The sequence below is a fragment of the Schistocerca nitens genome, chromosome 7, assembly GCF_023898315.1.
Source record: "Schistocerca nitens isolate TAMUIC-IGC-003100 chromosome 7, iqSchNite1.1, whole genome shotgun sequence".
Classification (NCBI taxonomy): Eukaryota; Metazoa; Arthropoda; class Insecta; order Orthoptera; family Acrididae; genus Schistocerca; species Schistocerca nitens.
Window position 1 is genome coordinate 353,885,216 of NC_064620.1, and position 72,089 is coordinate 353,957,304.

The following is a 72,089-nucleotide window of genomic DNA, read 5'->3' on the forward strand; positions in this document are numbered from 1 at the left end:
GGCGAAGATTTTTTCAGGCCGCACTTTACAGGACACTGTTTAGCAGCGCCGCCATTGGCTTGTGGAGAACGGGCCACGCCCATGCGACACGTAACATACCGTGCGTGACAGAAGCCGATACGCGCGTCGCCTCGCGTGCGTTAATTAGCCAGAAACGCAGGGCGCCTAGCCAGACACGCCCGATACACCAGAGGCGGTGGCTATTACGTAAGTGGCGGCGGTGACGTCACGTCCGGCGTCTCGCGCCCGTCTGGGCCGGGGAAGCCTGGTCACGTGACCGCACTGCTGTCCCGTCTCCCGTGTCACTGACCCGGCGAGCCTGGGCGACCGGCCATCGCGGAATCCCCTGCGTGCGGCACTGCGGAGTTCCAAGCGTACCGACATCGACACTGCCGTAGACTGCTCAAATCTCACTCTCACTGGCGCCTGAAACGTAACGTTCAGGATCCGCGCATATCTTGATTTGGTAAAGTATCGATTTTTGTGGAATGCCACCGCTATACATGTGTTTGCTATGGTCCCCCCACTTTACTAAACATCCTGAAATGTCTGAGAATAATTAGTGAGCCTGTACAAGATGGCGTAAGAGGTATACTGTTTGACCAGCCGTGCTTTTCCATCCGAGATTAAGACAACCCGTCCCTGGATCATCTTAGTGAGTCATCGCGTAGGATTTCATCCTACATGCTTCGCAGCAAAGCTCCCTTAGTTAATATCTCTCGCAGAAGCAGAATCAGCGTCATTGGATTCTCTGGAAAGTGCAATGCTGTATCCTGCCATTCTAATCATGATGGAGAAGCTATATCAGTTGAAATAATGTTTGTGCATGCCGTTATGATGACTTTATTTACAAAGACAAGTTACCTGATAATAATAAAATACTGTGTCACATATTACTTCGAAACTACACTACTGGCCATTAAAATTGCTACACCACGAAGATGACGTGCTACAGACGCGAAATTTAACCGACAGGAACAAGATGCTGTCATATGCAAATGATTAGCTTTTCAGAGCATTCACACAACGTGCTGACATGAGGAAAGTGTCCAACCGATTTCTTATACACAAACAAAAGTAGACCGGCGTTGCCTGGTGAAACGTTGTTGTGATGCCTCGTGTAAGGAGGGGAAATGCGTACCATCAAGTTTCCGACTTTGATAAAGGTCGGATTGTAGCCTATCGCGACTGAGGTTTATCGTATCGCGACATTGCTGCTCGCGTTGGTCGAGATCCAATGACTGTTAGCAGAATATGGAATCGGTGGGTTCAGGAGGCTAATACGGAACGGCGTGCTGGATCCCAACGGCCTCGTATCACTAGCAGTCGAGATGACAGGCATCTTATCCGCATGGCTGTAACGGATCGTGCAGCCACGTCTCGATCCCTGAGTAAAACAACAACCATCTGCACGAACAGTTCGACGACGTTCGCAGCAGCATGAACTATCAGCTCAGAGACCATGGCTGCGGTTACCCCTGACGCTGCATTACAGACAGGAGCGCCGGCGATGGTGTACTCAAGGACGAACCTGGGTGCACGAATGGTAAAACATCATTTTTTCGGATGAATCCAGGTTCTGTTTACAGCATCATGATGGTCGCATCCGTGTTTGGCGACATCGCGGTGAAGCGTGTATTCGTCATCGCCATACTGGCGTATCACCCGGTGTGATGGTATGGGGTGCCATTGGTTACACGTCTCGGTCACCTCTTGTTCGCATTGACGGAACTTTGAACAGTGGACGTTACATTTCAGATGTGTTACGACCCGTGGCTCTACCCTTCATTCGATCCCTGCGAAACCCTACATTTCAGCAGGATAACGCACGACCGCATTTTGCAGGTCCTGTACGGGCCTTTCTGGATACAGAAAATGTTCGACTGCTGCTCTGGCCAGCACATTCTCCAGATCTCTCATTAATTGAAAACGTCTAGTCAATGGTGGGCGAGCAACTGGTTTGTCACAATACGCCAGTCGCTACTCTTGATGAATTGCGGTATCATGTTGAAGCTGCATGGGCAGCTGTACCTGTACACGCCATCCAAAAAAAAAAAAATGGTTCAAATGGCTCTGAGCACTATGGGACTCAACATCTTAGGTCATAAGTCCCATAGAACTTAGAACTACTTAAACCTAACTAACCTAAGGACATCACACACACCCATGCCCGAGGCAGGATTCGAACCTGCGACCGTAGCAGCCTCGCGGTTCCGGACTGCAGCGCCAGAACCGCACGGCCACTGTGGCCGGCACGCCATCCAAGCTCTGTTTGACTCAATGCCCAGGCATATCAAGGCCGTTATTACGGCCAGAGGTGGTTGTTCTGGGTACTGATTTCTCAGGATCTATACACACAAATTGCGTGAAAATGTAATGACATGTCAGTTCTAGTATAATATATTTGTCCAATGAATACCCGTTTATCATCTGCATTTCCTCTTGGTGTAGCAATTTTAATGGCCAGTAGTGTAGAAAGATTTTGAGGGTGCGCGGTCTAGATCTTGTACTACAATCTAAATCTACATCTACATCTACATCTACATGGATACTCTGCAAATCACATTCAAGTGCCCGGCAGAGGGTTCATCGAACCACCTTCACAAATCTCTATTATTCCAATTTCGTATAGCGCGCGTGAAGAGTATCAGCTATATCTTTCCGCACGAGCTCTGATTTCCCTTATTTTATCGTGGTGATCATTCCTCCCTATGTAGGTCGGTGTCAACAAAATATTTTCGCATTCGGAGGAGAAAGTTGGTGATTGGAATTTCGTGAGATGATTCCGTCGCAACGAATAACGCCTTTCTTTTAATGATTTCCAGCCCAAATCCTGTATCATTTCTGTGACACTCTCTCCCATATTTCGCGATAGTACAAAACATTATGCCTTTCTTTGAACTTTTTCGATGTACTTCGTCTGTCCTATCTGGTAAGGATCCCACGTCGCGCAGCAATATTCTAACAGAGACGGACAAGCATAGTGTATGGAGTCTCCTTAGTAGGTCTGTCACATTTTCTAAGTGTCCTGTCAATAAAACGCAGTCTTTGGTTAGCCTTCCCCACAACATTTCCAATTTAATTTGTTCGTAATTTAATTCCTAGGTATTCAGTTGAATTTACGGCTTTTACATTGGGCTGATTTATCACGTGACTGAAGTTTAACGAGTCCCTTTTAGCACTCATGTGGATGACCTCACACTTTTAGTTATTTAGGGTCAACTGCCATTTTTCACACCTTTCAGATATCTTTTCTAAATCGTTTTGCAGTTTGTTTTGATCTTCTGGTCACTTTATTAGTCGATAAACGACAGCGTCATCCGCAAACAACCGAAGACGGCTGCTCAGATTGTCTCCAAAATCGTTTATATAAATAAGGAACAGCAAAGGGCCTATAAGACTACCTTGGGGAACGTCAGAAATCACTTCTGTTTTACTCGATGACTTTTCGTCTATTACTAGGAACTGTGACCTCTCTGACAGGAAATTACAAACCCAGTGATAAAAGCACGCAATTTCACTACGAGCCGCTTGTGTGGTACAGTTTCAAAAGCCTTCCGAAAATCTAGAAATACGGAATCGATCTGAAATACCTTGTCAATAGCACTCAACACTTCATATGAATAAAGAGCTAATTGTGTTTCACATGAACGATGTTTTCTAAACCCATGTTGACTGTGTGTCAATAGACCGTTTTCTTTAATTCATAATGTTCGATCACAATATATGTTCTAAAATCCTGCTGCTTATCGACGATAACGATATGGGCCTGTAATTTAGTAGATTACTCCTACTACCTTTCTTGAATATTGGTGTGACATGTGCAACTTTCCAGTCTTTGGGTACGGATCTTTCGTCGAGCTAACGGTTGTATATGATTGTTGAGTATGGATCTAATGCATCAGCATACTCCGAAATAAACCTAATTCGTATGCAGTCTGGACCAGAAGACTTGCTTTTATTAAGTCATTTAAGTTGCTTCATTACTCCGAGGATATTTACTTCTACGTTACTCATGTTGGCAGCTGTTCTCGATTCGAGTTCTGGAATATTTACTTCGCCTTCTTTTGTGAAATATCGTAGCTGTTCATACAAATTAGTTACCTCAAAAATTGTTCATTTGTTTATTGCTGCGACTGCTTTCTAGCGTCGTAATATTGTTGTAAGTAATTGCTTATGACAACTATATTTGTAGTGGGAAAATGGCTTTTCTTTGTAAATGCTTATTAAAATCACTTGATCCGTGCCAGAATAGCTGTGGCTTCCTACATATGGTGCGCCGATATAACTGTCTTTCTCGCAGCTAGCCACAGTGCCTCACCCCACTGGCTACTGGCAACGCTAGACGATCCAGCGGCTCCTTTATCCAGCACGGGAAATCCTTTTATGCGTTCCGCAATACTGCCTGAGATTACTGAATGCTACAGATATCTGAAGACGGAATATGAAATAATGTAAATCTGGAAAATAAGGAAATAAAATCAGGTTTGAAAGTAATACAAGTATTGCGTAGGTAGGCACATGGAGCCTGGTGCTGACCAGGTGTGAATGGAGATGTTTTCTGGATGGGGGTGTGGGGGCGGCTGCAAAGGCTTGATGGAAGCGTAGTCAAATTTCTTACGAAATAAAACTCAAACTATTGTACAGTTGTGTTTATAAATCACCAAAAATGAAATGAAGTGTGGCGAGGGTCTTCGAGTAGACCGATGCCCTGGTGCAAGTCTTTGTAGTTGAATCCACTGCGGCGACCTGCGCATCGATGAGGATGATATAGTGATGAAGACAGCACAACACCCAGTCGCCGAGCAGGGAAAATCTCCGAGTCCACCGGGAATCGAACCCGGGCTCTTCATACGGCGTTCTACCACACTGACCACTTTTTTTGTGAAATCTCGTTTTGTTCGTTATTGGTCGTTGTATCTGCCAATGGAAGACGTCCCAAGATGCTTCAAGTTCATCGTTAAACCATTCATACAGTTTTTTTTAATTATTATTATTACAGAGGGGTCCACTCATCTGTGGAGACGAACACCACACGTCATCCACTGAGGTGAAGCAGACATGGGTTACCGATATGCACATGTACAGTATCACATACAAAAAGTATAAAAGGGCAGTGCATTGGCGGAGCTGTCATTTGCGTTCAGGTGATTCACGTCAAAATGTTTGCGACATGATTAAGGCCACTAGAGGGGAATTAACAGACTTTGGACGCGGAATGGTAGTTGGAGCTAGGCGGATAGGACATTCCGTTTCGGTAATCTTAGGGAATTCAGTATTCCGAGTTCAACAGTGTCTAGAGCGTGCCGAGAATACCAAATTTCAGGCATTACCTCTCACCACGGACAACGTAGTGGCTGACGGCCTTCGCGTAACGACCGATAGCAGCGGCGTTTGCAGAGAGTTGTCAGTGACAACAGACAAGGAACACTGCGTTAAATAACCTCAGACATCAATTGGGACGCACGACTAATGTAACCGTTAGGATAGTATGGCAAATTTTGGTATTCACGAGCTATGGCGCCAGGCAACCGACGCGAGTGCCTCCGCTCGTGACATATCTGTTGGACCACAGACGATTAAAAAACCGTGGTATGGTCAGAAGAATCCCGATTTCAGTTGCTGAGAGGTGTTAGAAAGAGTCGAGTGTGGCTCAGACTTCCCGAAGCCATGGACCTAAGTTTCCAACAAGGCCCTGTGGAAGCTGGTGGTGGCTTCATAATGGTGTGGGCTGTGTTTGCATTGAATGATTGGGGCCTCTGGTCCAACTAAACCGATCATTGACTGAAAATGGTTATGTTCGGCTACTTGAAGACCATTTTTTCCCCGCATTCGGGAGGACGACGGTTCAATCCCGCGTCCGGCCATCCTGATTTAGGTTTTCCGTGATTTCCCTAAATCGCTCCAGGCAAATGCCGGGATAGTTCCTTTCAAAGGGCACGGCCGACTTCCTTCCCCGTCCTTCCCTAATCCGATGAGACCGATGACCTCGCTGTCTGGTCTCCTTCCCCAAAACCAACCAACCATTTTTTCCCAAATAACGATGGAATTTTTGTGGATGACAATGCGCCATGTCACCGGGCCACAATTGTTCGCGATCACTTGGAGAACATTCTGGACAGTTCGTGCGAATGATTTGGCCACCCAGATCGCCCGACACGAATCCCATCGAACATTTATGGGACATTATCGAGAGGATAGTTGTACACAACATCCTGTACTGGCAACATTTTCGCAGTTAATGACGTCTGTGGAAACTTCATGGTTCAGTATTCCTACAAGGGACTTCCAAAGACTTGTTGAGTCCATGCCACGTCGAGCTGCTGCATTGCGCCGAGCAAAAGGATGTTCGACACTATATTAGGAGGTACCCCATGAATTTCGTCACCTCAGTGTATGCTGCTGCCACTTCATACACTCCTGGAAATTGAAATAAGAACACCGTGAATTCATTGTCCCAGGAAGGGGAAACTTTATTGACACATTCCTGGGGTCAGATACATCACATGATCACACTGACAGAACCACAGGCACATAGACACAGGCAACAGAGCATGCACAATGTCGGCACTAGTACAGTGTATATCCACCTTTCGCAGCAATGCAGGCTGCTATTCTCCCATGGAGACGATCGTAGAGATGCTGGATGTAGTCCTGTGGAACAGCTTGCCATGCCATTTCCAGCTGGCGCCTCAGTTGGACCAGCGTTCGTGCTGGACGTGCAGACCGCGTGAGACGACGCTTCATCCAGTCCCAAACATGCTCAATGGGGGACAGATCCGGAGATCTTGCTGGCCAGGGTAGTTGACTTACACCTTCTAGAGCACGTTAGGTGGCACGGGATACATGCGGACGTGCATTGTCCTGTTGGAACAGCAAGTTCCCTTGCCGGTCTAGGAATGGTAGAACGATGGGTTCGATGACGGTTTGGATGTACCGTGCATTATTCAGTGTCCCCTCGACGATCACCAGTGGTGTACGGCCAGTGTAGGAGATCGCTCCCCACACCATGATGCCGGGTGTTGGCCCTGTGTGCCTCGGTCGTATGCAGTCCTGATTGTGGCGCTTACCTGCACGGCGCCAAACACGCATACGACCATCATTGGCACCAAGGCAGAAGCGACTCTCATCGCTGAAGACGACACGTCTCCATTCGTCCCTCCATTCACGCCTGTCGTGACACCACTGGAGGCGGGCTGCACGATGTTGGGGCGTGAGCGGAAGACGGCCTAACGGTGTGCGGGACCGTAGCCCAGCTTCATGGAGACGGTTGCGAATGGTCCTCGCCGATACCCCAGGAGCAACAGTGTCCCTAATTTGCTGGGAAGTGGCGGTGCGGTCCCCTACGGCACTGCGTAGGATCCTATGGTCTTGGCGTGCATCCGTGCGTCGCTGCGGTCCGGTCCCAGGTCGACGGGCACGTGCACCTTCCGCCGACCACTGGCGACACCATCGATGTACTGTGGAGACCTCACGCCCCACGTGTTGAGCAATTCGGCAGTACGTCCACCCGGCCTCCCGCATGCCCACTATATGTCCTCGCTCAAAGTCCGTCAACTGCACATACGGTTCACGTCCACGCTGTCGCGGCATGCTACCAGTGTTAAAGACTGCGATGGAGCTCCGTATGCCACGGCAAACTGGCTGACACTGACGGCGGCGGTGCACAAATGCTGCGCAGCTAGCGCCATTCGACGGCCAACACCGCGATTCCTGGTGTGTCCGCTGTGCCGTGCGTGTGATCATTGCTTGTACAGCCCTCTCGCAGTGTCCGGAGCAAGTATGGTGGGTCTGACACACCGGTGTCAATGTGTTCTTTTTTCCATTTCCAGGAGTGTATTTCGTACAGTACCTGCTACGTACTAAGTAGTTAATTGAGGGAGTATAGCTTGTGTCAGTGTTGTGCAAATTATTTCTGTCACTCAGATAACGTTCAGAGATACAACTATTTCAGTAATTTCTATATTCACATCCTACGAAGATTTTGGCATTGGTTGGAAACACAACAAAAAATATTGTTATACGAGGGTTAAGCGCTACGGGAAACTTCGAAAGCCGAGAGCCAATTGGAATTGTCATTTTCAAGGACTGACCGAAATGGTAGGTCACGGTAATGTTCATTGCGTTTAACTGTCGAGGGAATTCTGCAGATAAAGTTTTTACAACTTGGTACGCCGATGTCAGTAGCAGCCAGCGTGATGCTATCCACGTATACCTTAGACAGAATTGTTAAGTCAACCATTCGTAGAAAAAAACTTTTAAGTTCTACTCCATCAGTCATGGAGTAGAACACTATGTAATGGCTAATTAGGAAGTAACTCTAGCTTTGAATGTACGAGTATATCAGCTGACAATGAGTGAACTGGAGTCGTGATAGGATATCAATAAAGCCTGCTGCTTCTACAAACCGTTCAATTTTAATTCACTTCTAGTTGTCAGAAGCGTTTGTCTGAAGTCTTTTCCCACTGAGCAGACATTATTGTTACGACAGGGTCCTAACTCGGGATTCTCATACACGTCTCGGGATCGATTTTAGCAGGTCTCGGTTTTCCAGTCGTGTAGGGCCCAACGGATGTGGTCACGAATTCAGAAGACGCGCTGCAGGCGATGTCGTCTGCTGCCATAGACCATTAACGCCAAATTTCGCCACCCTGCTCTGATGGATACGTTCGTTGTACGTCCCCCATTGATTTCTGCAGTATTGCTTGTCTGTTAGCACTGACAACTGTAGGCAAACGCCGCTGCTATCAGTTTGTTAGGTAAGGCCACAGGTAAGGCGCTTCAGTCTGGAACCGCGTTGCTGCTACGGTCGCAGGTTCGAATCCTGCCCCGGGCATGGATGTGTGTGATGTCCTTAGGTTAGTAAGGTTTAAGTAGTTCTAAGTCTAGGGGACTGATGACCTCAGATGTTAAGCCCCATAGTGCTCAGAACCATTTGAATCATTTCTTAGGGAGGAACTGATATCGTATAAATAATTAAAATTTTAATTAGTTTGTTTATATGGGAGCTACTCGCTTTTTATTAGCAGAGTACGAGAAACGCACAGTTATATGTTCAAATGTGTGTGAATTTCTAATGGACCAAACTGCTGAGGTCATCGGTCCCTAGACTTACACACTACTTAAACTAACCTATGATAAGAACAACACACACACGAATGCCCGAGGGAGGACTCAAACCTCCGGCGGGAGGGGCCGCGCAGTCCGTGACATGCCGCTGTAAACCGCACGGCCATTCCGCGCAGCGCACAGTTATATTCCAATTTATGAATCACAAATAATTTCGCTTCTTCACACTTCCACATGAAATAAACAGAATAATGAACTGCTTATTTGCGTGATTATAATTACTGTTAAATTGTTCTCGATGGCTCGTCCACATAACCACGAGATTGATAAGTAAGTCCTTAATCTATACCGACCAAGGCAGACCATATGTCTGTCCTCCGACACTGCTGAACCACCTCTGCTCTTACAACCCAATCACTTCGCCCGCCATCCAAGTTAGGCACGATTCGTTTATCAGTTGTTTACTATTCTGTCGGTTATTAATACTTTCGAAATAACGGAATTATAGCACACTAACGAGAGATGCTTTTCTATGAAAGGCATGTAAATTGATTGTTTAGTTTTTCTAACATTAATAACAAGTCTATCATTTTGGCGCGCTACTTCCGAACACAGGAGCCAATCGCAGAGGAGGACCACAATTTAGGCCGTTTTTCTCACGACACCTGTACCGAACATACCATCTGTCATCGGTACCTCACACCAAATTACGTCATATTCTCACTGCTGCCTCCTCAACTGCTCTAAAAAGAACTTTTGTAGTTGAATATGATGGCTGCAAAGCCGGAAATATTGCACGATGTAATGCCTGAAATTTGGTATTCTCGGCATGCTCTTGACAATGAGGATCGCAGAATATTGATTTTCCCTTATATTTCCGAATTGGAACGTCCCAGCCGGCCGCGGTGGTCTCGCGGTTCTAGGCGCTACAGTCTGGAACCGCGCGACTGCTACGGTCGCAGGTTCGAATCCTGCCCCGGGCATGGATGTGTGTGATGTCCTTAGGTTAGTTAGGTTTAAGTAGTTCTAGGGGTCTGATGACCACAGCTGTTAAGTCCCATAGTGCTCAGAGCCATTTGATCGATTTTGGAACGTCCCATGTGTCTAGCTCCAACTATAATTACACATTTAAAGTCTGTTTATTCCCGTCGTGCTCCGTAATCGTGTCGGACACCCTTTCATATGAATCACCTGAGTATAAATGCAGCTCCACCAATGACTGCCATTTTATATCTTGTGTACACGATACTACCATCATCTGTATACGTGCATATCGTTATCCCATGACTTTTGCCGCCTCAATGTGCATCCATTTCCTCCTACACAATATTGTATACGACTGTTCGTAAACAATTAACAATTGTGTATTGCTGCAGGAACTACACCACAGGCCGCAGATAATTGAGTTATTTTTGAAAGCCAATTTGGGACTTTATAAGCTGCGTGCAGAATTTCCATTTCAGCGTCGAACTAGTTAGAATATCGCGTCAGCGTAAGCGCAAAGGTCATCTCGCAGTCCCGCCCCCCACTCAATAACGATACGGCAGATAATGGGAACGGGTTCTGAGAAATTTAATACCGGCACAGGTTCCGCGAAACCTGTAGCAGTGGAACAGACGTCCGATGGCCATAAAAAGATCTCACGTTTTCTGACAAAAGGTCTCCACTTGAATAGCTCGGCATAAAAAGACTCTCATATTTTCACGACGGCAGGCCCGTGTCGAGGTTCTTTCGGTGCAACGGTACACCTCGGCGACTGAGCGAGCTTTTCCTTCGGGCCCTGCAGGGAAGAATACCCTACGGAAGATCGTCTGATACGGCGATCCAGACGTGAAACGGTATGTAGCTGCCGTGTCATCCGGAATCAGGACGGCGACTGTATACAGCCCCCGTGGATAATTGGAACCAACACATATACGTTTCCAATACCTCTCATGAAGTTGCGTAATTGAGTAAGTGTTAAATGGCGATAAATTTGTTTTTAGAAAAAGTAAAAACAACAGAGAGGCAGTTATAAGTTGCACTTGACAATGAAAGCCTAAGAACAATCAGAATGCTTTCATAGCACATGTCGATCTAACAAAAAAGCGTTAGATAATGAAAATTAGTGCAGTCCTAAGAATAATAATGTAAGCTATAGTCTCATATATTCTACACACTAAGGTGAATAGTCGTTTTGTCGTCACATCCTCCAATGATTTTAGAAATTCTGATGGAATGTTGTCTATCCTATCAAATGAGGCAGAAGGGATAGATAACGCCGGTCGTTGTGGCCGAGCGGTTCTAGGCGCTTCAGTCTGGAACCACGCGACCGCTACGGTCGCAGGTTCGAATCCTGCCTCTGGCATGGATGTGTGTGATGTCCTTAGGTTAGTTAGGTTTAAGTAGTTCTACGTTCTAGGGGACTGATGACCTCAGATGTTAAGTACAATAGTGCTCAGAGCCATTTGAACCATTTGGATAGATAACATTCCATCGGAATTTCTAAAATCGTCGGGGGAAGTGCAACAAAACTACTAATCACGTTGGTGTGTTCAATGTATGAGAGTGGCAATAGACTATCAGACTGTCGGAAAAACATTGTCCACACAATTCCGAAGATTACAAGAGCTGACGAGTGCGAGAATTGTTGCTCGATCAGCTTAATAGCTCATGCATCCAAGTTGCCGACAAGAATAGTATACAGATGAATGGAAAAGAAAACTGAGGATCTGGTTTGGCTTTACAAAAAGTAAAAGCACCAGAGAGGCAGTTTTGACGTTGCGGTTGATAATGGAAGCAAGACCAAAGAAAAATCAAGACACCTCCATAGATTTTGTCGTTCTGGAGAATCCGTTCACAAACTGTGCAAGTTGTTTGAAATTCTGAGCCAAATAGGGGTAAGCTGTAAGGAAAGAAGGGCAATATAAAATATGTACAAGTAGATAGACGGAACTATATACCGAGCGAGGCGGCGCAGTGGTTAGCACCCTGGTCTCGCATTCGGGAGGACGACAGTTCAATCCCGCGTCCGGCCATCCTGATTTAGGTTGTCCGTGATTTCCCTAAATCGCTCCAGTCAAATGCCGGGATGGTTCCTTTGAAAGGGCAAGGCCGACTTCCTTCACCGTCCTTCCCTAATCCGAGGAGACCGATGACCTCTCTGCCTGGTGTCCTCCCCCACAACAATCCAACCCATCCGAACGGAACTATAAGAACTGGAGGTCAAGAACGTAGCGCTCGAACTAGTGAGTTGCGATTCAGGGATGCAGCCCAACTCCCTCACTGTTCAGTTTACATATCGGAACAGCCTTGAAAGAAATAAAAGAAAGGTTCAAGAGAGGGATTAAAATTCAGGGTGTAAGGCTATCAATTATAAAATTTCCTGATGACATTGCTATCCTCAGTCTAATGAGCACAGAATATGGATTTAGAATAAACTAAAGAAAGAGGATAGTAATGATTAACTCGACAGGGAAATTGGGGACAATGTAATGGCCGAAGTGAAGCAGTTCTCCTACATTCGAAGCGAAATAGCTCGTGATGGACGAAGCAGGAAGGCGTAAGAAACAGGCTAGCACAGGTAAAGAAGGAATTTCGCGCTGTAAGAAGTCTGCTGAATCAGATATAGGCTTTAACTTGAGCAAGAAATTTATAAGCTGTACGTTTGGAGCACAGCGTGACTCGTATATGAATGCGAATCGTAGACTGTGGGTAAACCGAATAGAGAACCGAAGGGTCTGTGGTGTTGGGTTACCCCCTCGAAGGGTGTTAAAATTAAGTAGTCCGATAGTAGAAAAAGAGAGGTTCTTCACTTTGCATTTCTACTTCTCTTATGTTTTTGATTTTCAACATATTTTGCTTAATTTTTTTGTTTCCTTTCTGTTACATGTTTTTAATTTTCATTGTCTACCAAACTGGTATATGAATGAAAATATCTATTTTAATACATTCCGGTTTTATATTCCCGTCAGACCACCGAAGTTAAGCGCTGTCGGGCGTGGCCAGCACTTGGATGGGTGACCATCTGGGTCGCCAGGAGCTGTTGCGATTTTTCAGGGTGCACTCAGCCTGGTGATGCCAATTGAGGAGGTACTGGACCGAACAGTAGTGGCTCCGGTCAAAGAAAACCATCATCACGGCCGGAAGAGCGGTGTGCTGACCACACGCCCCCTCCTACCCGCGTCTTCAGCTGAGGATAACACGGCGGTCGGATGGTCCCCATGAGCCACTTGTGGCCTGTAGACGGAGTGCAGTTTTATATCCTCACCCTTTGGAAGAAAAGAATGAAGGATTGGCAAGGCACAGAGCTCCTACAAAAATAGCTCACTCTGGATTGTAAGCTTCCTTTTGCAATAAAATAAGAAGGGGTGAAGATTAGGATTTAAAGTTCCATAAATGACGGTGTCATGAGAGACAGAGGAAAAGCTTAGCCTAGGGAAGAATGGAGAAGGAAATTAACTATGCTGTTTAAAGTATCCTGATAAAGGATCCGGTGCCTTGGCACTAAGTCAACTTGCCCGGAGAGCTCATCGGATACACTAGTTTAATCATAGGACGTATTTCAAATCTGCAAACCAATAATATTACATTCATATGCAAAGTAACAGCCTAATACAGAACAGTATACTTTGCGTACATCTTTTATGTGTCAAAAATAATCTACCTTAAAAAAATATTCACTGTATAACTACCAAACCTGTCACTCCTCTCTCCATCTCCTCCCCCTCTCCCAGTAGGTCACTTGGGCTGTTATTCTGCATTCATTTACTATCCAATTTATGACCCTCTTGTATTATCATATTGGTTGGAGGGCAGATGTTGGCATTTATCAAGTGTTTAATATATTACTCAATTAATAATCCTTATCACTATAATACATTGCCCAAGACAGCCACCTCTATATACGTGTCACCCTTATCTCTATTACTATAATTCATGACCCAATATGGTTGCAGATGTTTTCCCAAGATAGTCTCACCTTAATTAGTATAATTTATGACTCAGTATACAGGGTGGCCATAATTAAAGTTCCGGTTTCTAAAAGCTCCGAACGACATCAAATTTGAAAAGTATATCACTGACGCAGGGGAAACGCCCTGGAACAAAAAAAAAATTAACAGAAATTTTACCATATAAGCGTCTTAACGTAAATGGAAAGGGGGGGGGGGGGGGTACAAATGACGGACGAACCGGTTTGAGTTGGACATTACACCATCTGTCCAATGTGCATGACTGTACAAGTTCGGCAGTCAACAGTTGTGACACTGTTATTTAGGTAAGCCCATCCACCACGGTAAGGTCGTGCCACATCAGACGGGAAAAATCAGGTTTTAATCGTCCTGGGGCCAACAATGGCATAAACAGCAAAATGTCATCGGTTTCTGACTGTCGCATGAGTGACACAAGACATATCCAATATGCTGTCTACTGTTTTCTGCCGCTAACAGTCTAGATGGTCACATATTAAATGTGTTGCGCTGTGCATGCCTTCAATTGTACTACGGTCGTAACTGGAACACTGAACACAACATTTTTCAGATAACCCCGCAGCCAGAAATGACGCGGATTAACATCAGGTGACCTGGACGCCCAGGCTGTAGGGAAATGGCTGATAATCTAGCATTTTCGAAATGCCTCTACAGAAACAGTTTCACTGGCTGTGCAATGTACGGAGGAGCGCCATTTCGTATAAAAATGACCCTAATCACGTATCCACGCTGTTGGAAGGTTGGAATGACGTTGACGCGCAAAAAACTCTCAAAGCGTTTATCAGTGAAGGTACAGGTAACAGAACCAGCAGGAACCATCTCCACGAAAAAAAAAAAAAAAAAACGGCCCTTCGATAAACGATGGCGGCAAACCGCACCACACAGTAGCCGGTGCAGAATGAAGTGATTCCGGTTGACGTAGCTGCGGATTTTGCGTTTCCCGTATTCTGCAGTTCTACGTATTGACATCTGCTTGAAGATGGAAATAGGCTTGGTCTGTCCACGGTCATCCGTTGGTCACTTCCAAGCGAGCAAGAAATTTCAGGGTGAACATTTGTCTTTCTGGCAGGTCAGCAGGAAGCTACTCCTGAACAAGTGTTATTTCGTATGGGTAGCAATGTAGAATATTTCGTAGGATATTACGCTCCGAACTCACAGGAATGTCCAACGTTCGGGAAATTCTCCGTGCACAGTATGTCTGCACACCACCGCTCGTACCCATCCTGAAATGCTGTGGCCACATCTTCGACAGACGTCGAATCAACTACTTTCCTCCCTCTGCCACATTGCACTCCAAAAGAACCTGTCTTTTCGAATTTTGTAATCACTTTCTTCAGACCATTATCGGACCAATACCTTTTTTCATATGCTCGAGTGTCCGGAACTTCTGCAGGGTTACTGGCGCACAGTCGCTGTTCCTGTAAAAGAGCTTTATCAGCAGAGTGCGATCGTTAATGGGGACAGTCATGTTTGGGAGTCTGGGGCGCAGTCCCGGAGGAATAGCCGCGTGCGGCACATCTTTTGGTGAGAAAATTCTGTCTGATTACAACGCCACATATTCGTCAAATTTTCCTTACTATTTTTTTCCATGGCGTTCACCCCTGCGTTAATAATATACTGTTGACATTTAACGTCACTCTGAGCAGTTGTTCCCTTTCTACAAGGTTTTGAAACTGGAACTTGAATTACGGACACCCTGTATTAATTATTCTTATCGCAACCAGAATGGGTGCCTCTATATATTTATCTCATCCTTACCTTTTCTGGTGTAGTTTATGACCCATATGGATACCGAATGTTTTACCTGGGTTCGTTAATTAGTATTAGTATACGACCCCTACAATAAAATTCGGTTGCCCAAGACGTTAAAAAAATGGTTTAAATGGCTCTGAGCACTATGGGACTTAACATCGGAGGTCATCAGTCCCCTAGACTTAGAACTACTTAAACCTAACTAACCTAAGGATATCACACACAGCCATGCCCGAGGCAGGATTCGAACCTGCGACCGTTTTAAGTTCCGGACTGAAGTGCCTAGAACCGCTGGGCCACAGCGGCCGGCAACATGTTAAAAACATACTACAAGCATCGCCAGCACTGTGCTAAGTACAAAATTGAATGAAATAGAAGACAGTTTGGTTGCTAAAAACAATTATTAACGTGTTTTAAGTTTTAGTATTGTTAAACATGAATCATGGCATTTAAAAAATGTACCTATTGTAAGGAGGTTACGCTTACACCGGACGACATTATCAAGGATAGACGTGTGCTTTATCCAACGTTTCGAACAATTCGCACACTTCTAAATACAGTGACGCAACGCGCGGAGGCTGTCAGAGGACTACTTGGGTCAATAGAGCACTGCGTCATGGAAGCCGCGTCTCCACCCGTAGCAGCAGTAGCACATCACACAGCACCCCGTCCCTGTTTACATGGGGCGGGAGGCGGGTGCTCATCTATCAGCACCGTGCCAGGCATATAGACAGCTGCTCCTCTGTACCGCAGCTTGTTACATCTCACTAAGCACGGCTCCTTGCCAGCTGACCACAGAGGCGAATGCGCCAGGCAGCCTGAAGCCACGTTACGCAGCAGAGGCACGGTAAGCACAGTACATCAGACTGCTGCATAACCTCACTCATCAGACAGGCTATTACACAGAGGGGGCCCCTCTTATCTTAAACAGTCTGCCCAAGGCTTTCCTTCGATATGCCTAGAGAGTATAAACTCCTGACACAGCACTGCAGCCTGAATAAAACATGCCAGATTCCACCTGGTCGTGAACTAACACATCTCCAGCTTCCTGCTTAAACACACGAAGAGAATTCTTACAAGTGGGATGCACCCCAATAAACAGACGATAAAATGCCACTTCCTGTCCTCCAAATAGTAGTTTATTCTACACACCAACAGGTCCTCAGATATGTCATGGTAGACATGCTTAATAATAAATTTTTAGTGCGTGTAGGCATATACTGCAAGGCATGTGCAACCTATAGTGCCTCCAGACAGTGGATGCAGTTAATATGTTAAGGGTCCGTCGCACAAATCCCTGACTGATAGACGTTTAATGATTCATACCAGAAGTCGATAAATTTATCATGTCTGTTAAATATCCTGCCTCCAAACAGTAGGTGCATTCAATACACAAATAAACAGACGATAAAATGTGTCCGTCTAACCTCTAGAGCAGGGATTGGCTTGGCTCTGAGCACTATGGGACTTAACATCTATGGTCATCAGTCCCCTAGAACTTAGAACTACTTAAACCTAACTAACCTAAGGACAGCACACAACACCCAGCCATCACGAGGCAGAGAAAAAGCAGGGATTCGGAGACGGTGCAAGGCAAGTACATTTAAGCTGGTAGACGTACAGGTAAAGAAAACACATGCTAATATATAAAATTATTGTCTTACATTACTTTATTTTTAAAGCAAAATGATAAAAGTAGCATTTGTATAGTGTTAAAGAAAATGGATTTATTGCAACCTGTTGTTACTGACTGTACACACGACTTAGGAAGTTCGGATTGCAGCCTCCCCATCTCTCCCTTCACTAATCGTCGCTACCTTGGCCGTACCAATTTATCTTGCTTTTAAGTTGGCAGTATTTTGAACGGGTCTTGTCCGTGATAATTAGAAAGTTTTTGTGTCGCTTTACAACTGCTGTCAACTTATGTGGTGTACCAATGTGTGACGGAGCAGGAATCGTTACGCAGTGGACCGTTTATTGTTGTTAAAGTCGATTTGTTGGGCGTTTCGTTAGATGGCATCGTGATACAAAGAAAGACTGCGTCTGGAACAGTAGTGTGATTATTATAACGACCCGATTCTTGATTACTATTAACTAAGATATGAAGTTTAACTTGATTGTGTGACTTTACGTGATTGTGTTTTAAGTTAACCACGAAGCGATTTTGAAGCCAGCAAACTCCTCCTACTTACAATAATGCAGCTAGAAAGCCTAAAAAACACCTAAAAGCAAGTATAATGAACGCTATATAGTAGAATCCGGTACAGAAACCAGTGATAACCCAATTTCCGAATGTCATGTATGCTTAGAAACGCTTTCGGATCGAATCATGAAGCCTTCTTATTAAAACGTCATCAAGCTCTAAGCACTCTGAGTTAGTTGGTAAACCTATTGATCTAACGACTTCTAAAAAGTGCTGCCACGAAACCTCATTACTTGTGTGTCTCATATTGCTGCACCGTATGTGTGTTGTCAGCACTGAGCAAAACGTCGAAAATTATTCGTCCCTCCCCCACATGCCGTTACTTACCCCTGCGGCAATCGTCGCTCAACCTTCGGAACTCTCCCCCCACCCCCACCCCCACCCCCACCCCAATCACACGGTACGCTAAAAGGAGAACAAGCCGTAGTGATATGCCTAAATTTCTAAAATGAAAAGTGGTACGCACTGACTAAAGTCTGGGAATCCCTGCTCTAGAGTACCACTCTTTACACAGATGTATTGAAAAAAATAATCTTAAAATGGTTGTTGCGCTCTTTTCCCAGTGCTTTTGAACGATGTCGGTTATACGGAAAGTATTATACCAATTATGACCAAGCCCAGCCGTCTAGCTGCAGACGATGGTATGCATAAGTAACGTGACTATGTCTCTCTCTATCTCTCTATCTGTCATATATATACGGTATATATATGTCTGCCTGTATGTTTACGATTGATACTTCCACGCATGCCGTTATATCGAGCTATCTAGGTCCCTAAAGAGTACCTAGCTGTACAATGTCCGACACCACTTTCTGTCCTAAGTTCTCAGGGCGAACTCCAATTGTGTAGGGATGAAAACATACGGTAAGTAGTAATTCATAAGTATACAGTAAATTACACGTGCATATAATGCTTATCAGATGTTTTGTTTCTAGGATGCTTGGATAGCAGTATAATCCAACCAAAAGCTCATAGTGGTGAGGATATAATCTAAGCTCATAGTGGTGAGGATATAATCTCCTTACTGAGAAACATGGCACATTGAGAGATGAGGTTGGAATGAACCAATTTAATGACACTGATGAAATCCTACATAATTACAACAAAAAATTATTTACACTTGCATATGGTATTTATCTATCGAGCATTTTCCCTTGAAATCGTCACACACATAATATTTATTTGTTTCTTTTATTTTCCACAGGAATGTTGGAACTGTCAAGGCGGTGGCTTGCTTCAACAACTCAGCTGACATTATCACGCTGTCCTGAGCATTTTGCAAGAGATACTGATGTAATTTCTCACACCAACATTCCTTTGACGGAACCACATGAAGATGATGCATTAGACGAGAAAGCAGTTGAAACTTCCTGGCAGATTAAAACTGTGTGCCGGACCGAGACTCGAACTCGGGACCTTTGCCTTTCGCGGGCAAGTGCTCTACCAACTGAGCTACCGAAGCACGACTCACGCCCCGTCCTCACAGCCTTAATTCCGCCAGTACCTCTTCTCCTACCTTCCAAACTCTACAGAAGCTCTCCTGCGAAACCTTGCAGAACTAGCACTCCTGAAAGAAAGGAGAGCTTCTGTAGAGTTTGGAAGGTGGGAGACGTGGTACTGACAGAAGTAAAGCTGTGAGGACGGGGCGTGAGTCGTGCTTGGGTAGTTCAGTTGGTAGAGCACTTGCCCGCGTAAGTCAAAGGTCCCGAGTTCGAGTCTCGGTCCGGCACACAGTTTTAATCTGCCAAGAAGTTTCATATCAGCGCACATACCGCTGCAGAGTGAAACTCTCATTCTGGAGAAAGCAGTTAACTGCTGTATTTGTGGACTGCCATTTATTAAAAAAGTTGAAACTCCATGTAGGGTTCATTGTCATCTAATTCGCAAGTTCCGCAGTGCGGCACACAGCACATTCATGCTAGCTGAACCACTAGCACGGTACATACCATAATTGGCGATGTATGATGCTTCATTATTGAGTGTTTGGCTGATTTTGGTTAATGCAATGAACCAGTTAGTGTCCCAAGTGAGAGCACATAAACACAAGGACATGCAGCTCACTCGAGCTGCGGTCCCCAATGATGCTAAGTCTCAGCTTGTGGCGAAGAAAGGGGTCTTCCCATACGAACATATACACTCCTGGAAACTGAAATAAGAACACCGTGAATTCATTGTCCCAGGAAGGGGAAACTTTATTGACACATTCCTGGGGTCAGATACATCACATGATCACACTGACAGAACCACAGGCACATAGACACAGGCAACAGAGCATGCACAATGTCGGCACTAGTACAGTGTATATCCACCTTTCGCAGCAATGCAGGCTGCTATTCTCCCATGGAGACGATCGTAGAGATGCTGGATGTAGTCCTGTGGAACGGCTTGCCATGCCATTTCCACCTGGCGCCTCAGTTGGACCAGCGTTCGTGCTGGACGTGCAGACCGCGTGAGACGACGCTTCATCCAGTCCCAAACATGCTCAATGGGGGACAGATCCGGAGATCTTGCTGGCCAGGGTAGTTGACTTACACCTTCTAGAGCACGTTGGGTGGCACAGGATACATGCGGACGTGCATTGTCCTGTTGGAACAGCAAGTTCCCTTGCCGGTCTAGGAATGGTAGAACGATGGGTTCGATGACGGTTTGGATGTACCGTGCACTATTCAGTGTCCCCTCGACGATCACCAGTGGTGTACGGCCAGTGTAGGAGATCGCTCCCCACACCATGATGCCGGGTGTTGGCCCTGTGTGCCTCGGTCGTATGCAGTCCTGATTGTGGCGCTCACCTGCACGGCGCCAAACACGCATACGACCATCATTGGCACCAAGGCAGAAGCGACTCTCATCGCTGAAGACGACACGTCTCCATTCGTCCCTCCATTCACGCCTGTCGCGACACCACTGGAGGCGGGCTGCACGATGTTGGGGCGTGAGCGGAAGACGGCCTAACGGTGTGCGGGACCGTAGCCCAGCTTCATGGAGACGGTTGCGAATGGTCCTCGCCGATACCCCAGGAGCAACAGTGTCCCTAATTTGCTGGGAAGTGGCGGTGCGGTCCCCTACGGCACTGCGTACGATCCTACGGTCTTGGCGTGCATCCGTGCGTCGCTGCGGTCCGGTCCCAGGTCGACGGGCACGTGCACCTTCCGCCGACCACTGGCGACAACATCGATGTACTGTGGAGACCTCACGCCCCACGTGTTGAGCAATTCGGCGGTACGTCCACCCGGCCTCCCGCATGCCCACTATACGCCCTCGCTCAAAGTCCGTCAACTGCACATACGGTTCACGTCCACGCTGTCGCGGCATGCTACCAGTGTTAAAGACTGCGATGGAGATCCGTATGCCACGGCAAACTGGCTGACACTGACGGCGGCGGTGCACAAATGCTGCGCAGCTAGCGCCATTCGACGGCCAACACCGCGGTTCCTGGTGTGTCTGCTGTGCCGTGCGTGTGATCATTGCTTGTACAGCCCTCTCGCAGTGTCCGGAGCAAGTATGGTGGGTCTGACACACCGGTGTCAATGTGTTCTTTTTTCCATTTCCAGGAGTGTAGATTCAGTGGAGAGAGGCAACAAAACTACACTGCCTCAGATAACTGCATTTTCCAGTAATCTTACGGGGAAGGATGTGGAATATGGGTATTCTGTGAATGTTTGGCAGGACCTCACCATCCCTGATTTAGGAAAGTACGGAAAACTTCAAGTGTACACAGATGCACATAAACTTGCAGATATTTTTGAGAAATTGTGGCGTGTGTTGTTGGAAACACACATGCTGCATCCTTCTTTCCGCTACATCGTGTTAGGGCTTTCATAGGACTCAGTGCTCAAAAGCACGAGTGCAAACATTTAACTCTTAATTGACGTCAAAATGCTGTTGTTTTTCGAGTGCGAGATTCGCTGTTATCTTTGCCTATGTGTCTATTTGCATGCCAAGGCAAATAACTCACGAATGGGTCCAAAAGTTCAACAAAACATCGGGCGAAGTGAATTACATCTTATACTTAGATGTAAGCAACTTACGAGGACATTCCATGAAACAATCTTTAACAACTGGAGGGTTTCGATGGCTGTATCATGATGAAATCGCCAGAGTAAATGATTTCAGAAATATCAGATTCTGACGTTGGATACATCGTTCAAAATGGTTCAAATGGCTCTAAGCACTATGGGACTTAACGTAGATTATCAGTCCCCTAGACTTAGAACCACTTAAACCTAACTAACCTAAGGACATCACACACATCCATGCCCGAGGTAGGATTCGAACCTGCGACCGTAGCAGCAGCGCTGTTTCGGACTGAAGCGCCTAGAACCGCTCCGCCACAGCAGCTGGCGGATACATCATGGAAATGGACACGATATATCTTAATAGCTTGTATGATACATTTTCCAGTATGTCCTGAACACCGCGCTCCATGTATCAGTTTCCTCTGCAGCTGACTACAATATAGAGGGACAACAAGAGGTATGAAATGCAATATAGAAACCTTAGCAATACCATAGTCTCCGAATGGAATCGATTAGAGTCACACAAGTTATTAAAATAAAGCGCTCAAGTTGGTTGAATGATCACATTGATATTAACAACGCTAAGATGGCTTCCAGTGTGATTTTGGAAATTGGAAATTTGGGGTAAGGACTATGGGACCAAACTGCAGAGGTCATCGATCTCTAGGCTTACGCACTGCTTAATCCAACTTAAACTAACGTACGCTAAGGACAACACAAACACCCATGCACCAAGGAAGGACCTTGACGGGGGCACCCGCGCGAACCGTGACAAGACGCCCTAGACCGCACGCCTACCCCGCGCGGCTGTGATTCTGAAAAAGATTTTTATAAACATATTAATAACGCAGTTTTCGGCAAAACAACTCAGAATGCTAGAAAACACCTCTATATTAACTTAATAATGGAAATGGATGGGCGAGGTGGGGAAGAAAATTGTATTTCTACTTCAAATTTTAAATGGGCCACAGTTTTCAACAAGGAATTCGTCGCTCTGGAGATAGTTAAGGTTTCAGTAGAATTTACGAAACCTCTTTATGTCGCCATGTGTATAATGGACCTATAAAAACTCCATATGTACCAATTTCATTATGAGTTTGTAAAAACTCATTTTGCTGACCCAATACTTTATATGGATTACTTTATATGGGTAATGCCAGCTTCACCAATAAGGTGAAGGGTTGCAACCAAGTAATAAGGTGCCACCTCGACTCACTGGACATATCTGAATATGCAGCCGATAATCCTATGGCATAATGCCTGCAAGCAATAAGGGTATCACTCTAATGAAAGACAAGGTAAGTGGGTCACAGACTGAGGAGTTTGTAGAGCTTAGATCTAAAGTAGAAAGAGGAGATTGGTTTTTAACATCATATCGACAACGAGCTCATCAGAGACGATAGATCTAAAATGTACACATATTGTACAGTGACATGTGCCACTCAAAGACGAGTTAAGGGTGCGCATTGTGCGGCCCCAATGGCTCTCACAGTTGACGATTACTTGGATGCACGTGCTGTGGTGTTGGTCGGGCATCAGGTTGATATTAAATCGTGGACTAGCTGTATCGAAGCTGAAAATTTGCCTGTCAGATCTTGTTGGTAAGTGGGTCATTTGTGAGGACGGAACCGAAACCCTGCCGTAATCGCACTAGTCACTCGTGCGAGAGAGAGAGAGAACATATTTCAAATAGTGTTAATGTGTGATTGTACGTCGATTAATATGACCTATCTATCATACTGTAAATGGGTGTGTATACATTTGTGTGAAAGGCGTTCCAAAAAGTTTTGCGCAGTCGTCTCTAATCCTTTTATTTTTTGCAGAAGGAGAATGAAATTTAGCTATACATTGAGCCTACTCGATGTAGCCTCCATCAACTGTGACACATCTGGCCCAACGTTCTTCCCATGATGTAACTGAACTTTAGTAAAAATCTGGGGATTGGCATTTGCGTCCTCGCTTGACACAGGAAATAAGGTCTTTCTTACTATCAAATGTTTTACCGCGCAGGTGGGCCTTCAGACGACCAAAGAGGTAAAAATCAGATGGAGCCAAGTCCCGACTGTAGGGAGGATGAGTAACAATTTTCCAACCCATTTTCCTGAATTTCTTTTGCGTCATAATCGCTGTATGGGGTTTGGCATTGCCACGGTGTAGTCTGATGAGCTGGCCCTGAAGCTGTGGTCTGTGAGTCCTGATGGTACGTCGCAGCTTGTCCATTGACAAACAGTAACGGTCCCGGTTAATTGTGGAGCCAGGTTCCAAAGAGTCAATGAAAATGGCACCACAGTAATCCCAGAAGAAGGAGGCCGTCACCTTTCGGCCTGCTGTTCGTGAAAGTCTTGGTTTCATCTTCCGAGGACTGGGTTTTGCTCTCAGGTTCAGAAAAAAAGAACCATTTTTCATCCTGGGTAATGAAGAGGAACTACATCAACGACCATTGTCGCAACCTGACATCTACTTCACGGTCCATTACAGCTCACCTTCTAACATTCTGCGTGGTGTCTGTTGTTCTATGTCGTGTCTCCCTACCACTTTCGCGCAACGACGCTCTGAGCGTGTTTTTTAGGGAATTGACTAGTTTGAACCTGGGACCTGTTGCTGGTAAGGAGACGCCAGACCACACATGACATGTAGAATTCAGAAGAGTTCAGTGAGACTAGCGATGATATAACCAAATACTTAATGATTTCAGCGTCAGCTCCACTGCACTCCCTGTAAAAGAATCTTAATATTAACTAAATTTAGTGGAAGGGGTTCAAGGCTTTCCTATTTTTAATTAGCTGGTAAAATAACGTCGAAAAAGCAGTTAGGTTTACCATTGGAAATTTTATTCTACTCACAAAACATTGTTTATAAATTGCACTATTGATAAAAGGAAATGTTTTAATACAGGATGATAAAAACCAACTGCGTTCAACAAAAATGTGAACGAATATTCCCTGAGTGGGTTTCCAAGTTCTACAATGGATCGAAGGATGACCTGTGCCATATCACATCTATAATCTAGGTTTAAATTAAGTTTCACAAAAGAGAAAACTATCAAAATGGTCTACAGTGACCCTCAATTATCTTTAATTACTTATCTAACTTGTCGTAAATTACAGTGGCTGATGTGGCTTCTCCATAATTATATAACAGAAAAATCATCGCATTTCCGATTTTAACTTACGTAGCAAATGTGAATACCATGAGCTTCAATTGACGATCGACACTAGTATTACGTAAAAAGGGGATGTAACAGATGAGACTTCTGCAGTTCTGAGTGAAGCCTTATGCGCTCAAGAATGCGGCATCGCTTGCGTTCATTACCTTGTCGGTGTTCGTCAGGGGGCGGCGGCTGGCGCAGCTCCATCCAGCTCGCCGTCTCGGAAGCAACTCTCTCCTAACTTCTCCTTACTACAATTCACCGAAGTTGGTTAAAAAAAAAAACTATCTGGCTGTGTTTTCATCTGACCAATCAGGGTCTCAATGTTAACCTTCAGCTCCGCCTACAAAAATTCTGTCTATCCAATGAGAAACGTTATACTTTTCGTGGTGGGGCAATGTTTTTAAAGTTTGCAACGTAACAGAGACGCGAAAAAGTCTCACGCTAAAACTTGCAGCTGGTGTGGCCCTTTTAGTGTTATCGTAAGATCTATACTGTTCTTCTGGAGGGCTCTATCTTTTAACATGGGCTGGGGGGGGTGGTCCTAGCGGTTACTTTTCGTGGTGGGGCAATGTTTTTAACGTTTGCAACGTAACAGAGTCGCGAAAAAGTCTCACGCTAAAACTTGCGGCTGGTGTGGCCCTTTTAGTGTTATCGTAAGATCTATACTGTTCTTCTGGAGGGCTCTAGCTTTCAACATGGGCTGGGGGGTGGTCCTGGTGGTTAGTTGGCGACGTGGGTGTCCGTCGCTTATCGTAGGGCCTTCTAGCTTAACACGGTTCTGCTCTCGGCTTCTGTTCTCGTTTCTCCCCTCGGAACTGCGTCTGTCTCACGGTGGGAAGGTATGACATGCATTTAGGCATTCTTGTGTTAGTCTGTGGTATTCCATTTGCTCACTCGTTACTCGTATTACTTTGGTTAATGTAATGTCAGGATTTATTCGGAGCTATGTGACATACTGCCGGATTTGCCTATCATGTCAGGGTTTTCATGGAAGGTGTTGGATTTGCCTGACACCTTACAACATATAAATAAAATAAAATGCTTTTTTACACCAACTTATAGCTAAATGTTCCATGTATGTCTACAAAAAATTTCGTTCTCCTCCTGCAAAAATAAAAAGATTAGAGAAGACTGTGCAAAAGTTTTTGAACGCCCTTTGTACACTCCTGGAAATGGGAAAAAAGAACACATTGACACCGGTGTGTCAGACCCACCATACTTGCTCCGGACACTGCGAGAGGGCTGTACAAGCAATGATCACACGCACGGCACAGCGGACACACCAGGAACCGCGGTGTTGGCCGTCGAATGGCGCTAGCTGCGCAGCATTTGTGCACCGCCGCCGTCAGTGTCAGCCAGTTTGCCGTGGCATACGGAGCTCCATCGCAGTCTTTAACACTGGTAGCATGCCGCGACAGCGTGGACGTGAACCGTATGTGCAGTTGACGGACTTTGAGCGAGGGCGTATAGTGGGCATGCGGGAGGCCGGGTGGACGTACCGCCGAATTGCTCAACACGTGGGGCGTGAGGTCTCCACAGTACATCGATGTTGTCGCCAGTGGTCGGCGGAAGGTGCACGTGCCCGTCGACCTGGGACCGGACCGCAGCGACGCACGGATGCACGCCAAGACCGTAGGATCGTACGCAGTGCCGTAGGGGACCGCACCGCCACTTCCCAGCAAATTAGGGACACTGTTGCTCCTGGGGTATCGGCGAGGACCATTCGCAACCGTCTCCATGAAGCTGGGCTACGGTCCCGCACACCGTTAGGCCGTCTTCCGCTCATGCCCCAACATCGTGCAGCCCGCCTCCAGTGGTGTCGCGACAGGCGTGAATGGAGGGACGAATGGAGACGTGTCGTCTTCAGCGATGAGAGTCGCTTCTGCCTTGGTGCCAATGATGGTCGTATGCGTGTTTGGCGCCGTGCAGGTGAGCGCCACAATCAGGACTGCATACGACCGAGGCACACAGGGCCAACACCCGGCATCATGGTGTGGGGAGCGATCTCCTACACTGGCCGTACACCACTGGTGATCGTCGAGGGGACACTGAATAGTGCACGGTACATCCAAACCGTCATCGAACCCATCGTTCTACCATTCCTAGACCGGCAAGGGGACTTGCTGTTCCAACAGGACAATGCACGTCCGCATGTATCCCGTGCCACCCAACGTGCTCTAGAAGGTGTAAGTCAACTACCCTGGCCAGCAAGATCTCCGGATCTGTCCCCCATTGAGCATGTTTGGGACTGGATGAAGCGTCGTCTCACGCGGTCTGCACGTCCAGCACGAACGCTGGTCCAACTGAGGCGCCAGGTGGAAATGGCATGGCAAGCCGTTCCACAGGACTACATCCAGCATCTCTACGATCGTCTCCATGGGAGAATAGCAGCCTGCATTGCTGCGAAAGGTGGATATACACTGTACTAGTGCCGACATAGTGCATGCTCTGTTGCCTGTGTCTATGTGCCTGTGGTTCTGTCAGTGTGATCATGTGATGTATCTGACCCCAGGAATGTGTCAATAAAGTTTCCCCTCCCTGGGACAATGAATTCACGGTGTTCTTATTTCAATTTCCAGGAGTGTATATAACGTACGTGAATATGCGAAATGTACATACTGTACAGTTTTCTTGGCTCTTTCGCTGCTGCTAGTCGTCGAAGTCAGTATCATTAGAATTTTTAGTGTAATTTTTGTTTCCCATCTAAAAATGTTTCTCTAATATTGAAACTTACAACTGTAATATTGCAACATCCGTGTTAAAAAATAATGACACCTGTATCATTACAACAACTGTATAGAGAAAAGAATAACTCCAACATTGTAACCCTTTAAAGATTCTCAAAGGGAGCATCATAGGGAGCATACTGAAATGCATACTGTGTGTGTGTGTGTCTGTGTGTGTGTACAGTGATGTGAAAAAAAGTCATTAGGTAGCAATATGCACATATGCAGATGGCGGTAATATCGCCTACACAAGGTATAAAAGGGCAGTGCATTGGCGAAGCTGTCACTTGCACTGAGGTGATTCATGTGAAAAGGTGTCCTAAGTGATTGTGGCCGCATGACTGGAATTAACAGGCTTGAACGCGGAATGGTAGTTGGAGCTACACGCATAGGACATTCCAATTCGGAAATCGTAAAGGAATTCAATATTCCGAGATCCACAGTGTCAACAGTATGCAGAGAATACCAAATTTCAGGCATTACCTCTCACCATGGACAACACAGTGGTCGATTGCCTTCACTTAACGACCGAGAGCAGCAGCGTTTGCGTAGAGTTATCAGTGCTACCAGACAAGCAACACTACTTGAAATAGCCGCAGAAGTCAGTGTGGAACGGTATCCGTTAAGACAGTGTGGAAAAATGTGGCGTTAATGTGTTATGACAGCAGACGACCGACGCGAGTGACTTTTCTAACTGCAAGACTTCACCTATAGCGTCTCTCGTGGGCTTGTTACCATGCTGGTCGAATCCTAGATGACTGGGAAACCGTGGCCTGGTCAGGTGAGTCCTGGTAACAGTTGGTAAGAGATGATGGTAGGGTTCGAGTGTGGAGCAGACCACACGAAGCCATGGAACCATGTTGTCAACAAGGCACTGTGCAAGCTCGTGGTGGCTCCATAATGCTGTGCGCTAGATTAGATTAGATTCAGTTTTCGTTCCATAGACCCAAAAAATGAGATGATTCTCGTGGGTGTGGAACTTGTCAGAAAGTATAACATAAAAATATAAAACACTTGAATATAATACTTACTACCATGAACATTTGTCAGGAGATAGTCGAAATAGGTTAATACAATGCAGTAAACTGGGACAGCTAATACTTACAGAATTAGCACACTTTAGAATGAAACACTGTTATGCACTATTAATAAATTTATCATACACAAAATACCTAATCTTGACTGTTGTGACCAAGTGTTGTCAAAACTGAAATGTAACAGATATTTTTACTTAAGTTGGCTTAACAGTCTCTGTTAAGATATTCATCTATGGAGTAGGAGGAGTTGCCTATTAAAAAGTCTTACAAACTCTGTTTAAACCGTTCTTTACCTGAAACCAAGTTTTTAATGGTTGCTGGCAAATCATTTAAAATGTTTGTTTCTGAATACTGGACCAATTTTTGGACCAAGTCAAGTGATTTTAGGTCTTTATGTATATTGTTCTTATTCCTAGTATTGATACTATGTATGGAGCTAGATTATTGGCTGGAAATAGAGATGCGTTACTTGCAACAAATTTCATTAAGAAATAAATATACTGAGAAGCAGTGGTTAGAATACAAAGTTCCTTGAACAGGTTTCTACAAGATGTTCTTGAATTTACACCACAAATGATTCTTATCACACGCTTTTTCACCCTATGTTTACATGAAATGGAGTGGGTTCTCTGGTCCAATTAAACCGATTATTTACTGTAAATGGTTTATGTTCGTCTACTTTGAGACTATTTGCAACCATTCATGTACTTCATGGTCCCAAACAAAGAAGGAATTTTTATGGGTGATAATGCGCCATATTACTGGGCCACAGTTGTTCGCAACTGGTGTGAAGAACATTCTGGAGAATTCGAATGAATGATCCTGCAACCCACATCACCCGACATGAATTCCATCGAACGTTTATGAGAAATCAGTTCGTGTATAAAATCCTGCACCGGCAACTCTTTCGCAATTACGGCGGCTATAAAGGCTGCGTGGCTCACTATTTCTGCGGGGGCTCTCCAGTAACTAGTTCAATCCTTAGTTCAATCCTGTCCACTTCGAGTTTCTGCGCTACACCGACCAAAAGGATATCCCATGACTTTATTTTAGTATCGTATACATTAGGTCTTTCTATTTTGTCACGCTGCTAGTCATTAGTTTTTATTTACCATGTAAAAGAATCTCTAACATTATCACCTTTTCTTAAATATTCTTAGGAACTTATTTTACAGATGAAAATAAGTATGATTAAATATGCGTAAATGTTGTACGAAAGTTCTTGTAGAACGCAAATTCTTTGAGATTAACGGCAACCGCTCACCAAAAAGCAGAAGCATTGATCGACAGGCAGCAACGAAAGGAAGAAGACTTGCTAGTTTTCAATCATTTGACGAGCCAGAGCACAACACACACACACACACACACACACACACACACACACACTGCATACATACGCCTATGTTCCTACATGGTGCCCGCTGTAATGACGGTCAGACAACGCCTACAATGGAAACGTTTCTTCGCCACGAATCCTTCCAACTGAAGCCGACGTGATCCCAACATTGAACCTTGCCTCACCCAAAAAAAATGGCTCTGAGCACTATGGGACTTAACTTCTAAGGTCATCAGACCCCTAGAACTTAGAACTACTTAAACCTAACCAACCTAAGGACATCACACACATCCATGCCCGAGGCAGGATTCGAACCTGCGACCGTAGCAGTCGCGCGGTTCCAGACTGTAGCGCCTTTAACCGTGCCTCACCCAGTTCATGTCACCATCCAACGGTGACCCTCCCACCTAACCACCCCATAGTCAGCTTGCAGAGATTCTTTATCTCCAACCTGGCCTCACCACCTTTCCCAGGTCCCTTTCTAAAACCGCTAACCTTCCACAGGAGAAAAGCCGTACACAACAATGCATAAATTAATTATCTTGCGTATTAATAGCCGCTTCAGCTGTTCTTGGGCCTTTATTACTGTATTACTACCGGTTTCGTTGCGCTAGAAGCCCCATCTTCAGGTGGCTTCTAGGCGCCACGAAACCGGTAGTGATATAGTAATAAACGCCCAAATACAGCGTTATTAATAAAAAAAATGGTTCAAATGTCTCTAAGCACCATGCGACTTAACATCTGAGGTCTTCAGTCTCCTAGACTTAGAATTACTTAAACCTAACCAACCTAAGGACATCACACACATCCATACCCGAGGCAGGTTTCGAACCTGCGACCGTAGCAGCACCGGGGTTCCAGACTGAAGCGCCTAGAACCACGGTTATTAATACCCAAGATGAATACTCATAGCTGTGCTTGCTCCATCTACAAGGTTGTCTGCATGAATTAATTAGTTACCATATATCACTGTCCTAATTCACAAAAAACCATACCTTAATTATCAAGTCCAATCAAACATATATTTATATCCTCTAAATTGAAACAACTCAGTATGAAAGGAGTTATCCATAAGGAGTTACAAACACTCAATGTATGATAAGATACAAATGTATGCTGAATAAACCATAAATTCGTTAGTTATCATACATCGCTGTTCTTATTTACAAAATAACTATACCTTGATTTCCAAGTGTAGTCAAACAAATATTTATATCCTCTGGGTTGAAACTAATCACTATGAAAGAAGTAACAGATGCATGAGGAGTCGCAAACAGTCAGTAAAAAAAAGTGACCAAAGTGAGTACAACGGAAGTACAGTCTGCAGATAAGAAATGTAACTCAGTTCATAAAATAAACATATGGGAGATTGCATATCGTGCTGTACGCATTAGACCCTGGGTGCAGGCAGAATGTGATCATTGTTTGTTCCACAGACATATCGAAGACCTGTATTGGACGAACACCATAAACAATATACGTGGATGAATATGTAGACATACAGCGAATAAATTCCTTCTTACCATATATACATTTGTTCAAACCTGACCTGCACATGTAAGGAGCTCTTTCAAACGTGTCAGTCGACGGGGGGTGGACAACCTGGAGCCTGGAGCTTGCTCAAACTGGTCGGTAAAAGAGTAGTAGGAGCAGAAGGATCGGCGAGCAAATTTAAACTGGTTGGTCTAGGAGGTCAGAGGTGGACAAGTTGTAGCTCTCTCAAACTAGCCGGTAAAGCAAGTTAAAACTGGTCTGTCCAAATGGTTGATGAAGAGGAACTGGGAAAGTTAGAATAAAAATACATTTTTAAAAAGAACAGAATTTATTTCCTACCCTGTTCACAAGTAATTTTATTTTATCTGAAGCAGACGTTACACTTTAGTATTTTCTTCATAACCATACTTCTACTGCCGGAAGGAAGGGCACCCTTTCGGTTCTAGGTTCTGAACTGCAGTACGCTTGTAAATATTATGTATCCATGAAGCCTTCTCACTGACTTTCACATACACAATCGTGTTCACGTGGTCAAAAGTTTGAAGCAATGTCATTCCATATAAGTTATCCCAAGATCGTCTCTGTATATTCCATGGAAAATACACATTAACCTCAACACAGTTTTACGTCTCTTGACACACTTCACATCTCTGAATGGTTTCGATGATGCAACATTTGCGGAGACTGTTGTGATAACACATCCATGTGTGAATGCAGTATCCTTAAATACAAACAGCTCACATCTATTCTAGAAGCCGAGATTGTCTATAACGGTGTTTGAATTTTGAGGTCTCATCATGAAAAGCCTTAGGTGTAAGGCACTACCTATTCATTTTTACAACTTGTTGCGCAGATCCCATGAGTGGTGAACATGGCCATGTAGTAATAATATGTATACTGCAGTTACTTTGGGAAAATATTCTGATGATTCAAACTCTATATGGGCATTTACTGACCCTGATTTCACAGTTTCATTCGGCAATCTGTCACGACAACAGCCGCTAATTTCCTAACTTTCTGTGGGCTGAGCACGCATCTGAATTCATCTTCCTTAACACACTCATACTAAGAAGGGTGAAACTTAGCACACATGTCAAACAGTAGGGTGTAACCGATATTACCCCAGCCCAGCTGTAAGTTATCGCATAGGTAAAACTCTGAATTAAGGTTAATTTTAGCACTGGTTCAATTACAATTGGGGAATTCACTTTAAAACGTTCTGTTTTCTGTCTGTATGCAGTGTCAGTAAATTGGATCGAGGTGTTTCTAACTAAACAGGTGTTATAATAGCCCGTATCTGCCTGGATGAAGTCGGTAGTATGGCATATCCCAACATTTGTCATAAATGGAAAGTTAATCGCAGTTGAATATAAATATTCTGTACATGAAAGAATTTTAAACGCAACTTGTCGGTTACAGAAACATGACTCACTTTTCATACAAATTTCTCCAGCGCGGTGTTATTCGCTTTAGCCTCACGTTGCTCTCCTTAAATGTGTGAGCTATCCGTTGAATTTCATCCTAGAACTAGCATCTGCACTGCGCTCACAACACTTTCCATGTTCGCGAAGTATCCCATCAGCATTTTGAGTGATATACACATGCTACAACGCTTGTACTCATTTATCGATCCATCAATGACCCATACTACAATCTGTAAACCATTCAAGTCCGAAGTTGATAAGGAAACATATGTTTTCAGAGTAGATGTGATTTCAATATTTCTTGTATAGTCAATTTCACATCAATCGATTTGTATTTTATTTCTTGAAACAAGAATTACATGTGAGTTGTGACGTCACTGTAGCGTCTCTCTCCTTTGTCACAAATTTTTTTCTAAGTCTAGCAAAACTCTTACTTGGGACTGTTAAGGCTTCGTGGTATTGAATTAGAATCGTAATCTCATCACTATCACTAAATGTCACTGAAGCAAAAGGTTCGTGCGAGAAATATTCCTGGCATATAGCTCGCTCATCGTATTGGACGCGGGCAGTTATATCGAGTGACGTCATTGGATCATTTCAAGCCTATCGATTCAAGGAACTTGTGATTCTCCTGTGTTACATGTGCTTCCGCTGTGAAGTGGTGTGCTCACAGTTGTGTGCATCGGTTTTATACCCAACACCTATGCTGCTGCTCCTACTTCATGCGTAAACATACGATTTCTTCACTTCGAAAGCCGATTAGATGTCCACCTTGTTCGACAGCATTCAACTAGAGATGGTGTAATATCTGGACAGTCACTAAAAGGTAATTGGCGTTGGCAAGCACCTAAATGATTTTATATCATGGGCCAACTGTAGGGAAGAACTCGAACACAGTGTGAAACAGTCTGCCACTGAAATATAAATTGTTGCAATATTGCACTCGACGTTAATTGTGCGAACTTGCAGTTTGTCCATTGGTTAAGCTAACTTGTGAAATATATCAGAATTTTTCTCCAAGACATGACTCAATGAGAAACCTAATTTGGTCCTGCTGGATCTTCATACTGACAATATATTCTCTGCTCTGTTGTTTTTATCTCTGTTTTAAATGGATTTACATTTGCGGGCAACTCAAACCCCTCTTCATATTGTTGTATAAACGCATTTATGTCATCAATATCATATGAGCCAGGGGATGTATCTAAAACTTTACCATTTCCTAGATGTAGTTTATTTTTCGCCTCAGTGATGTTGGGAATGCTGTTATAAATTTCCAGCCCAATCAATACAGTGCTCCATTTCCCCGTGAGTAAATCAATTGATGGAAAGTAATTCTGTGTAGAACCCACGATTGTTCTTTTAAAGTTAGAGTACATTACACCACCACATCTAAACATCAACTGATGCTGTGGTGTGGATGGTACTGGTTATTATAAAGTTGTCCCGAGGAGCATGAGGCATAAATGTCCACCCGCACATGTAACGAAATATTGGAAACGTAGAAATTTGTAGAACACATGATTGTTGCTGAAGTAGCGGTGCAGTTCTTCCAAACGGCCTAAATCGCCATACCAGCCAAAGTAGGAGACATAATTCCGTTTTTTAACTTATTCAACCTACTGTGGTCCAGATCCTCTGAATTGACAACCCGATATCCTTTAGGGCTCCAAATCGTCTTCGGCTCTGCGTTCTGCATAAACACTTCACAAAATCTTGGAATATGAATTTCTCTGATGAATTTAAGGATATTAGTATGTACAAATGAGATGTTAGGTATATAGCTAGAAGCGGTTTTCTATGAACACTCCAGCAACTTTCCTATGTGGTTTTTAACATGTTCCCTTCCGGCTAGTGACAATTTCCATTATCCAACTGCTCCTTTTTTACTTCGTCAATGTGTTCTTGAGTGCTTTGTGCATTTTTTACAGTTTAGGGCGGTGGTTGCTCTCCTCCGGCTAATGATCCAAAAGCTGAAAGTCCCGTCAGCATAAGAATTAGAAAAGAGCAAATTCTGCCCAATGTCTTAGGTATTGGCAGAATCCAAGGTGTTTTAACCAGTCCTCTTGTCTATTCTGCTTCAGCATCCTTTTAGCTGCTGACACAGATAAATGGTTGCAATTTTTGATCATCCTTGGGTTTGCTGCTTCTTCTTCTTCTTCTTCTTCTTCTTCTTCTTAAGTGGGGGCTGAGCAGCGCTGATCACTTGTTGGAAATTTATCCCAGCATCCTGTTTAAGTTTGGTGTGCATTGTTTTATCGATTGTAAATGCTACAATCTACATCTATATCTACAGGATTGCACTGCATTTCGTATTGTCAGAGGGTTCATCGAATCAATTTCAGAATATTTCAGTATTGTCCCATTCTCGAACAATGTGTGGGAAAAACTAAAATTTAAGTATTTCCATGTATGCTCTAATTTCTCTCATTTCATTATGATGATCATTGCTCCCGGCGCAGGAGGCGTCAACAAAATATTTCGCGTTCAGAGGAGAAATTTGGTGATTGAAATTTCGTGAACATATATCGCCACCGCGGAAAACGTCCTTGTTTTAATGATTGCCACAACTTGTGTATCATATCTGTGACACTCTCTATTCCATTGGACAATAATAAAAAACGAGCTGCCCTTCCTGCAACTTTTTCGATGTCCTCCATCAATCCTATGTGGTAGGGATCCCATACTATGTAGCAGTACTCCAGACAAGGATGGACAAGAGTAGTGTAGTCATTGTTTTTAGAAGACCTGTTGCATCTTTAAGTGTTCCCCAATAAACGTAGTCTTGGTTCACATTATCCACAACATTATTTGTATGATCTTTCCCGTTTACGTTGTTTGTAATTGTTTCCCTACACATTTTGTTTAGCTGACAGTTTTTAGACCTGAGTGATTGATTGTGTAATCGAAATTTAATGGATTCCTTTTATTAATCATGTAGACGATCTCACACTTTTCACACAATTTGTATTGTCTAGCCGGCCGCTGTGGCCGAGCGGTTCTAGGCGCTTCTGTCCGGAACCAGGTTGCTGCTATGGTTGCAGGTTCGAATCCTGCCTCGGGCATGGATGTGTGTGATGTCCTTAGGTTAGTTAGATTTAAGTAGTTCTAAGTCTAGGGGACTGATTACCTCAGATGTTAAGTCCGATAGTGCTTAGAGCCATTTAAACCATTTTTATGTTGTCTAAATCAGTTTGCAATTGGCTTCGATATCCAGAGGGCTTTACTAGGCAGTAAATGACAGAATCATCTGGAAACAGTATAACAAGGCTGAACCAGATCGTCTCCTGAACTGTTTATACGCATAAGGAACAGCAGAGGGCCTATAAAACTTCCTCGAGAAATGGTTTATGTCACTTTTGTTTTGCTTGAAGACTTGCATTCGATTGCTACGGATTGTGACCTTTCTGATAAGAAATCACTAATCCAGTCGCATATCAGAGACAACATTCCAAAGGTAAGCAATTTGCTTGTGGGGGAACAGTATCAAAAGCCTTCTGGATATCTAGAAATATGAACTAATTTGAGATCCCCTGTAGATATCACTCGTCATTACGTGTGAATAAGGAGCTAGTTGTGATTCGCACGAACGATACTTTCAAAATTCTATGTGTCAATAGATCATTTTCTTCGAGGTAATTCATAATGTTCAAACAAAGAATATGTACCATAATCATACTGCAGATCGACGTCAATCATATGGCTCTGTAATTTAGTGGACTACTTCTATTTCTCTTCCAGTCTTTAGGTACGGATCTTTCATTGAATGAGCAGCTGTATAAGATTGGGGCTATTGTATCGGCTTTATCTGAAAGGAATCTAATTGGTATATGATCTGGATTGGAAGAGTTTCCTCCATTATGTAATTTAAGCTGCTTCACTACCTTGTGGATTTAACTTTTAAGGTACTCATGGTGGCAGCTGTTCTTCATTCGAATTCTGTAGTACGTATTTTGTGCTCTTTGTTGAAGGAATTGCTCAAAGCCGTGTTTAATAGCTCCGCTTTATCGACAACGTCATTCGTAACATTACCAATGGTATCGTGCAGCGGAGGTTTGACTATGCTTACCGCTGGTGTATTTTACATACGACATAAATCTATTTGGATCTTCTGCTAGATTTCGAAACACAGTTTTGTTGTGCAAACTGTTAAAAGCATCTTCTATTGAAATCTACACTAAAATACGAGCTTCTGTAGAACATAGGCATTCCGAAGGATTTCGTGTTCTTTTATATTTGGCATGTTGTTTTCATTGCTTCTGCAAGAATCTTCTGACCTGTTTTGTGTGCCAGGTGGATCAATTCCATCTGTTATAAATTTATTTGGTATAAATCTGCCAGTCACAATCGACGCTATTTCTCCGAATTTAAGGCTCATGTGGTCTACACTTATTTGTAAATGGTTTGGAAGGAGTGGATATTGTATGTTAGGGATGCATCAAACAAATTCCTATCTCATTTTTAAAATAGATATATTTTGTCTTCAGTTTTGATAGATTATGATGTTTCGGTATTCAGTCTCGCTACAGAGACCTTTGACCACTAATTCCTCTACCTGTCACTATGTGCTAGACCATTGTCCTTTCTTGCACTTATTTGTTTGACTCTATCAGCTAAAGTTCGATCTGCAGCGTGTTTCACCAAACCTTTATTTAGAGCCTATACAGTATTATGTTTTTTAGAAGCTTTATTCAACAGATTAATTCCCTTATCGCTTTGTTCTAACTGCGTTCCCATCTTTGTTCCCAGTCCACAGCAGATATATGAGGGAATGTCTAATTCTGTGGGTAATTTGTTGAGATTACTGCCACTACCATGTATGATGCGCATCCTATAGCTACATTATGCTACTACTTGGAGGTTTGTGCGTCTTCTTATGTACCATGTCTTTCACTCTCCAGTGACAGGTTACATGAACATATGCATTTAGATGTTCTGAATAGTGGATCCTGCTGTTATCGCGTCAGATGTAATTTCAGCACTGTCTGCACATTGGAAGTGGCGATTATCCTGTCGAATGCTTTTCTGTTGCACTAGAACATTTCAGGCTGCTATTTTCTTACCAGATCTTTTCTGTTGCTTTTGGAACATTGTAGGTTACTATTTTCCCATTAGATCTTCTTCTGTTGGTCTTAAGCAATGGTAGTCGCATTTTACACATTCTCCAGTCTCATTCACATATTTACGCATATACTCTCCTTCATCCACAATTCTGTAACCATGTTCCCGAGCTTGTGCATGGTACCCTGCTTCTATACCAGGGAAGGAAAGTTGCTACTCACCATATAGCGGAGATGCTGAGTCGCGATAGGCACAACAAAAAGATTCACACAATTATAGCTTTCGGCCATTAAGGCCTTTGTCAGCAGTAGACGCACATACACACACGAACACACACGCACTCACGCAAACGCAACTTGCACACACGTCTGCTGCCTCAGAGAGCTGAAACTAGTAGTGTAGTTTCAGCTCTCTGAGACTGCTTTTAAGTTGCTACTTAAAATTTACACAAAACTTACTGGTGAATGCCATAATTTTAATGCAGTTGATTGTTATTTGTTTCTTAAATAACGGATGCCCTTTTTCGTAATGTTTCACACAGATATCATAAGTTACCTAAAGTGTTTCAGAGTGATGTGCTTTTTTGAGGTATGTTTATTGTGATAAGCATTTTGATGTCGATGGAGAATGTCAAATTGATGGATATCCTATTACGCTACGCTTTGAAGGCATTAAAGGGGACAAATAAAATAATTTTTTCAATTTACTGTGTGTGTTTTTCTTTTTAAAATGCGTACAAAACAAGTGCAGTCATTATAGCTTAGTCAGCTGAGGGTATGGTAGTAATATGGCTACTCTATATTAAACAATTTTGTCAGAAATAATGTTATTTTATTAGATATTGTGACACAATTTTCACTGGTACTTTGTTAAAACATAGTCGTCTTCCACAGCATTATTTTTTAAATAATTGTTTTTTGCTTGTCTTAAATTCACCCTGTAATGCGTTCAAACCGATAGTAGCAACAATATATTTAAGTATGCTATCTCTAAATTCCAGTTGTATGAATATAATGCCTTGAGGGTAAGTACTGCATGAATACATGTCTTTATCCACTGATCTAAATCTCATCATACATATTATGCTCATGCATGTAGCTCACAAAATGATTGAATAACGCTTTGACTTGGTTGTCACCAATTCAGCCTGCCTGTCACATTTCATGATATATGTATAGAGCTCGCAAATTTAATAATGTAAATAAATGCACTGCAGAGAGGCTTCAGATGTTAACGTAAGTGTCAGATATTCATACATGTGGAAGCTGGATGCCTTCTTGGTAAAGATGTAGGTGTCTGGAGGGGGGTGAGACAGGTAACTCTGTCATCATCTGAGCATCGGGTGCTCCATCATGCTACACATATGGTCCCACATCATGTCAGTAAATTGCACTTTAGCACTGCACTTAACAGTCCAGGTTTCTACTATTATTTGGCAGTCACTATACAGTGCTGTGTCTACTTTACACATTTAGATCCGTTGGCAATCGGTTGATAAGTAGTGGCGAAGAGCAGTAACCTGAACACCCTTGGCTTTAACACAACAAGCGGTTGTGCACTGAGAAGGAAATAATAAATGAAAATGCATAAACGCATAGAATAATAATAATGAGCAGTGAGAGTGAGAGGAATGAGTATTAATACATTCGATGTGAGTCAGTTTTCCGATCTGTCTAGATGCAGCTGATCTCCGCCGTCGCTTAGTGATGATTAATGATCTTTTTATTACAATGTACAGAGCACAAGTGCTGAGTATATCTGACAGTTAGCATGCCCTGATACTGCAGATGAGTGGTGGGGACAGGTAAGTGCTGTCCAATGGAAATTGGAACAACTATTTTGGATTGGGGGTGGTGGTGGCGGGAGATAAAAATCTTCGTTTCGATCGTGGCAGCCATATTGGGTCATAAATTATACTGATTCAGATAAATCTATCTAGGAAGAAATGTGGTAGCCATACTGGGTCATAATTTATTGTGATAAAGATAAGGGTGACAAATATGTAGAGGCAACCATTGTGGTAGCAATAATAATAATTAATTGGGCAATAAATTACAACAATAAGGCCCAAATGAACAAAAGATAACAGTGCAAGTGGTCTACAGGTAGAGAGGAAGGGGGAGGGGGGAAAAGGAGATAACAATGACTGGTGCAGTTTGTTTACATAAGGCTCATAAATCATTGTCCCACCTGTGTCTCTTTGCACCACTACTACAGTGTGTGGAGGAAGGTTCTTCTTTCCTCCCCTTTCCTGTTTCATTCAGGAATAGCGCAAGGAAAAAATAATTGTCTGCAAAGCCCTGTATTAGCTATAATTTATCTAACTTTGTCACTGTATTAGTTTCGCAAGGAGTAAGTGCGATGAAATCATACTTCTATGTTGTCTGACTTTTCTTGGCACGTACACTCTCGAAATTTCAACAGTAAACCTCTCTGTGATGCTCAGCGCCATTCTTGTTAACGACTGATACTGGAGTTTGTAACGCTTTACGAAAGCCTCCGCACCTCGTTGGATCTTCTCTATCTCTTCTATAAGTCCTATCTGTCAAGGTTCGCAGACAGACGAAATTACTAACGAACCTGTCGAACGAATGCTTTGTAATACAACTTTCCTGTTAAATTGTTAGAAATTTAGTCAGTCGGTGTCGTAATTTTGAAATGAGAGTTCGTATGAATGTCGCGTAATAAATATTTCGCGTGAAGCGCTGCGGCAACAGAGGCAAAGGTCAATTCTGAAAACTAAGCCACTGAATATTGAAAGTAACGTTATTAGGGAATACAACCGACTGACTACACAAAATAAGAGGGCATGTACATTCGCGAGTGCGTGGTTCAAAATAAGAATTAATACTGTAAAGGAAATAGGTCATAAGTGTAGTTACGTTGGTACACACACAATTGTATGCGAACGTACAATCGGGATAGAGGCACTTACGTTCTAAGTACTATCATTCTCCGTGGCCTGGGTAAAAATAATTATGGTTAAAATGCATTTATTCATCTAAGAAAGAAGATAATCGGATTCCATAATTAAATGAAAAGAAAGATTGCAGGTTCTGAATGTCGCGGCAAATATTACCTAAATATAGAAGTTGACATTGGCGGCCACGAAGGGAAAGAGATGAACACATTCAGGTACCTCAGTTGAGCATCGTCGTCATCGGAAATCATCGCCACCATTGAATTCTCCATACAAAATTAAAATAATAACTTTCAGATTTACAGGAGCTGGGATCCATGGTATGGTAAATGATACAATCGTATTGTTTCATAAGTTGTTTTCATTAAATAACACAATTTCACTTTAAATTACGGAGCACTTGGTATACATTTTATCACCAGGACTTGAGAACAACGAAATGTAATATTACTAACACCAATAAACGAAGAGCGTAAACCTTCTTTTGTCCGCCAGTGTTAAATACTTTGCAAATTATTTTTTGTTATGAGAATAGAATAATTATATATACATTTATCAACAAAAAAATTAATAAGTTCCTTTATAGTAAGCTACTTCTTTCTGGATGAATTATATTTCCTTAATGTTATCCCGGACATAAAATGCAAACTGGCAATGGCAAGAAAAGCGTTTCTGAAAAGAGAAATTTCTTAACATCAAGTATAGATTTAAGAGTCAGGAAGTCGTTTCTGAAAGTATTTTTGCATAGACAAGAAGAGATAGAACCTTTTGAAGTGTGGTGCTATAGAAGAATGCTGAAGATTAAATGGGTCGATCATGTTACAAATCAAGAGGTGCTGAATAAAATTGGGCAAAAGAGAAATTTATGGTACAATCTGACTAAAAGAAGGGATTGATTGGTAGAACACATTCTGAGGCATCAAGGGATCATCATTTTAGTACTGGAGGGAAGTGTGGGGTGGTAAAAATCGTAGTGGGAGACCAAGAGATGAATAGAGTAAGCAGATTCAGAGGGATGTAGGTTGCAATAGTTACTCGGAGATGAAGAGGCTTGCACAGGATAGAGTACCATGGAGAGCTGCATCAAACCAGTCTTTGGACTGAAGACCACAACAACAGCATAATGCTCTCCCAGTGAACCTCAGTACAGCAGCTGCTTTTAAACTATTTGATTAATGTAATAATTCCACCTTAGGCCGCTCCGGTTGGTTACTCTTAGATATTTAACGGTAGTTACCGTTACCAGTCTTTTGTCACCTATAACGTACTCGAACAGTAATAGATCTCTTCACCTATTTATTCGCAATAACTACGTTTGTATAGTTTCTATGTCGCTGCCAGTCCCTGTACCAATCGTCGGTCCTCTGTAGATGTTACTACAGTTCGCTACAGTTTTCTGGCGTAGTAGCCTTCATACAGACAGCAGCGTTGTCCGCGAAAAGCCTCATGGACACTCCAGCGTTATAGACTAGAACATTAATATAAATTGTAAATAATAGCGGCCCTGGAACATTCGCTTGCGGTACTCCCGAAATTGTCTCTAGATTTGTCCATTTTGTTCCACTCAGAACGGCATGTTGAGTTCTAACTGCAAAGAGGTCCGGTATCCAATCAATCGAAGAATTTTATTTTTTGGAGTATGGGTGGGAGGAGGGCTGGTTGGGGGGTGGAGGGTACGTAATCGTATCTAGTCTACCCAAGTTTTGAAAGGAGTTGATTTGGGTTCATTTCTTCACTTCCAGCTAAAACAATTTCAAAACTGTCTGACAAAGATCGTAAAGCATCTAGAAGACATGGTAAGATGTCAGTGTAACTTTGTACATGTAAACACCATCTGATGGTGTCATTAGTGCCACAAGAGAATTTTGCAAGTATCATGTTTGCATTTTTGTATGTTGGCAGCGCTATAGACTGTATTAATATCGCTGACAGCGCTCTGCGACCTCAGCAAGGGATTCTGTGGTTGGACGGACTAGCAGTTAGCGAGTGGATGGAGAAGTGTTTGGATATGATTACTTAGTGGAGACTCAGTGTTGGTAGAACATGCACTGTAAAATGAGGATGGATGTAGTTGGTAATGTTTGGGCCGTGGAATTAATGACAAGTATATAATTTTTGGCACTAGATGTCACATCAATAAGGTAAATGCTTCTGTGACCTTGTAGTCAAGGGAAGGCAGGATTCGGTTACGATTGTGGACGGGGTTGTAATCAGTATTATCAAAGCAAAAAACACAAAAATTTCGTATACTTGTGTGAGACACCGTTATTATCCCTGACAAGGTTTGAAAGGGGAGTCAGGGGTGTCTCTATTCGGCCATTTGGTCGAATCGTGAAATTTCTAAATTTTTGGGGCAGCTGCATGTGACAGATGCTCAGTGTTATACTGTGTAGAAACGTAAGGGCAAACATTCTATTGTATTGTATTAAACTGGGTACATAAAAGCGACGGAGAGGCTTTGTCCCGCCGTAGCCCTCAGTGGTTCACAACTCCACAACAGGCCACAGTAGCCCATCCACCCCATCGCCGCCCCACACTAACCCCAGTGTTATTGTGTGGTTGGGCCCTCAGAGGTACCCCCTGGCAATGTCTCATACCAGACGAGTGAAGCCCCAAATGTTTGCATGGTAGAGTAATTATGATGTACGCATACGTGGAAACGATGCTTCCGCAGCAATTGCCGTCACAATGTAACTGAGGCGGAATAAGGGGAACCAGCCCGCATTCACCGAGGTAGAGGGCAAACCGCCTTAAAACCCATCCACAGGGGACGTTTCATATGGATCCTGGCAGGGTCGCCATATGAAACGTCCCCTTAGAAAAATTAATGAATTACTGTGCTGGTAAACCTCTTACATTATTTGATTTTCAAACAGCTGAGCAGAACTGAAGGTACTCAAACATTTCGCTCTTTACTTATTCTGATCAACACTAAACTGACACAATATTTTTAGCGCAACGCAATCTGACTTTCAATAATCCCTACAAAAGAATGGCCCTGACTAACATTAACCTATACGTTTCACAAATCACTTACCTCACAAAAATCTTCGTTACTCGAATTACTGCAATACAGCGAGCGCCAATACTGCCAGCTAAATAAAAGATTCTAACTACTGAAGTCACTAACTGATAGGCATAGTTAGCAAAAAGAAAGATTTTTATAGAGAACAAACAATGTATTTACCTTAATAGTGTTCAAAAGTCATAATATATATATATATATATATATATATATATATATATATATATATATATATATATATATATATCAGTTCATGACATCCAGTCTTACAAATTTGCTCTCTGTGATGGATCATCCGCTCTCTAAACTCTGCCATCTCACTCCCCACATCCACCACTGCTGGCGGCTCACCTCCAACTGTGCAACGCTACGCGCTGTTTACATCCAACTGCCCAACACTACAATAGCGAATATTACAACAATGCCAACCAGCCACAGACTGCACACAGCACAGCCAGTGATTTTCATACAGAGCGCTACATGGCGTTACCAACATAAAAACCTAAACAGCCTACTTACAAGTCCTCTCAACCCGCGAAGTTTCGTTTTCCTCTTGCCGTGAATTTCCAAAAGTGTTCCTGGAGAAACCTAGCTCAAGATTTATCATAGGTCTATGCATCATGAAGACGTAATAAATCTCCTGGCGACGATCTGTTACCTTCTGCACTCTGTGGCGTTCATAACAAGAACACATTGATCATGGAAATACTGTTATCACTAAGATGTGTAATGGAACTGAAAATTTGTATCTGTCTTGATCCTTTCCTTTCTCGTGTCTTTGTATCGCCATTGGCCCACCTCAACAATGCAACCCTTAGATCTCCGTTTGACAGGTTCTTGCTCATGAAAGATCTACGGAGTTCCACGCAGATCTTGTTGGAAACGACTTAACGCTGCGGCCGATCGCGACGGGCGATGACGGTAGAGTAGCCAGCGGATGCAGGCCATCACAGGCGGCAGCCTCGCGCGGGCTCGCTTTCTAATCAGACCGCAGTTGAGAATGTCAGGGGGCCCACCGCACCGCAGCCAACTGCCTCATATGGTCAACGGCGGCGGAGCGCCTGCGGCCATTCCAGCTGCGCGCGCAGCGTCCCGCCTCAGGGCGGCACGTCCAAGCGCTCACTCAGTTTTTCTACCCAGTTTTCACTTACGAGCAGTTCGCGACCCTCTCGTAACGAATAAAAGGGAAGTGCCACTCGCGTGAATCCCACGTGGGCGATTTGGGACTTCTAGAGGGCAGTGACGAGGGCGGAGGCTTGAGCCAACTCAAGTACAGTGTTGCTGCAATGTTCTTCGGCACGAAACTGCAGTCGCGTAATCGGCCTAGTGCACTGTAGGACCATTATCTCCCTTGCATCACCCCACCTTCATCGACATTAGCGCCTTGCTAAACCCTAGAATCCAAAACAATTCTTCCAACACTTTTATTTTTTAAACGACGAAAGATAGATGAATATGTAGCTTTAATCACTAACTAATGAGTCATTGATACAACAGGTACTGCAACAAGTACAGTAGAATGCTGAAGCTATTCTCAGTACATCTCGACTGCTGTCTACAACTCCTTATCAGAAAAGAAAGCCAGCTATCTACATTAAAAGTAGGCACTTGTTACAAAATACACTGACGGAAAATAGGATCACAAGACCAAGAAGGAGTTGTGTGACGTAAACGAAACCTGCTGGGTGCGTTTCTACATCTATTCAAATTTCACGTCTGTCGCAAAAGGGTGACACTGGTAGTGCCACTGTGAGATGCAAATCAGGTTTTGCTTTAAATACGAATGGTCGTGAGCGTTGGTTTTGTATGAGATTGGACCTGGTGAGTTCATGTTAGTCAAGAATACCTTTAATGTTACAAAGGCGCCATTATAAGTATCTCACTGAATTTCAACGTGGTCCTGTATTAGACAACGGGAAGCTGGATGTTCGTTCTGCGATACTGCAGAAAGACTTGGCAGGAATGTAGCCATAGCACATTATTGGTGGCAGCGGTGGTCACGAGAATGTAGGGTAGCAAGGAGAGCGGGCTTCGGACGGCCACGTGGCTCTACCGAGAGGGAAGACCGTCGTGTTCGGCATATGGCTCTGGTGCATCGTACTACATCGGCAGCAGAAATTTGAGCAGCAGTTGGCGCCACAGTGACACAACGAACTGTTATAATCGATGACGTCAAGGACATCTCCGAACCCTTAGTGTGCATTCCATTGACCGCAACTACCGTCATTAGCGATATCAGTGCTGTCAAGTGGGAGTTCATTGGAGGGCAGAGTAGAGGTCTGTTGTGTTTTCTGATGAAAGCTGGTTCTGCCTCAGTATGAGTGATGCCCGTGTGTTGTTTGGAAGGAGGCCAGTTGAGGACCTTCAAAAAATGGCTCTGAGCACCATGGGACTTAACTTATGAGGTCATCAGTCCCCTAGAACTTAGAACTACTTAAACCTAAGCTAAGGACATCACACACATCCATGCCCAAGGCAGGATTGGAATCTGCCACCGTAACGGTCGCGCGGTTCCAGACTGTAGGACCTAGAAACGCTCGGCCACACCGGCCGGCTTGAGGGCCTTCAACCAGGCTATCTGCATCTAGACACTCCTGGAGCTATGGTCCGGAGTGCGATTTCGTATGATAGCAGATCCGCTCTCGTGGTTATCCCACGGTCCTCGTCAGTCTGGTGAGTCGACCTGTAACGCTGCCATTCATGAACGGCTTTCCAAGGGTGTTTTCCAATAGGATAACGCTTAGTTAACATACCGGTGTTGTAACACTACATGCTCTACAGAGTGCCGATACGTTACCTTGGCGCCGGCCGGTGTGGCCGTGCGGTTCTAGGCGCTTCAGTCTGGAACCGCGTGACCACTACGGTCGCAGGTTCGAATTCTGCCTCGGGCATGGGTGTGTGTGATGTCCTTAGGTTAGTTAGGTTTAAGTAGTTCTAAGTTCTAGGGGACTGATGACCGCAGAAGTTAAGTCCCATAGTGCTCAGAGCCATCTGAACCATTTTTGTTACCTTGGCTTGCGCAATCACCAGATCTTTCTCGAATGAAGCACATATGGAGCATTATTGGGTGGCTACCCCAGCTTCGACCACAAGCAGTATTAACCGCCCCTGTATTAACCGACCAAGTGCAACATGCGTGGAACTCCACTCAGAAACTGACAACCGCCACTTATCAATACCACGCATGAGTGCGTGCTTGCATTCAACATTCTGGCGCTTACGCCGGTTATTAATGAACCAGTACTTCATATTTGTGATGGCTTATCTCGCACTTATATTAACTAGTGATCTTGCAATGTTAATCACTTATATATGTTGCCAAGACAAATGTATTCTCGAAATTTCATTACTTTGCGATATTTTTTTTCCATCAGTGTATGTTGCATTGCACGACTGCACGACTCCTCTCCCTGGCGGCAATTGCTCCACCCATATCCTCCTCCGCCAGTTAAAAGCATCCAGGCTACAATGTGTGCACTACAATTAATGTTTGTATATCACTTGATTGCTGGTCTTTTTACTTCTGAACTGACAGAGATTGCAAGAGTTCAGGCTGCCGTTGCTTTGTGTCTGATAACTGCCACGAATAATAATAAGAATAACAATAATAATAATAATATTTATAGTGATATAGTGAAGACCTGTAGCAGTGTAGTAGCCGTTACATAGTTCCTGTTGTGTTGCACTGTCAGTTAGATCGGTTAACTCTTTCTAAGTGAATAATTAATCAACTACCTACAAATAAAGACATTTTAATGAGATAGTTGAGCATATGTAATGGACTCTACTGGCCATTAAAACTGCTACACCAAGAATAAATGCAGATGATAAACGGGTATTCATTGGACAAATATATTATACTAGAACTGACATGTGATTACAATTTCACGCAATTTGGGTGCATAGATCCTGAGAAATCAGTACCCACAACAACCACCTCTGGCCGAAATAACGGCCTTCATACGCCTGGGCATTTAGTCAAACAGAGCTTGAGTGGCGAGTACAGGTACAGCTGCCATGCAGCTTCAACACGATACCACAGTTCATCAAGAGTAGTGACTGGCGTATTGTGACGAGCCAGTTGCTCGGCCGCCATTGACCAGACGTTTTCAATTGGTGAGAGATCTGGAGAATGTGCCGGCCAGGGCAGCAGTCGAACATTTTGTGTATCCAGAAATGTCCGTAAAGGACCTGCAATAAGCGGTCGTGCATTATCCTGCTGGAATGTAGGGTTTCGTAGGGATCGAATGAAGGGTAAAGCCACGGGTCGTAACACATCTGAAATGTAACGTCGACTGTTCAAAGTGCCGTCAAAGCGAACAAGAGGTGACCGAGACGTGTAACCAATGGCACCCCATACCATCACGTCGGGTGATACGCCAGTATGGCGATGACGAATACACGCTTCGAATGTGCGTTCACTGCGATGTCGCCAAACACGGATGCGACCATCATGATGCTGTAAACAGAACCTGGATTCATCCGAAAAAGTGACGTTTTGCCATTCGTGCACCCAGGTTCGTCGTTGAGTACACAGTCGCAGGCGCTCCTGTCTGTGATGCAGCGTCAAGGGTAACCGCAGCCATGGTCTCCGAGCTGATTAGTCCATGCTGCTGCAAACGTCGTCGAACTGTTTAGGCAGATGGTTGTTGTCTTGCAAACGTCCCCATCTGTTGACTCAGGGACCGAGACGTGGCTGCACGATCCGTTACAGCCATGCGGATAAGATGCCTGTCATCTTGACTGCTAGTGATACGAGGCCGTTGTGATCCAGCACGGCGTCCGTATTACCCTCCTGAACCCACCGATTCCGTATTCTGCTAACAGTCATTGGATCTCGACCAACGCGGGCAGCAATGTCGCGATACGATACACCGCTATCGCGATAGGCTACAATCCGACCTTTATCAAAGACGGAATCGTGATGGTACGCATTTCTCCTGCTTACACGAGGCATCACAATAACGTTTCACCAAGCAACGTCGGTCAACTGCTGTTTGTGTATGAGAAATCGGTTGGAAACTTTCCTCGTGTTAGCACGTTGTAGGTGTCGCCTCCGACGCCAACCTTGTGTGAATGTTCTGAAAAGCTAATTTGCATATCACAGCATCTTCTTCCTGTCGGTTAAATTTCGCGTCTGTAGCACGTCATCTTCGTGGTGTAGCAATTTTAATGGCCAGTAGTGTATATGATACAAACTAGAAGGTATGTTTATAATGATTGTGCTGTATGAGGAAGATATTCATACACTCATTTCACAAGATGTATTCGAAAAAACAACTTTACTATTGGGACTTTGTGTAATCAATATTACAGTCATACAAAGAACGATAACAGTAATGAATTTTGGAATTTTGTGGTAAGGTTCAATGGGACCAAATTACTGATATCATCGGTCCCTAGGCCTACACACTAATTAAATTAATTTAAACTAACTTACGCTAAGGACAACACACACAAACATGCCCGAGGGAGGACTCGAAGCCGGCCGAAGTGGCCGTGCGGTTAAAGGCGCTGCAGTCTGGAACCGCAAGACCGCTACGGTCGCAGGTTCGAATCCTGCCTCGGGCATGGATGTTTGTGATGTCCTTAGGTTAGTTAGGTTTAACTAGTTCTAAGTTCTAGGTGACTAATGACCTCAGCAGTTGAGTCCCATAGTGCTCAGAGCCATTTGAACCATTTTTGAGGACTCGAACCTCCGACGGGGGCAGCCGGCCGAACCGTGACAAGAGGTCTTACATCACGCGGCTATCCCGCGCTGCAGTAATGATATTTAAACAAAATTTCGTCACCGAAACAACTGAATGCTTTCTGTTTTTACCCCTCAGAAAATTTCATTTTATCTCTCAGGGGTAATCACCGCCCCCCCCCCCCCTCCCTATCCCCGCCCCACGTTGCGAATCACTGCCCTATATTGTCTTCAGTCTTTAGGTCACAGACCTGCAGAAAACCTGCTCATGTAAACAGACAACCGAAAAAATTTCCAGGTGTAATGGTGAGACACTAGACTCCTATTCAGGAAAAGGACGGTTCATGGTTCAAATGGTTCAAATGGCTCTGAGCACTATGGGACTTAACTTCTGAGGCCATCAGTCCCCTAGAACTTAGAACTACTTAAACCTAACTAACCTAAGGACATTACGCACATCCATGCCCGAGGCAGGATTCGAACCTGCAACCGTAGCGGTCGCGCGACTCCAGACTGTAGTGCCTAGAACCGCTCGGACACCCCGGCCGGCCACCCCTTTTCGAACCTGATAATGTTGATGATGTAAGAAACGTTCTGTTTGCAGCAAAAAAAAATTATGTTATAGCAATAAAGATGTGTGTAATGATCATACAGGTTTATTGATAATATATCCAAAATACAATCACATGCAAAATACAGAAAAGCCGACAATGGTGGGTAGGCTTCATATTTATATTGCCCATCCTTCGCTGGCCACTGACAGGTACTGTAATAAAATGCTTTCTGCTTCTCCGGTATGTGTTTTAGAATTTTTTTTACATCGTTTGGCTTCTCCTTTTTTTTGGAACATGGCCACTATATGCTTATTTAAATTGACATTGCGCCTTCATTAATTCAATACCTTCTAACAGGCACTTCTGATGATGCAACATGGCGCCTTGTTATACTAAACAGTGCGTACAGATATAAGGGTCAGTTATTTCCGATAAACTTAATTTGAAAAGAAAGTGGACATGGCCCCTTTTCCGACTCAGCAAGTCAACTGGCATCCTTGTGCAACACCTGTCTGTTGTAATTGGCAAACCATGATGGTAGCAGGCAGACAAGGGCAACGATCAGTCTCCCTCTGGTTTGATATGCCGACAGACCAGACTTTTGACAAGTTACTGATAGTACAGATTATCTATAATTCGCAGTATCTGATCTCTTAGGAACCAATTACATCGAATCATGATACGTTGTTTCACTGTATGTAAAGTTTTAATGCTTTAAAGAAAGTTGCGTTTAGAAATCTTTTGGAGGTTTTTGCTTACCCCAAGCGATAGGCTATTTGTCAGTTCGTTTCATGGATCTGAAGATAGTTGTTAGTCAACAGAAGCCGGTTATAATCTAGTTATTACTGGATTGTATTGCGACCAAGACTAATAAAATTTATAACTCGCTACCTTCCACAAGAGCGAAAACAACACATTTCTATTAGGACATCTCTTGTGCTACAATTTTGAAATAAATAATTTTACGAGGAGCGTTCAATAAGTAAATAAGTAATGCAACACTTTTTTAACGGTCAATTTTGGTTCATAAAACTCGGAATTTGTTGGGGTACATCGTGTAATATTCTCGATTCAAACACTAAAGTTTCGTGAAGTTCCGTGAAGTGCCTCCAAAATGGCATCTGTTACGGAGGTGCGTTCCAAACACAAAGCTGAGTTTCTTTTGGCGGAAAACCAGGGTATCATAAATATTCATAGGCGATTGAAGATTGTCTGCGAAGAGCTGGCAGTGAAGTCTGGTCGCACTCGGCTGTGACTCCTGCAATGTTGGAACGTGAGCCACAAAAATACAAACCAACTTCTCCTTCTCCACGACAACGTAAGGCCTCACACAAGTCTACGCACCCGAGAAAAACTCGCAAAACATCAATGGACTGTCCTTCCTCGTCCATCCTACAGCCCGGATCTCGCACCTTCTGACTTCCACCTGTTTGGCTCAATGAAGGATGCACTCTGCGATAAGTAGTACGTGGATGACGAGATTTCTGACGCATCAAGACTGATTAGTCGAGTGGTACCATGCAGCCATAAAGGCCCTCCCATTAAGGCGACGTAAGGCCACCGCGTTCAATGGAGATTATCTTGAAAAATAGGGTTTTGTAGCCAAAAGAGTGGGTAATAATGTGGCGCATTGGAATCCTGAATAAAACCAACCTGTTTTCACGAAAAAAATGTGTTGCATTACTTATTGAACGCCCCATGTATCTCTTCAAAGAAAAATATCCTTCGAGAGAAAGGGCAACTGTCACTATAGGATTTTATGAGGAGTGAAATTGGAAAATCATCTACGTGGCAAATCTCAAGCTTGTCAGCAGGCTCAAAAACCAATATACCACTTGTATATGACCTATTGGCATCCAAAACATTGAGAAGGTATTGTGAATCATGATGCCCACCCTACCACTGAAAAAAAAAACTGAGACAAACAAGCAGATAAATAATCTTAAGAACGATCTTAGTGCCACATCAGGAAACTGATTGGTTCTAAGTGCAAATAAGAAAGTTTCATGACAGTTTGGAGGAACACTAAAAGTATATGGAAAAAGAATGCTGTAGAGCCTGTCCATTAAAAGTCCACAAAGCGCAGTTAGGGAATATGCTAAACATCCTTTTCCAGAAGACAAGTGAGGGATAAGACAGATGTGGGGCCACAATTTTTGCTGAGAAACAATATAGAGGTGATGGCACCAAATAGGGGACAGCAGCTATGAGCGAAGAACGGTGGAGCCTTCGTGCGTCCTCTAACGTAAGTGTTACATTGACGGCCCAAATCAAGTGTTAAATGAGAAACACCGAAATATTGTGTTTAGAAGTAGCTGGCCTTGTTAATCATTCATTTATGTGCACCATTCTTATTTGCACTGCTGCATTGGATTTCCTGATTAAAGAAGCAAAAAGCTGGTTCTGTATAGTTACTACAATTATTCATTATCTGAGTGAGATAGCCGTAATGGCGGCTAAAGAGGTTACATCCCCGTCGGTTAATTCTAGTCATGAACCAAACTCACCGACACTTCCGAAGTATGAATTCTTAAAATACATCGTTAGTGACAGGGAAGTAAAGAAGCAGTATAGAACGAGTCTGTTTGATCGTACTTATAATTACTATCCAAAATAATATATTACACGTGTCCATACAAATAGAGGCTAGGAGGAAAACAGATAATGCACGAAATGGCAAGAGAATGTAGCAAGACAAAAAAGTAAAATACGAGGGTGAGTCAAATGAAAACCTTAAAGTTGTAATAACAAATCGAAATTTCGCGCCGTTATCCTGTAAGTTGGTAAGTGTGCTACAAACAGCGTGCAGAATGGCCTGTAGGTGGCAGCATAGTGCAGATGCACACATACCGTCGCAGTATCAGTATAAAAATTGCCGCCCCACTTGCGACTTGCACCAGGGAAGAACAGCGTTCTGTTATTCGGGTTTTGCGTAGTGAAGTTGTGAATCCTACTGAAATTCATCGACGAATGAAGGTTCAGAACGGTGGTGTATGTCTGACACAGCAGCAAGTCTACGAATGGAGTAGGAAGTTCGCAAATGGTGTGATTTCAGTGGAAGATGCTCCTCGTCCAGGTCAGGCACGAGTTGTGACTCCACAGAACATTGCAGCAGTTGAAGCCATAGTGAAGGAAAACCGTCGAGTGACACTGAATGACATTGTAGCATGTTTACAGTTAGTCATGGGTCAGCACACCACATTGTGCATGATGTCCTCCAGTTTCAGGAAGTATGTGCAAGATGGGTGCCACGGCAGCTGACTCCTGAAGTGAGAGAACGACGTGTTGATGCTTGTGAAGAACTTCTTCGGCGCTTTGAACGAGAAGATGATGACTTCCTTACAAGAATCGTTACTGCCTCATCACCAAGTGATTTCCATATGTTAGGACCACTCAGGGAAGCAATGGGAGGAAAGAAGTTCCGTTCTGATGAAGAGGTACGCCACGTGATGCATGAGTGGTTGCGCGGACTACCAAAAGAATTTTTTTCTAATGGAATTTATCCAGTTTGTAAGCGCTGGAGGACTTGCACTGAGCGTGGGGAAGATTATGTTGAAAAGTGATATACACTCCTGGAAATGGAAAAAAGAACACATTGACACCGGTGTGTCAGACCCACCATACTTGCTCCGGACACTGCGAGAGGGCTGTACAAGCAATGATCACACGCATGGCACAGCGGACACACCAGGAACCGCGGTGTTGGCCGTCGAATGGCGCTAGCTGCGCAGCATTTGTGCACCGCCGCCGTCAGTGTCAGCCAGTTTGCCGTGGCATACGGAGCTCCATCGCAGTCTTTAACACTGGTAGCATGCCGCGACAGCGTGGACGTGAACCGTATGTGCAGTTGACGGACTTTGAGCGAGGGCGTATAGTGGGCATGCGGGAGGCCGGGTGGACGTACCGCCGAATTGCTCAACACGTGGGGCGTGAGGTCTCCACAGTACATCGATGTTGTCGCCAGTGGTCGGCGGAAGGTGCACGTGCCCGTCGACCTGGGACCGGACCGCAGCGACGCACGGATGCACGCCAAGACCGTAGGATCCTACGCAGTGCCGTAGGGGACCGCACCGCCACTTCCCAGCAAATTAGGGACACTGTTGCTCCTGGGGTATCGGCGAGGACCATTCGCAACCGTCTCCATGAAGCTGGGCTACGGTCCCGCACACCGTTAGGCCGTCTTCCGCTCACGCCCCAACATCGTGCAGCCCGCCTCCAGTGGTGTCGCGACAGGCGTGAATGGAGGGACGAATGGAGACGTGTCGTCTTCAGCGATGAGAGTCGCTTCTGCCCTGGTGCCAATGATGGTCGTATGCGTGTTTGGCGCCGTGCAGGTGAGCGCCACAATCAGGACTGCATACGACCGAGGCACACAGGGCCAACACCCGGCATCATGGTGTGGGGAGCGATCTCCTACACTGGCCGTACACCACTGGTGATCGTCGAGGGGACACTGAATAGTGCACGGTACATCCAAACCGTCATCGAACCCATCGTTCTACCATTCCTAGACCGGCAAGGGAACTTGCTGTTCCAACAGGACAATGCACGTCCGCATGTATCCCGTGCCACCCAACGTGCTCTAGAAGGTGTAAGTCAACTACCCTGGCCTGCAAGATCTCCGGATCTGTCCCCCATTGAGCATGTTTGGGACTGGATGAAGCGTCGTCTCACGCGGTCTGCACGTCCAGCACGAACGCTGGTCCAACTGAGGCGCCAGGTGGAAATGGCATGGCAAGCCGTTCCACAGGACTACATCCAGCATCTCTACGATCGTCTCCATGGGAGAATAGCAGCCTGCATTGCTGCGAAAGGTGGTTATACACTGTACTAGTGCCGACATAGTGCATGCTCTGTTGCCTGTGTCTATGTGCCTGTGGTTCTGTCAGTGTGATCATGTGATGTATCGGACCCCAGGAATGTGTCAATAAAGTTTCCCCTTCCTGGGACAATGAATTCACGGTGTTCTTATTTCAATTTCCAGGAGTGTAGCTTTGTACCACTTCTTCACAATAAATAATATTTTAAAAATATTTAAGGTTTTCATTTGACTCACCCTCGTATTTTCAGTGTTACCCGTATTTCGTCCTTACATATTATGTAGGTCTTTTTACAATAAAAGAAAGTATTAACTGTGTCCTAAAACAAAGTCACAAAAGAAAATTGTGTAACTACAGCCCCGAGGCCGCCACAGCAGCCGTATGCCTGAATGTCATCCCTCACATCAACGATAAATGGATACTCACACTAAGGCATTCAGAAATGCCAACGTGAAAACAGTACCCAGAATAGAATTAAAACCCAACCTAAAGGTTGCAGATTCAGCAATTGATACACACATAAATAAAGACGCAACAACTTCAGTTGCCATTCGCGTCGTTTGATTTCATTTCAGTTTATCATTTTCATGTCAAGACGTGAGATAATTTTTTTCGACAAATTAAAGAAATTAATTTGATTTATTTTTATTTTACCATGCTTATACGACAAGAAACATAGTTCTTTTGAAGTAATTGAAGAAGATGAGCTTTGAAGGAAAGATATTTCAGTGCCTTCTCAAGATTTTTAAGTCTTAGCTTATGAATCTTAGGAAGAAGAGGCACAGTTTGATTCTAATAAAGATTAACAACTTTTATTTCATCTCCAGAAATTACATAGTTTTAAAGGCGATGTAGCTGGGGCGAGAAGGCGCACAATGGCGAGCGCAAGTCGAGGCTCTCGGGCTCTAGTTCGATACCCAGCCCCGTCGGAGGTTTTGTACTCTTGGGGACTGGGTGTTGTGTGGTCCTCATCATTATTTCATCACCATCGACGCGCAACTCGCCGAAATGGCGTCACATAAAAAGACTTGCCCTAGGCGGTTGAACAACTCTACATGGAGTCTTCTGTCCAATAATGCCACACGATAGTTTCAGTTCAGAGGCAATGTGTTTCATTTGTGATAATACAAGTACAGAAATAGAGCAGAAATATTTTAAATAGTACAGCTATAGTCAACAAAAGTCATTTATCATTGCTTTTAAACTTTTTTACAAGAGAATAAAATACTTAAGTTCAATAAAAATATCTCTCAGTTTTGACTTCTGTTTCTTACACAACTGCATTGTTGGGATCAGATATTGCAAAGTTTACTGTAAGACTCCGTATGCTGTTGAAGAATGAATGGCAACACTGACAACGTGTCTTTCTGTTTTGCAAATGATAAACATGGTTGGTCTTTCGGATGAAGTACGGCATGGGGTACATCTGTCATGATGTTTCCTCTTTTGAATACTTTGACATTTTTTCACTCTTCTGTGTCACAGTGAAAATTTTTGTATAGCTATTTCGGATTGACGACAATGAGACGCTGATCATACTGCATTTTGAGATCTTACACGCCTGCAGTGACTATGTAGTGTATCAGTACGATCTTTAAAATCAAAGAAGTCAGTTGTATTCTTTGGAATTACGTGGAATTGGTTCATTGCTTTAGCTGACTCACCAGTCTTGTGTACAGGGTGATTATAATTAAAGCTAAACTTTCAAACCACTGCTCGGAATGACGCCAAATTGCAACAGAATGTAATTGGAAAAGAGAGAAATAGTTACAAAATGTAGCAATATATAGTGATCGACTACAAATGGCAAATGAATCACACAACAATGCCTAAGGTGTACGTCTGACGTTAAACAAACCATATTGCTCAGTGTGCATGGGTGTACAGGTGTGGTACTGTTAGTTACGTAAGTCCATCCAGCATGGCGAGGTCGTATCACATCGGATTGGAAAAATCGGTTTTTAATTGTCCTGAGGCCAAAAACTGCATAAAAAGCATCAACCACATCGGTTTTTAAGTCTACTGAGGCCAAAAACCTCATAAAAAGCATCATTCAAAATCAAACTGGATTATTGATTTCCGTGTAACTGGCGCAAAACATGGTCAATATATTGTCCACCGTTTTCTGCAACAAGTTCAAATAGAGAAACACCATGTGCCACAACTGATCGAAGTGTTTCTGGGGTCACATTGAGAATGTGTTGCGCAATGCGTGCCTTCAATGCAGCTAAGTTTGCAGTCAGAACACTGAATACAACATTTTTCAGGTAACCCCACAGCCTGGAGTCACACGGATTAAGATCAGGTGATCGGGACGGCCAGCCTGTAGGGAAATGGCTGCTGATAATTCTAGCATTTCCGAAATGGCGCTTCAGCAGCTGCTTAACTGGATTTGCAATGTGCGGAGGTGCGCCATCTTGCATAAAAACGATCCCATCCACACATCCACGCTGTTGGAGAGATGGAATGACGTGGTTGCGCAAAAGACACTCATAGCGCTTACCAGTGACGGTACAGGTAACAGGACCGGAAGCACCCGCACCGCACAGTGACCTTCTCAAAATGAAGTAGTACTGGTTGATTTGTGTGTGGATTTTCCGTTGCCCATATTCCACAATTCTGTGTATTAACATATCCTGTCAGATGGAAGTGGACTTCGTCTGTCCACAAAATCTTCCATTGCCGATCACTGTCCACTTAAAAGCGAGCAAGAAATTATAAAGCAAAGATCTCTCTTGTTGGCAGGTCAACAGGAAGCAACTCGTGCACATGGAAAATTTTGAATGGATAACAAAGAAGGATGTTTCGTACCATTTTACGCACCGTGCTCTCGGGTATGTCCAATGTTCGGGCAGTTCTCCGTGCACTTCCTCGTTTGCACACTACCACTCGCCTCCTCCTGCATTGCTGTGGCCATTGTTCCCACTGATGTCGAATCAATTCGTTTCCTCCCTCTACCAGGTAGCACACCAAAAGAACCCGTCTTTTCGACTTGCCGAATCATTTTCTCCAGACCGACGGTAGTCATCGGACCAACGCCTTTTTTCAAACCCTACAGTGTCCGGAACTTCTGCAGAGCGACGTGTACACAATCATCATTCTTGTAATACACCTTTACGAGCACAGCGCGATCCTGTATTGATACAGTCATGGCGAACGTCGCAGACGCGAAAAGAGGAAAAGCCGTGTACCCAGCGTGTTTATACCAACTTTAATGGGTCTTGTGCATGACTGGTGTTTTCATTTACGCATTCTGATACATACTCCGCCATCTACTGTTCAATTTTCACACTATTTTTTTTCTTTTGCCATACGTTTTCCCCATTCTCCGATAATATTCCGTTGCATTTCGACGTCATTCTGACCAGTAGTGTATTTCTGGAGCGTTTTAAAAGGCTAACTTTACTTGTAATCACCTCGTAAATCTTGCTGAAGAAGGCCTTGCTTACCCTTCTCCGTTTTTCTGCAATAGTAAAGTTCTCTGTCGCAGCTCAAAAACTTGTGTGTTGTCTGTTCAAAGTATCTTAGGTTAAATGGAGGTGACCTTGATGCATGGCACTTGGAACTCTAGAGAGAAGAACTGCTTGGCACAAAGACCATGCTCCATCTCCTTGTAGACTAATGCACTTGGTCCAACGATGTTCCAGTGCCTTGGTCCCATCTCGAAAATGAGTTTCCTCCAGGCCTGCAAAATAAAAGCCAACTCCGGCTATCAGTTCTTCGTCTGAAGTGAATCGTCATCCACCAAGAAAAATTTTCAGCTTTGGGAAGAGATGGAAGCCTGATGGAACAATATAAGGTGAATAGAGCGGGTATGGCAACAATTCATACCTTAGTTCGTGTAAATTTGCCATGGCGATGGCACATGCATGGGGGTGCGCATTGTCTTGATGGAAGATGACTTTCTTCCTTGCTAAAGCTTTCTTCATGTATCTTTTGTTGCAATTTGTCCAGGAGGTTAGCATAGTATTCTCCAGTAATTGTTTGCCCAGTGGAGAGATAATCTACAAAAAGAATCCCCTTCGCATCCCAGAGCACTGATGCCATGACCTTTCCCACCGAAGGAATTGTCTTTGATTTCTTTGGCGGCGGAGAATCAGCAAGTTTCCACTGCTCTGACTGTTGTTTTCTGTCTAGGGTGTAGCAGTGCACCCAAGTTTCATCTGTGGTCACAAACCGCGCAAAAAATCTTGTTCGTTTCTCCTAAAACGGGCCAAACATTGTTCCGATATGTCCATTCTCATGCGTTTTTGATCCAACGTCAAGAGTCGCGGCACCCATCATGCAGATAATTTTTCATTTCTAATGCTTCAGTTAAAATGTGATATACCCTTTCAAATGACATCTGGCAAGCGTGACAAATTTCATGCACTTTCAATCGGCGATCCTCCATGACCATTTTGTTCCGTTTTGCAGTGATTTCTGGAGTAGCGACACATCTTGGCCGACCACTGCTCGGGTCATCATCTAAGCTCTCCCGAGCAAATTTAAATTCATTTGTCCACTTGGCAGCAGTTGAATATGAAGGAGCAGAGTCGGCTAGTGTATTTTGGAAATCGGCATGAATGTCCTTTGCTTTCATACCTTTCTTTACGAAGTACTTAATCACCGCTCGAATCTCGAGTTTGTCCTTCTTCGCAAATCACTGCGCAGGGAACAACAACAGAGCCTCGTCGCCGCCACAGCTCTCTTCCAAGAGTACTGACGTGGCACGTGTTTACAGTCAACAGTCCAATGAATATCACGTGAACAACTCGTTGCGCTAGTGCTGACCTCTCGTGGTGATTCCGAGAACTTTTCAATTATTTAATTTAATAATTTGCGTTAATCGTTACAGTACGTTCTCAATAGTTTTTGCATATTTGTGAATGATTACGTGCAAAATTTTATCGAAATACGAAAACAATTTTTCCTTGCTGAACCTCACACCGTCTCTGGAGATGAACTGGAATCGCTACAGAATACCACAAAAACGTGTAGCAGTAGTCCATGCGTATTCGCGTGGGAGCACCGTTCGATGGATGAAAAATGACAGTATACCTCATTGCTCAATTATTCCATAATGCCCGAAGTTAATCTATCAGCCATAAGGATCTTTTCGCCTAAGTGTTCACCCTGTGAGCTAGGGGTCAGTCTGCCTTCGGCAGTAATGAGGCGAGGATGCCTTCCTTATTAGCGTCCTGTTGTGCTACTTGCGATCAAGCACGCATTTGTTTACTTCCGCGTATCGGCTTGTCTCAGAGTCCGAGATCATCGATCATCATGTCGTTTCCTTTCCGGCAAACCACAATTAAATTAACTTTTCCTTTGGATCACGAACGACAGGGGGCGTTTGAAAAAAAATGGTTCAAATGGCTCTGAGCACTATGGGACTCAACATCTTAGGTCATAAGTCCCCTAGAACTTAGAACTACTTAAACCTAACTAACCTAAGGACATCACACACACCCATGCCCGAGGCAGGATTCGAACCTGCGACCGTAGCAGTCCCGCGGGTCCGGACTGCAGCGCCAGAACCGCTAGACCACCGCGGCCGGCAGGGGCGTTTGAAGTAGGACGTTTTATACGGAGTGAAATGTGTCTCCCACCACAAAATGTCTAGAAATTCATTTTCCGATCCCCAGTACTACTGTGTAAATAAAGCTGGTAATGACAGGCTGTGAGCAGACGTTGTGCGACGCCGTGCTAACGATCTCAAGTTCGGATACTCTGACGGACATATAGGGGTTGTTGGCTTTGGCCACCGAATGTTGAGGGTTTTCGAATTACCGTTTGAATTACTGTCGGACGTTGTGGTGACCTCCTTTAAACCTTGGGCAACGTCGTCTGTCACGCTGCTGAAACGTGGAAGACGTTCTAAACCTACCGTGTCCGTAGTGGTGACCTTCAGATAAAAATTGAACTGTGGAAACTTGTGTCTTCCTGCTTGGTTATTACCGGCTGCAGCCGCGCTCTTGTTCAGGTTGTGGCCAGGAAGGCCATGTCCATTCTGAATGTCTCCGACGTAGACTGGTTCAGACGCCCCTGCGGCACCCACTTTGGTACCTGTAACTTACGTGTCTATGGCGGTGCTGCCTGCTGCGCCTCTTCTTAATAAGTCGTAACGGCGTCGACACCTCTCGATGAAGCGATGGACGTTTTGTCTGTCTCTCCTACACTGCTTCCACTGCTCTGACTGTTGTTTTCTGTCTGACCGTCAGCAGGCACAAGCTGTCAGTCCCGACTGCATGGTTGTTAATCATGGAGCTATAACGACCTCCGCTTTTCTGCCGTCCGGCCACATGTCGGAACGGTAGAAGCCCGCCATCCAACACGGAAAAGCATGGTAGGAAGCAACGGTCGCCGAAGAAATGGAAGAGACAACGCCATACCCCTTCTGATGACTGCCTCCATTTGATGACGACCTGCTACTGATGATGCGTAGTCCTCTCGACACGACGTTCCTCCCTGCCTCCGTCTCCAGTCAGGGACCACCTGCGGACATACACCTCCCCCACCTACGTCTGATGCGGTCCCTTTCTGTGTCTGACGCTGTGGGCGCACCTCTGGTAATGTTCCACTGAACCGGCCTGGTGAGTCGTATGCCTCCTGGGTGGACGACCTCGATGCTGAGGATGAACATTCTGGAGGTGCTCGGAGCGATGGACTCCCCTTGATGCGGTCGGCTCTCTCCCCGTCACAATGATGTGCGCTTCTGTCGCGTCCAACAGGGAGTTCCCTTTGCTTCCCCAGTGTTTAAATGGCCCATCCTCCTGGTCATGTCAGCTTTCCAGATTTATCACACAGCCTCGGTATCAACACCATTCACATACCCACTAACTGGCTTCATGGCAGACGTTGACATTGCCCTCCTTCAGGAGCTGCATGTTGCAACTTCCTGTGCTTCCCATGGTTTTACAGGACATTTCTCCCATGCTTCCCCTACTGGTAGTGGGGTGGCGATCCTCCTGCAAGACGGTATCCTCGCTGATGCAGTTGCCTATATCCCTGATGCCAGAGGCATGGCCCTCACGTCTAGTAGCGTCAGGATTGTCAGTGAAACTGAAACTTCCTGGCAGATTAAAACTGTGTGCCCGACCGAGACTCGAACTCGGGACCTTTTGCCTATCGCGGACAAGTGCTCTACCATCTGAGCTATCACGCCCGGTCCTCACAGCTTTACTTCTGCCAGTATCTCGTCTCCGCTGCAGAGTGAAAATTTCATTTAGGATTGTCAGTGTCTATGCAACATCTGGTTTGGGTCTCCACCGTGAATGTTTCACCTTCTTCTCAGAGATAGTCACGTCTCATTTCCGAGTAAGTAGGATGCACTGGTCATGGATGCGAGTTCAACTGCACCCAGCCACCCAAAGACCAACTGCAACGTCACTCTTCGTGTCCGGCGCTAGCGACAATTCTCTAGCACCTCAGCCTTGTGTATTCTTGGGAGCATGTTCATGGCGATCGTCCAGGGTTTACACATTTCACTGGGCATTCTTCCAGCCGCCTCGATTGTGTTTACATCTCCCTCGATATTATCAGTCGGGTGATAGCTGCTGATGTCCGGCCCATTGAATTCTCTGACCGTGTATTGTATTGTATGTTAACTGGGGTCCTAGAAGCGACGGAGAGTCACCGTCCACGCCGCACCCGCAGTGGTCCACAATCCCACGACGACTACCGCAGTCCACTTCAACCCTCCGCCGCCCCACACCGAACCACTCGTATTGTGCGGTTCGGCCTCCAGTGGACACCCCCAGGGAACCTCTCACACCAGACGAGTGTAACCCCTATGTTTGCGTGGTAGAGCAATGGTCATGTACGCGTACGTGGAGAAGTTTGCGCAGTAATCGCCGACATAGTGTAGCAGAAGCGGAATAAGGGGAACCAGCCTGCGTTCGCCGAGGCAGATGGAAAACCGCCTAAAAACCATTCACAGACTGGCCAGCTCACCGGACCTTCTCTGACCATGACTCATATACCTGTGCCATCACTCTCTGCCACCAAAGAGTGTGGCGCAGCCGTGGACCTTGGAAACGGAACACGATCCATCTTACTTCAACCGACTGCCGGCAGCTCATCGAGACCACGTGGACAGCTTGTCGTCGATGCCGTGATGCCTGTCAGTCTGCGCTGTCAGGGAGTGTGCCCTGCCCAGAGCCTGCCCCCCCGCAAGGTCTTGATTGGTTACGGAAATGAGGCTGTGGTGTGACGGCGACAAATTCAGGAATTCTGTTTCACCGTTCTACAGGCATGTTCTATGACGACGTATTCACCAGAGCGTCAGGCGATGGTGAATCGTGCCAATGCACAGCTCACATCCCTATCTCGCTTTCACCTTGAAGGAGCTATGGTCAGGGCGCGCACACATGACGGAGTAGTGCAGGAGCGTTCATCTATGTATCAGGTGATAGTGGAACGGCGCCAGCGTCGGAGGACTTGGATTAATGTTCTTACGAACCATGATGGGCGGCGTTTTTAAACCCAACAGGATATAGGGTCTGCCCTCCACGCACATTAACTTACGCTGTACTCTGAACAACGTCACCACCCTGCCAACATTACAGTCATCTCCAGGCTCTCCTTTGTCTCGGTTCCTAGGGATGCAGTGATGGATCTACTTGCTAACATCACTGAGGACGAAATCATGATGCTATTCACGCGGGTTCTACGAATAACTCGACTGGCTCTAATTGCCTCCCACTGGAGTTTTATCAGATATTTCGTCCCCTGCTGGCACCAGTGTGACGGAATTTGTCAAGACCTTACTCACCTCTCGTGCCGATCCCGAGGAGAGGACAGAGCCAAAAAGGGCATTCCTCGCCAAGAGAAGTTTATTGATATCAAACTAGGCTTTAATTTTAGGAGGAAATATTTCAAGCACAGCATTGTAATGGTAGTGAGGTATTAACTGTCGAAAACCCGTTACAGAAGAGAATCTAAGCATTTGAGCCGTGAATGTTGAAAATTAGGTGGGCTGAGAAGGTAAGGAATTGGGAGATTCTCCAGAGAATGGGCGAGGAAAGGAACATATTGAAGACACTGACAAAAAGAAGGGACTGGATGATAGGGTATCTGTTAAAACATGAAGGAATACCCTCCATGGTGCCAGAGGGAGCTGTAGAGGGTAAAAACTGTGGAGGAAAACAGAGATTGAAATCCATAGCAAATAATCGAGGACGAGGTTGCAAGTACTGCTCTGAGATGGACGGGTTGGCACAGCAGAGGAATTCGTGGCCGGTCTCATCAAACCACTCAGAAGACAGATGACTCAAAAGAAAAACTGTCAATATCGCCCATGATGATGATGTTAAAAGAATGTGTAAGAGATTTTAGTAATCAGCTCCAAAAAAAAAAGTTCAAGTTGCGACTCTTTGCTGCTGCATGTTATATGCAGGAAGAAGATCTACGTCTACATCTACATGGATACTCTACAAAACACATTTAAGTGTCTGGCAGAGGGTTCATCGAACCACCTGCACAATTCTCTATTATTCCAATCTCTACATCTACATCTACATTTATACTCCGCAAGCCACCCAACGGTGTGTGGCGGAGGGCACCCTACGTGCCACTGTCATTACCTCCCTTTCCTGTTCCAGTCGCGTATGGTTCGCGGGAAGAACGACTGTCTGAAAGCCTCCGTGCGCGCTCTAATCTCTCTAATTTTACATTCGTGATCTCCTCGGGAGGTATAAGTAGGGGGAAGCAATATATTCGATACCTCATCCAGAAACGCACCCTCTCGAAACCTGGCGAGCAAGCTACACCGCGATGCAGAGCGCCTCTCTTGCAGTCTGCCACTTGAGTGTATTAAACATCTCCGTAACGCTATCACGGTTACCAAATAACCCTGTGACGAAACGCGCCACTCTTCTTTGGAGCTTCTCTATCTCCTCCGTCAACCCGATCTGGTACGGATCCCACACTGATGAGCAATACTCAAGTATAGGTCGAACGAGTGTTTTGTAAGCCACCTCCTTTGTTGATGGACTACATTTTCTAAGCACTCTCCCAATCAATCTCAACCTGGTACCCGCCTTACCAACAATTAATTTTATATGATCATTCCACTTCAAATCGTTCCGCACGCATACTCCCAGATATTTTACAGAAGTAACTGCTACCAGTGTTTGTTCCGCTATCATATAATCATACAATAAAGGATCCTTCTTTCTATGTATTCGCAATACATTACATTTGTCTATGTTAAGGGACAGTTGCCACTCCCTGCACCAAGTGCCTATCCGCTACAGATCTTCCTGCATTTCGCTACAATTTTCTAACGCTGCAACTTCTCTGTATACTACAGCATCATCCGCGAAAAGCCGCATGGAACTTCCGACACTATCTACTAGGTCATTTATATATATTGTGAAAAGCAATGGTCCCATAACACTCCCTGTGGCACGCCAGAGGTTACTTTAACGTCTGTAGACGTCTCTCCATTGATAACAACATGCTGTGTTCTGTTTGCTAAAAACTCTTCAACCCAGCCACACAGCTGGTCAGATATTCCGTAGGCTCTAACTTTATCAGGCGAAAGTGCGGAACTGTATCGAACGTCTTCCGGAAGTCAAGGAAAATAGCATCTTCCTGGGAGCCTGTATCTAATATTTTCTGGGTCTCATGAACAAATAAAGCGAGTTGGGTCACACACGATCGCTGTTTACGGAATCCATGTTGATTCCTACAGAGTAGATTCTGGGTTTCCAAAAACGACATGATACTCGAGCAAAAAACATGTTCTAAAATTCTACAACAGATCGACGTCAGAGATATAGGTCTATAGTTTTGCGCATCTGCTCGACGACCCTTCTTGAAGACTGGGACTACCTGTGCTCTTTTCCAATCATTTCGAACCCTCCGTTCCTCTAGAGACTTGCGGTACACGGCTGTTAGAAGGGGGGCAAGTTCTTTCGCGTACTCTGTGTAGAGTCGAATTGGTATCCCGTCAGGTCCAGTGGACTTTCCTCTGTTGAGTGATTCCAGTTGCTTTTCTATTCCTTGGACACTTATTTCGATGTCAGCCATTTTTTCGTTTGTGCGAGGATTTAGAGAAGGAACTGCAGTGCGGTCTTCCTCTGTGAAACAGCTTTGGAAAAAGGTGTTTAGTATTTCAGCTTTACGCGTGTCATCCTCTATTTCAATGCCATCATCATCCCGGAGTGTCTGGATATGCTGTTTCGAGCCACTTACTGATTTAACGTAAGACCAGAACTTGCTAGGATTTTCTGTCAAGTTGGTACATAGAATTTTACTTTCGAATTCACTGAACCCTTCACGCATAGCCCTCCTTACGCTAACTTTGACATCGTTTAGCTTCTGTTTGTCTGAGAGGTTTTGGCTGCGTTTAAACTTGGAGTGAAGTTCTCTTTGCTTTCGCAGTAGTTTCCTAACTTTGTTGTTGTACCACGGTGGGTTTTTCCCGTCCCTCACAGTTTTACTCGGCACGTACCTGTCTAAAACGCATTTTACAATTGCCTTGAACTTTTTCCATAAACACTCAACATTGTCAGTGTCGGAACAGAAATTTTCGTTTTGATCTGTTAGGTAGTCTGAAATCTGCCTTCTATTACTCTTGCTAAACAGATAAACCTTCCTCCCTTTTTTTGTATTCCTATTAACTTCCACATTCAGGGATGCTGAAACGGCCTTATGATCACTGATTCCCTGTTCTGCACATACAGAGTCGAAAAGTTCGGGTCTGTTTGTTATCAGTAGGTCCAAGATGTTATCTCCACGAGTCGGTTCTCTGTTTAATTGCTCGAGGTAATTTTCGGATAGTGCACTCTGGTATAATGTCACTCGATGCTCTGTCCCTACCACCCGTCCTAAACATCTGAGTGTCCCAGTCTATATCTGGTAAATTGAAATCTCCACCTAAGACTATAACATGCTGAGAAAATTTATGTGAAATGTATTCCAAATTTTCTCTCAGTTGTTCTGCCACTAATGCTGCTGAGTCGGGAGGTCGGTAAAAGGAGCCAATTATGAACCTAGCTCGGTTGTTGAGTCTAACCTCCACCCATAATAATTCACAGGAAGTATCCACTTCTACTTCACTACAGGATAAACTACTACTAACAGCAACGAACACCCCACCACCGGTTGCATGCAATCTATCCTTTCTAAACACCGTCTGTACCTTTGTAAAAATTTCGGCAGAATTTATCTCTGGCTTCAGCCAGCTTTCTGTACCTATAACGATTTCAGCTTCGGTGCTTTCTATCAGCGCTTGAAGTTCCGGTACTTTACCAACGCAGCTTCGACAGTTGACAATTACAATACCGATTGCTGCTTGGTCCCCGCATGTCCTGACTTTGCCCCGCACCCGTTGAGGCTGTTGCCCTTTCTGTACTTGCCCAAGGCCATCTAACCTAAAAAACCGCCCAGCCCATGCCACACAACCCCTGCTACCCGTGTAGCCGCTTGTTGCGTGTAGTGGACTCCTGACCTATCCAGCGGAACCCGAAACCCCACCACCCTATGGCGCAAGTCGAGGAATCTGCAGCCCACATGGTCGCAGAACCGTCTCAGCCTCTGATTCAGACCCTCCACTCGGCTCTGTACCAAAGGTCCGCAGTCAGTCCTGTCGACGATGCTGCAGATGGTGAGCTCTGCTTTCATCCCGCTAGCGAGACTGGCAGTCTTCACCAAATCAGATAGCCGCCGGAAGCCAGAGAGGATTTCCTCCGATCCATAGCGACACACATCATTGGTGCCGACATGAGCGACCACCCGCAGATGGGTGGACCCTGTACCCTTCATGGCATCCGGAAGGACCCTTTCCACATCTGGAGTGACTCCCCCCGGTATGCACACAGAGTGCACATTGGTTTTCTTCCCCTCTCTTGCTGCCATTTCCAATCTCGTATAGCGCGCGGAAAGAATGAACACCTAGATCTTTCCGTACGAGCTCTGATTTCCCTTATTTTATCGTGGTGATCATTCCTCCCTATGTAGGTCGGTGTCAACAAAATATTTTCGCATTCAGAGGAGAAAGTTGGTGACTGGAATTTCGTGAGAACATTCCGTCGCAACGAGAAACGCCTTTCTTTTAATGATTTCCAGCCCAAATCCTGTATCATTTCTGTGACACTCTCTCCCATATTTCGCGATAGTACCAAACTTGCAGCCTTTCTTTGATCTTTTTCGATGCACTCCGTCAGTCCTGTCTGGGAAGGGTCCCACACCGCGCAGCAGTATTTTAAAAGAGGACGTACAAGCGTAGTGTAGGCAGTCTCCTCAGTAGGTCTGTTACATTTTCTAAGTGCCCTGCCAATAAAATACAGTCTTTGGTTAGCCTTCCAATTTTTAAGGTGGTCGTAATTGTAATACCTTGGTATTTAGCTGAATTTACGGCTTTTAGACTTGACTGATTTATCTTGTAACCGAAGTTTAACGGATTTCTTTTAGCACTCATGTGAATGACCTCACACTTTTCGTTATTTAGGATCAACTGCCACTTTGCCCACCATTCAGATATCTTTTCTAAATCGTTTTGCAGTTTGTTTTGATCTTCTGATGCCTTTACTAGTCGATAAACGACAGCGTCATCTGCAAACAAGCGAAGACGGCTGCTCAGATTGTCTCCAAAATCGTTTATATAGATAAGGAACCGCAAAGGGTCTATAACACTAACTTGGGGAACGCCAGAGATCACTTCTGTTTCACTCGATGACTTTCCGTCAATTACTACGAACTGTGACCTCTCTGACAGGAAATCACAAATTCAGTCACATAACTGATACGATATTCGATAAGCACGAAATTTCACTACGAGCCGCTTGTGTGGTACAATGTCAAAAGCCTTCCGGAAATCCAGAAATACGGAATCGATCTGAAATCCCTTGTCAGTAGCACACAACACTTCATGTGAATAAAGAGCTAGTTGTGTTTCACAGGAACGATTTTTTTAAAACCTATGTTGACTGTGTGGCAATAGACCGTTTTCTTCGAGATAATTCATAATGTTCGAACACAATATATTTTCCAAAATCCTGCTGCATATCGACGTTAACGATATGGGCCTGTAATTTAGTGGATTACTCTTACTACCTTTCTTGAACATTGGTGTGACCTGTGCAACTTTCCAGTCTTTGGATACGGATCTTTCGTCGAGCGAACGGTTGTATATGATTGTTAATTATGGAGCTAATGAATCACCATACTCCGAAAGGAACCTAAATGGTATACAGTCTGGACCAGAAGACTTGCTTTTATTAAGTGATTTTAGTTGCTTCACTACTCCGAGGATATTTACTTCTACGTTACTCATGTTGGCAACTGTTCTCGATTCTAATTCTGGAATATTTACTTCTTCTTCTTTTGTGGAGGCATCTCGGAAAGGCTGTATTTAGTAACTCTGCTTTGGCAGCACTGTCTTCGATAGTATCTCCATTGCTATCGCCCAGAGAAGGCATTGATTGTTTCTTGCCGCTAACATAATTCACGTAAGACCAGAATCTCTTTGGATTTTCCGCCAGGTTTCGAGTCAAAGTTTTGTTGTGGAAACTGTTATAGGCATCTCGCATTGAAGTCCGCGCTAAATTTCAAGCTTCTGTAAAAGATAGCCAATCTTGGGGATTTTGCGTCTGTTTAAATTTGGCATGTTTGTTTTGTTGTCTCTGCAACAGTTGTTCAAATGGTTCAAATGGCTCTGAGCACTATGGGACTCAACTGCTGAGGTCATTAGTCCCCTAGAACTTAGAACTAGTTAAACCTAACTAACCTAAGGACATCACACGCATCCATGCCCGAGGCAGGATTCGAACCTGCGACCGTAGCGGTCTCGCGGTTCCAGATTGCAGCGCCAGAACCGCGCGGCCACTTCGGCCGGCGCAACAGTTGTTCTAACCCGTTTTGTGTACCAAGGAGGATCAGCTCCGTCGTTTGTTAATTTATTTGGTATAAATCTCTCAATTGTTGCCGATACTATTTCTCTGAATTTAAGCCACATCTGGTCTACACTTATATTATTAATTTGGAATGAGTGGAGATTGTCTCTCGGGAAGGCGCCAAGTGAATTTTTCAAATGGTTCAAATGGTTCAAATGGCTCTGAGCACTATGGGACTTAGCCCGCATCTCGTGGTCGTGCGGTAGCGTTCTCGCTTCCCACGCCCGGGTTCCCGGGTTCGATTCCCGGCGGGGTCAGGGATTTTCTCTGCCTCGTGATGGCTGGGTGTTGTGTGCTGTCCTTAGGTTAGTTAGGTTTAAGTAGTTCTAAGTTCTAGGGGACTTATGACCACAGCAGTTGAGTCCCATAGTGCTCAGAGCCACTATGGGACTTAACATCTATGGTCATCAGTCCCCTAGAACTTAGAACTACTTAAACCTAACTAACCTAAGGACAGCACACAACACCCAGCCATCACGAGGCAGAGAAAATCCCTGACCCCGCCGGGAATCTAACCCGGGAACCCGGGCGTGGGAAGCGAGAACGCTACCGCACGACCACGACATGCGGGCAGTGAATTTTTATCTGCTTTTTTGAATAGGTATATTTTTCGCGTATTTTTCGAGGATTTGTGGATTACAATAGTCAACTCTGTGTTCACTAATCCCTGAATCGGTTTTGATGCTCATTATTAACTTAAGATTATTTGCTGCTAAGAAGTCAAGTGCGTTTTCACAACCGTTTACTATTCGCGTGGGCTCATGAACTAACTGCTCGAAATAATGCACAATGCGTTTAGCACAATTTGGGATGATATTTTATGCGTACCTCCGGCATTAAACATGTATTTTCGCCAACATATCGACAGTAAATTAAAGTCACCACCATCTATTAGCGTATGAGTCGGGTACGTGTTTGAAATCAAACTCATGTTTTCTTTGAACCTTTCAGCAACTGTATCATCTGAACTGGGAGGTCGGTAAAAGGATCCAATTATTATTTTATTCCGGTTGCCAACAAGACCTCTGCCCATACTAATTCACAGGAAGTATCTACTTCAATCTCGCGACAAGTTAATCTACTTCTGACAGCAACAAACACGCCACCGCCAACCGTGTTTAGCCTATCTTTACGGAACACCGTTAGGTTCTTCGCAAAAATTTCGGCTGAGATTATATACGGCTTTAGCCAGCTTTCAGTGCCTGTAACGATTTGAGCATCAGTGCTTTCTGTTAGGGTTTGGAGCACTGGTACTTTCCCAACACAGCTACGACAATTTACAACTGTTATACCAATGGTTCCTGTTTCCTGGGGCACCATTGGTGACTGAAGCTCTTCTTGTGTTTTCCCGAGACCCTCTAACCTAAAAAACCACCCAGTCCACGCCACACAGCCCCTCCTACCCGTGTAGCCGCCTCCTGCGTCTACAGATAAATCTACAGATAAGTCTACAGGTAAGTCTACGCTCTTAAGATGTAAGATAGAACTTATTTCCTCTTGGCTCTTTTTTATACGACGTCAGCTACTTTGTAGTAAATGGAATTATATGCTAATTTCTAGCCTGTCAGAAGGGACTTAGGAAAACTACTTCAGATGTGAGTACGTAGTCATGCTCAAGTGGATTACTTTTGTGCAAATAAGAAATCAATAAAAAGGCTTCAGAGAACGACGGAATCTGGCATGAGAGCCCCAAGTGGAGGTTGCACCACGATAGTCGAGTCTGCCGACAGTAACGTTTAGTACGTATTTCTGTTATTCATGCGAAAAGTTTCAACGCCAAACATTAAAAGGGATTATATCACTGCAATCGTGTTTTCAAGTGTTTTCGAATGTCGTTAAAAAAATACCTATTTTATCTTTTAAAAAGTTACTTGCTTCAAAAAACCTGTCTGTAGATGATTTAAGAGTAGGTCTACTATCCGCACAGCAAAAATTACGTCGTCTTATGTCGCCTATTATTTGT